This window comes from Mercenaria mercenaria, unplaced genomic scaffold (assembly GCF_021730395.1).
Source record: "Mercenaria mercenaria strain notata unplaced genomic scaffold, MADL_Memer_1 contig_1580, whole genome shotgun sequence".
NCBI lineage: Eukaryota > Metazoa > Mollusca > Bivalvia > Venerida > Veneridae > Mercenaria > Mercenaria mercenaria.
The window spans coordinates 1-53,260 of record NW_026459566.1 but is presented as its reverse complement, the minus strand read 5'-3'; the positions used below and the strand labels follow the sequence as shown (position 1 = coordinate 53,260).

At 36.3% G+C, this 53,260-nt stretch overlaps 1 long non-coding RNA gene across 1 annotated transcript; it reads right to left on the bottom strand.

Annotated features, from left to right (window-relative positions):
* Positions 1-12,825: 12,825 nt before the first annotated feature.
* LOC128551710 (uncharacterized) lies at positions 12,826-46,869 on the bottom strand. Its single transcript, XR_008368869.1, has 3 exons — positions 46,761-46,869; positions 22,233-22,417; positions 12,826-12,978 (listed from the first exon to the last, which is right to left on the bottom strand). It is a non-coding gene; the product is annotated as an uncharacterized LOC128551710 (long non-coding RNA).
* Positions 46,870-53,260: the final 6,391 nt, after the last annotated feature.

The following is a 53,260-nucleotide window of genomic DNA, read 5'->3' as shown; positions in this document are numbered from 1 at the left end:
TGCACAATTCTTTCATGATTAATACACATGCAAGGTTTCATGAATCTATATCAAATACTTTTTGAGCTAGGCGCGTCACAAGGTGAATATGTGCATTTTTGACTTTTTCAGGGGCCATAACTCAAAAAATAGGGGGCGGAGCCAAATGAAAAATAGGAGGTGCGCAAGTTCATATCATGATAAAGAATCATGCAAGGTTTCATCAATTATATGAAATACTTTTTGAGTAGGCGTGTCACAAGGTGAAAATTTTGCATTTTTGACTATTTCAGGGGCCATAACTCTGAAAATAGGGGCGGACCCAAAAGAAAAATAGGAGGTGCGCAAGTTCATATCATGATAAAGAATCATGCAAGGTTTCATCAATTTATATGAAATACTTTTTGAGCTAGGCGTGTCACAAGGTGAAAATGTGCATTTTTGACTATTTCAGGGGCCATAACTCTGAAAATAGGGGGCGGACCCAAATGAAAAATAGGAGGTGCGCAAGTTCATATCATGATTAATATACAAGCAAGGTTTCATGAATCTATATCAAATACTTTTTGAGCTAGGCGTGTCACAAGGTGAAAATATGCATTTTTGACTATTTCAGGGGCCATAACTCTAAAAATAGTGGGCGGAGCCAGATGAAAAATAGGAGGTGTGCAAGTTTATATCATGATAAAGACTTATGCAAGTTTTCAACCATTTATATTAAATACTTTTTGAGCTAGGCGCGTCACAAGGTGAAAATGTGCATTTTTGACTATTTCGGGGCCATAACTCTAAAAATAGGGGGCATAGCCAGACGAAAAATAGGAGGTACGCAAGTTCATATCTTGATATAGACTCATGCAAGGTTTCATCAATTTATATGAAATACCTTTTTAGCTAGGGGTGTCACAAGGTGAAAATGTGCAATTTTGACTATTTCAGGGGCCATAACTCTAAAAAATAGGAGGCAGACCCAAAGAGAAATAGGAGGTGCACAAGTTCTTATCATGATTAATACACATGCAAGGTTTCATGAATCTATATCAAATACTTTTTGAGCTAGGCGCGTCACAAGGTGAATATGTGCATTTTTGACTATTTCAGGGGCCATAACTCAAAAAATAGGGGGCGGAGCCAAATGAAAAATAGGAGGTGCGCAAGTTCATATCATGATAAAGAATCATGCAAGGTTTCATCAATTTATATGAAATACTTTTTGAGCTAGGCGTGTCACAAGGTGAAAATGTGCATTTTTGACTATTTCAGGGGCCATAACTCTGAAAATAGGGGGCGGACCCAAAAGAAAAATAGGAGGTGCGCAAGTTCATATCATGATAAAGAATCATGCAAGGTTTCATCAATTTATATGAAATACTTTTTGAGCTAGGCGTGTCACAAGGTGAAAATGTGCATTTTTGACTATTTCAGGGGCCATAACTCTGAAAATAGGGGGCGGACCCAAATGAAAAATAGGAGGTGCGCAAGTTCATATCATGATTAATATACAAGCAAGGTTTCATGAATCTATATCAAATACTTTTTGAGCTAGGCGTGTCAAAAGGGTGAAAATATGCATTTTTGACTATTCAGGGCCATAACTCTAAAAATAGTGGGCGGAGCCAGATGAAAAATAGGAGGTGCGCAAGTTCATATCATGATAAAGACTCATGCAAGGTTTCATCAATTTATATGAAATACTTTTTGAGCTAGGCGTGTCACAAGGTGAAAATGTGCATTTTTGACTATTTCAGGGGCCATAACTCTGAAAATAGGGGGCGGACCAAAATGAAAAATAGGAGGTGCGCAAGTTCATATCATGATTAATACACATGCAAGGTTTCATGAATCTATATCAAATAGTTTTTGAGCTAGGTGCGTCACAAGGTGATAATGTGCATTTTTGACTATTTCAGGGGCCATAACTCTAAAATAGGGGGCGGAGCCTGACGAAAAATAGGAGGTGCGCAAGTTCATATCATGATAAAGACTCATGCAAGGTTTCATGAATTTATATCAAATACTTTTTGAGCTAGGCGTGTCACGAACTTCGGACGGACGGACGGACGGACAGACGGACGGACGGACGGACGGACAAGACCAAATCTATATGCCCCCACCACTCATGGGGGGGCACAAAAAGGAAAGAAAAAGCTGCCAAAAGAATGGAACATGGCTTAAAAATCGAAACTAGTAGAATCAAGTTATCAAATGATACTGTCAAAAGTTTTATATTTAAATAAAGAAAATATCAAATTTCACAGAACTGGTACACTGTTAGGAACTGGCTATTAAATAAAGGAACAAAAGTTTAAATAATTTCTACTGTGATACTGGCTTACTTCAAAGAAAATTCTTTTAGTTATTGAACAGATGCTATTAACTGTCACAATTTTGACCATCAGCTACACCAAGGCCTTATCATGTCCAGTAAAGTTACATGTGCTTACTTTATAACATGTCTTAAAAAGAAATTAGACTGAATAAAAAAAAAAAAATGAAAAAAATATCTGACAGCATTTGGTAACAAGAGGGCCAAGATGGCCCTAGGTCGCTCACCTAAGAAACACACCATAACAGTGTAAAACATGTTTGACCTAGTGATTTCATGGAAACAAATATTCTGACCAATTTTCATTAAGATTGGACCAAAAAATTGGTCTCTTGCGATAAAACAAGCATTTTCTTAGATATGACCTAGTTTTTGACCCTAGATGACCCATGTTCAAACTCGACCTAGATTTTATCCAGGCAATCATTCTGACCAAAATTCATGAAGATCAACTGAAAAATACAGCCTCTATCACATACACAAGTTTTTTCTTTGATTTGATCAAGTGACCTAGTTCTTGACCTCAGATGACCCATATTCAAATTCGACCTAGATTTCATTAAGGCAATCATCCTGACCAGATTTCATAAAAATCAATTGAAAAAAAACGATCTCTATCGCATACACAAGATTTTTCTTTAATTTGACCTAGTGACCTAGTTTTTGACCTCAGATAACCCATATTCAAACTCGACCTAGATTTCATCAAGGCAATCATTCTGACCAAATTTCATGAAGATCAATTGAAAAATACATCCTCTATTGCATACACAATATTTTTCTTCGATTTGACCTAGTGACCTAGTTTTTGACCCCAGATGACCCATTTTCGAACTCGGCTTAGATTTTATCAAGGTTATCATTCTGGCTAAATTTCATGAAGATCAGTTGAAAAATACAGCCTCTATTCCATACACAAGGTTTTTCTTTGATTTGACCTAGTGACCTAGTTTTTGACCCCAGATGACCCATTTTCGAACTTGATTTAAATTTCATCAAGGTTATCATTCTGACCAAAATTCATGAAGATCAATTGAAAAATACAGCCTCTATCGCATACACAAGGTTTTTCCTTGATTTGACCTAGTGACCTAGTTTTTGACCCCAGATGACCCAATTTTGAATTCGGCCTAGATTTCACCAAGGTTATCATTCTGACCTAAATTCATGAAGATCAATTGAAAAATACCGCCTCTATCGCATACACAAGGTTTTTCTTTGATTTGACCTAGTGACCTAGTTTTTAACCCGAGATGACCCATTTTCGAACTCGGCCTAGATTTCATCAAGGCAATCATTCTGACCAATATTCATGAAGATCAATTGAAAAATACAGCCTCTATCGCATACACAAGGTTTTTCTTTGATTTGACCTAGTGACCTAGTTTTTGATCCGAGATGACCCATTTTCGAACTCGGCCTAGACTTCATCAAGGTTATCAATCTGACCAATATTCATGAAGAATAACTGAAAAATACAGCCTCTATCGCATACACAAGGTTTTTCTTTGATTTGACCTAGTGACCTAGTTTTTGACTCGAGATGACCCATTTTCAAACTCGGCCTAGATTTCATCAAGGCAATCATTCTGACCAAAATTCATGAAGATCAATTGAAAAATACAGCCTCTATCACATACACAAGGTTTTTCTTTGATTTGACCTAGTGACCTAGTTTTTGACCCAAGATGACCCATTTTCGAACTCGGCCTAGATTTCATCAAGGTTATCATTCTGACCAACATTCATGAAGATTAATTGAAAAATACAGCCTCTATCGCATACACAAGGTTTTTCTTTGATTTGACCTAGTGACCTAGTTTTTGACCCGAGATGACCCATTTTCGAACTCGGCCTAGATTTCATCAAGGTTATCATTCTGACCAAATATCATGAAGATCAGTTGAAAAATACAGCCTCTATTGCATACACAAGCCAAATGTTGACAGACGACAGACAGACGACGGACGCCGGACATTGAGCGATCAGAAAAACTCACCTGAGCATTGCTCAGGTGAGCTAAAAATTCAGATAGCTTAAAAAACAATTCAGTTATAATATTATTTTGCCTATTCTGGTAATGAAAAATACATTTTGGAAAGTCCTTGAAAAAGAAAGAAGTTCTGTCCAGTGTATATTGCAAACAGATATCAGCAATTGCTGGCAGATTAAGACCTAGTACAGAGACAAATCTTGAAAATCCTTGATTCCACCTCTCTCAACACAGGAACAACAGTCGTCTAGCAAACCGCTGGCCCAGAAATGTAGATCTGTTACTCCCAAACGACCCCATTTTGCGGATATATTGTCACCAGAATCCTTCAATGGTAACGTTTGTAGTCTTGATTGGCAGACAAAAGGATCAAAGAATTTATCACAGACAGACCTTGAAATATGGAAAAGAAACAAACGCTGAAAATGGAAGGCGAAAAGAACCTGACAATTTCCGATTCCCATCTCTCTCAACACTGGAGAAACCATCATCTAAACACTGCCGGCCCAATATTGTAGACCAGTATCTCCAACACGACTCCACGCTGCGGATATATTGTCACCGGGATCCTAAATGGCATCGATAGCTGTGTGGATCAACAGTAAAGGGATCTGTCAGGCTTCGACATCAGTAAAAAAGGGGAAAAAAAACCTGGCAACAGCCAGAAAACAGCACCAATGGAAACCTATCGTATTAGAACTTTATTTACCAAAGTTAACAATAATAATTTACTGCTAAATCTAAAAGACCATAACAAAATTGAATGCAGCAAAAATTATTATAACTGAAAGACATGTTAAAAAATCTCCATGGTGTAGCTTAAACGCATGACTATCTTAAATCTACTGACACTACATCATTGATATCATTTCAGCTTCCTACTTCTTAACCTTCACCTGAACAAAGACTGCAAAGATGACTAATTAAAAGAAAACTTCAAAAATGAAAGATAGCCAAGCTTCATCAGATACAAAACCAATATATACTGAATAAAAAAAGCTAACTAGCTATTTGCTACTTTGCCAATATTTTGAAAAATTAACATTTGAAAATTAAATCCTCAAGCTGATACTGGCTACATGGAATTTATTTCAAAATGTACTTTTCTAAGCTTTAACTTGTATCTCAATAAAAAAAATTTACTTTGTAGTAAAACAGGGGCTGATTATGTGAGTGACTTGAAATCAGCTCAACAGAGTAACCAAACTTTCACTTCACTGCAGAAAAAATTGGCTACTGTACAACCATTCTATATATCTATATGAAATAACAAGGTTTTTGCCACTTAATTACTTGTTAATAAAAGAGAGTTAAGAGGAACAACACATCAAACACCGGGTGTGGTTAACAAATCTAACAAGATCACTTAATTACTTGAATAATACTACTTTCTATTGCAAGAAAAAAAAGCAAACTTACTCGAGTTTTGTGCATTTTCCAATGTAACTTGAGAACTATTAGAAATTAAATCAACTGAAAAATACGTTGCCAGAGTGATACAAAAATTAAATCAACTTTAAGTCCTTGCCACTGTGTTTTACAAATTAAATAAACTCAAAAGTTCTTACCACTTTACAAAACAAAACAATTACTAATTTAATATGCCATGCCACTGTCTCTAACAGAATAACCTAACTCTGCCACTGCTTTACAAAATCATTAGTTCTACTGTCTGGTCATTGTGTTTTAAAATACAATTTACTTTAAACATTTTGAATTTGATATTCACTCGCACAATTTCACAATATAATTCATTTAACATTCATTCACTGCACTTTCTTTCACTGCATTATACAAGGTAATTCAATGCACAAAAGCATTACATTGTACAACATTATTCTAGTAACTATTTTCATTTAACATTCACTTCATGATAAATGATTTTTTTTCAACAAACATTCTAAAGCTCATCTTTTCCTTTATTGTACCTACCATCCCTATTTCTTGAATTTTACTCCAAAAATACACAATATTCCTAATTAAATTTAAACAGTTGAAATTGTTGATAAAACATAGATTTCATTAATAGAACTAAACAGCATTCAATTAAGCTTATCAGCTTAGGATTTTCTCTGAACTGGCTACAGTTACAGAGTTGAGCAATAATGAAATGGTACTCTTATAGTGTCTTTGGACTGTCAAGTTTGACAGTGGCTATAAAACAGTACAGTCGGCAGTACAGTCCAGGAGATAAGTAAACCTCACGGAATTATTTCCTTAGCAGTCAGAATGATAAGCAATTAACACAATCGTACAGCTCAAACACACATAAATAATGAATAAAAAATGTCTGTAGGAAGACCACAACCAAACATATTTGTACTTAACCTTCAACTCTAAATAATATCTTACTACTTAAGTATCAAGATTGTCTTTAAAACGGAAAACTAGAAACTCAGTTGCCAAAATGCTGCCATTCCTAAACAGATGTGCAGGCAGTATGTGGAGGAAAAATCTTTGGAGCAGTGTCTAGCACATGAAGAATTTTGAACTGAACAAAAGCTTAAATGCATTCTATTGTATATATTATATTTGAAGACCCAGTACAACCAGTTTTTGATACACTATTATACACACTGTGAAAATAATGAAAATGATTACACAAAAATTTAAAGTAAATTTGTCATTTAGGCAACAGGTTACTGGACTACCTTAAACTATACAAACACCTCAATATTTTCTGTTACAATGAAATGATGACTTGGTGTCTTCAAGACTATTTATTGTTTTCAAAACACTTGTTACTAATTAAGTTATTATGCCAGTCACTATGCAGAACTAAATATGTACTAAATTGACCTGCTCAAGAAAATGTTCTTTTTTATGTTTCTACAACTAGACAGTAATTCAGTGTATTAACTACCTGACTCTAAAATGAAATTTTACTTTGTTTAGTAACATGTAATTATTTCAATTTCTTTTAACAATTTCAGCTTAGAAAACCAAAAATAAATTCCTTGCTGATTGGCCCTTGATATATTACATGAAGTAGCAAATCTTAACACTAGTTGAGCAAAATATTTTTCTTCCGTCTACCACTGTTTATCTATCCTCATGGCAACAGTAATGGCAAGCTGGCTTAGTGGAATTCCTCCTCAATAGCTGTACCGGACAGACGGATTACTAGAATCCTTTCAAATAGCTGTACAGGCCAGGGTTGCTCTTCTCCCGCAATAGCTGGTTGGGACAGATGGCTTGGTGGAATTCCTCCTCAGTAGTTGGTTGGGACCTTTAGCTGTTTTGACAACCTACTTGGCCATAAGTATAGGACATTATGTGGCTTGGTGGAATTCCTCCAAAACAGTTGTTGGGACAGCTGGCCAGGAAGAAGCTGGCTTGGAAGAATTCCTCCCCAACAGCAGGTTGGGGCAGGTGGCTTGGTGGAATTCTTCCTGCAAAAGCTGGATGGATGGGACAGCTGGCTTGGCAGAATTCCAAGTATAGGAACGTATCAGGTGGTTTGGTGGAATTCCTCCCGCAATAGCTGGATGGGACAGCTGGCTAGGTAGAATTCCTCCTTTTGAAGTTGTCTCGACAGCTTATTTGGAAAGCAGTATAGGACATTAGGGGGCTTGGTGGAATTCCTCCAGCAATAGTTGGATGGAACAGCTGGCTTTGTAGAATTCCTCCTTTTAAAGTTGTCATGACAGCTAATTTGGACAGAAATATAGGACATTATTGGACAGTAAAGGACAGGTGTATGGAGGTTTGCTGGCTTGTGGAATATCGTCCTCGGCAGCTGAGAGAGAGCTGGCTTGGTTGAATTCTACATGGCAGCAGTTTTGGCCACAGCCAACTGGTCTTGAGTTTCCACTCTTAGAAGAACTGGACAGCTATTTGTGGGAGAAGTATGGGACAGCTACCGTGGTTGAATATCCACACCGGCAACAGAACTGGACAATTGCTTTTGAGCAAATTATGAGCCATGAGGACAGAAAAAGCAAGTAAGTAGAAAAGAGACTGACAATTATTCTATGTAAAATAGACTTGATTCCATCCCTAAGTTCTTTCAGCAATTCAAATCAATGAGTCAGTTAGTAATATCTAATTCAAAAGAGAATGTTCAGATTTCCTTGATGGTAGAATTATTCTAAACAAATAACTAATAATCATAAATAAAACCTTTGAACTCTGAAACTGTTGACCACTATATTTTCAAAATAATATTTTAGAAGTGAATCTAGCCATTAACCCAGTGCCTAATTTCTGTCATATATGCCAGTAAATACTGTTGAAAAACTCTGTCGACAGTTGTAGTTTAAAGGTTAAGCTCCCTTTATCAATCTTTAGAACAGGTCTCTCATCTTTTATTTAAATGTATAGGTAAAGCCATTTGAGTATGGGTGTAATGTTAAGAAAAAAAAACAATGTGTTCATTATTTATCTTGCAATGCAGATAATTGTATTATACAGCTTCAGAAAGAAGTGAATGGCTGATGATCTTCCTACATTCTACCATATCATCCCTATTCACTGAAATTTTGTCCAAAAATATATGATGGCCAATTTTACATTGCCTTAAAATGTGTTGATATGGCAGTTTTCATACAAAACCAGTAGCCAGAACTGAACCTTTCCTTATTCTACCATATCCCTAACAGCTACAGGATTTAATCATTAAGAAATTATCAAATATGCAAGAAGTAGTTTAGTTTAAATTTTAACCAGAAGCTAGGGCTGTCATCGACAGAAACGATATCGATGTATCAACGATACTTTTTGGTCAATCGATTATCGATTCACATTTTTAAAAATCGATATTTTACACAAAGAAAAAGAAACTATCCAGATAAACACTCAGACCCTCTAAAACAACTTTTCTGCCTGCAAAAAGCGCCCTAAGTAACGGAAGTTGTCAATAAAGGTCATGTCTAAACTTGTACCATAGCAGTCTTTTCCAACTAGTCTGCACTAGCTGTATGGGGAAATAAACTAAAAATAACATTAACAAGAAGGTATATAGCATGTACATGAACAATTAAATTGTTACACTAACTTAATAATCGATATATCGATGTATCGTCGATATCTGTCTTCCGATATATCAGTATCGTCGATATGACAAAGACCCAATCAATGACAGCCCTACCAGAAGCCAGCTTTTCCTTGGCTTTTATCACCAGTACCAGAGTCCTAGCAATGAAATTCGGTGTTCTCCCTGAGATTCTGTGATGTATGAATATTTTAATTATGGACAAGCTTTGGATGAATCCCATTGTTTATAATACTGCTGATCAGAAATATAACTTATAGTAACCTTCACTTTTGAATTAACACCTAATACACCCTCAAAGACATTCAATAATTCCAAAAAACACACTAGGATTAGTGAGTTATGACTTAAATGAATGTTCAGGTAGAACACTGAAATCAGATACTAATAAAAAAATAATGGGGAAAACAAATGTCCTACAAATGCCAAAAAAAAAAAAAGATATGACCAGCAACCCTCAGATTTTGATGTGTGGATTTTCACTAAACCAAGTAAATGGCCTGGCTACAACTGATGCACATATTTCATGATATGGTAGTACCTACAACCTTATTTTGAGGGCTGACTTAAACACTATCGTACAGTACTCTTTCACACAAACAGTGGCAGAAAAACACCTTATTCTACCTTATCATCCCTATCCACTGAAATTTAGTCCAAAAATACAACCCTTAAGATGCAGTGATATGGTAGTTTCTAGAAACCTGTAGCCAGTATGTCTTTGTCTTATCCTACCATATCCCTATCAGATTTTTAAATGTAGAAAATCGTAGCTTTTTGAACAGTCTTAATTGTAGTCGGTTATATTACCTGGCCTCCGCTTGACTTTGTTTAAACCGGCCTGGCTATCTATAAGAGTTGACAAAATAAATGATAAGGTAGTATCTTGAACTGTATTTAATTGTGGGGCATAAAGCATAGTTGCAGACATCTTTCCTAAAACACTACTATGATTACTGCATTTAATCTAGAACATTGTCAATGCCTGCATTTAATAAACATTATATGCTTTATTCAACCTAACCAGCTCTAGCTTAATAATGTGGTGATACCATATAACAACTATAGTCAACATTGTTACAGTGACTTAACTTTGACCTTCCCTAATTAATGCAATGGCTGGCACCTTCCTCTTAACAGTCTGACACTTCAAAAATATTACTTTACTTCCTTAAAGCATTACAGTGACTGTAACCTGTCTTAAAATATTTTTTCCTTTAATGTGGTTTATGATGAACTAATGTAATATGAAAATTACATCAAGTATTGAACCCAATGGTTGGAAATACTGTACTTTGTGAAATAACAGTTCTATATGAGCATGAAACTCAACCTGCATAATACTATAATAGAAGTTCAGTAGCCAAACATTTCTGCAATAATAATTAAGTTAATTCTTACAAAATGTAGCCAGTACCTAAAGACAAAGTTTATAACAATAAAGGGTAACCATCAAGTTAATACTTAAAATGTAGCCAGTACCTAATGACAAAGTTCGTAACAATAAAGGGTAACCATTTAATTAATTCTTATAAAATGTAGCCAGTACCTATTAAGTTGATTAACAAAGTTCGTAACAATAAAGGGTAACCATTTAGTTAGTTCGTATAAAATTAATTCTTACAAATGTAACCAGTACCTAATGACAAAGTTCGTAACAATAAAAGGTAAGCTTAACTGGTAATTTTCCTAAATCTCTTTTTCTGCCTTAATCAGTCATAAAAACATTTAACAATAAGGAATAGCCAGTACCTTAATCATTCAAGTATTTGAAAAAGAGCAGCCAGTATATTTGGATCAGACATGAATTCATTAAATGATTCATTATAAAAATGCTTGAACAATGATTAATCATCTTGAAAAACAGAGCGATTAATTCTAGCTAAAATATAACAGAATGTTTTTCTATTTTGGACAATAATATAATTCCAGTATTCTGATTTGTAATACAATGACTAGGAATTGTTAGTTTATGTTTACTTCTTAATGCAGTCATACATTTACCTGCACTGATGATGGTTATTTTACAATGAAAGAGGAGTCAGTTTATTTACCTCTTTGCCATATTCTGTCATTAACTACAAATAACCAGAACATTGAATGGCAGTTTTGAGCATTAAATATATGAATTTCATGGAACTTTCCATTTTGTCTGTTCTACATTAAATAAGAGAAAGTAAGATTACTTTCATGATGATCTTAAATGAAATGAATGGCAGATGATGACCTAGTGACCTTGTGGCTAAGTGCGTGACGCTTCCCTAACGACTACTGGTTAGAGCCAAGTGACACCAGTATACCTCCAGATAGCAGATAATGGATTGATAAACACCACATACTAAAACTTTGCTTGTTAACTTAAAATAATTATGAGAAACTAGACCAATTTTCCCTCCCAATTTAGGCATACTTATTTCTCCAACACTTCAACTTGAAATTTCTACTGAGAAAGCAGCAAACATGCAAAGTGCAGTGTAAGGGAAGGAGGTGTACAGTGCAAGGGAGGAATGCATGCCACCTTCTCAACTGAATGTTCCTTGTCAAAGATCAGAGAAATAAATGACTGCAAAAATGTTTTTAAAGCATTTATGAAAGAAAAGCTCAAAAAAAAAAAAGTTTGTAGATTAAGCAAAGCAAGCTTGGATTCAGTACTTGGTGAAAGATAATATAGACCTTTCTGGAGTTACCAAGATGGAATTCTCCATGATTATATTCTCAAGGCCTAACCAGATCATATCTGTACATTCAGTAACATAGTGCCAGTAACAACATATAGCACATCAATTTGGACTTCAGAACATCCTTCTTTGTATTAATTTATCAACACTGCTGATCAATGCAGTAACTCTTAGAGTTCTGCTCTGGAGTTATATTGTTTATAAATTCAAGGAACATAACTCTGAAGTAACTTCTCTAAACTGGCATTTTTATCAATCTTGACCTACATTTTTGCAGAAATAAGTAAGACCAATATCAAAGAAAATATAAAAGTTGTATTAAGTGCATACACAATTTTCTGAACATTCAGTAATTCAAGGGCAGTAACTCTGAAAATCCTTGTATTTTACAGAGAATCCTATTGTGTATTGCTATAGCCAAGATAAATAAACCTATCCTTTTACTGACTCCTATTCACATTCAATTTTAACAAAATCACGTCATTCAGTACATTAATAGCTGAAAGTGACAAACCTGCTTCAACGTCCCATATAAAACCTTCACTAAAATTTCTATGTGATAATGCAGGACTTTGTCAAAATTTTCAAACAGCTATACTTTTGCTTAAGATTTTGCTGGAAGTTGACACAAAGTTCCTAAAGGCTGCTTAAAATTCTACACTATTAAATGTAATAACAAATTCACAGGATGCCTACAGATACACTGGCAGGAAGTAAAGAATGGCAATAACAAAGGCATTGTTTTTAAATTTGAGTGGTTGCCACTCAAGCAGTATCAAACTGTTTTAGAGAATCTGTATTGTAAACATAAAATCAAGCCAAAGTCATGAAATTCTCAAAAAAAACCTTACTTGTCCAGATACACAGCTTCCACCTTGACACACTGTTGCTTTCTTAGAAAAACATACATGCTGGCATTACACTGTACAGCAATTGCTATGTGGGAATCCCTATTCAACCGTAACCATGGTGAAGATTGTAGAATATTTCCTCAGTGTCATCACAGTTCCTACAAGATACATCATACAAAAAGAATCATTTAACCTCAGATACAATAAAAGAATTTAATATTTATTATTTAAACAAGTGAATGAAGTATTGCCATGCAATACAAGTCCCCTACTGGAAGGCAACTAATTTTCTCTACTGCAGTATAACATAATGAACTAATATCTGTCAATAATGTATAAACAATATTGTACTACATATACAATATGTTATAACAAAACACTTGGATTAAAATCTGTATGTATAAAACAGAGAAAAGTGTAAACTTCACAGGTCGCTCAACACGACAAAACCTATTGTCAAAAAGGTATAAGATAAGTTACCTATAGTTAAAAAAAAGAAAAAAACAAGAGTGCCAGAATGTCACAATGTACACCCGTCATAGCAAATTTCTTTACACTAGAACCTCTATTTGCAAATGGAATTTTAATTCTTTGGTTGTGTAGTAATTAGTGTAATTCTTTTGTTTTTCTGAATCCACAAAAAAAACTCCTTACCAGGCAGAGAATTACCTTAAAATACTCCTGAAATTTGAAAGTAACATAATGCTGTACCACAAAAAAAGTGATCTTTGTTTTTCCCTTAGGTCAATTATAAAAAAGTTACAATAAGTTATTTATAGTAGCAACTAAGGAAAGTTAATCCTAAAAAAAAATCCAAAACAAGAAGCTGCGTTCAATAAATGCTTGATGCCCCCGGTGGCATCCTTGTCGATACAAAGCAACCAGTCCAAAACGAGGTCAACTTCAAGGTCAAGGTTAAACTGAGGTCAGGTGATGTGTGAACATGAGGAATGGTCACAGGTTACATCTGCATTAGTATCAAGTCATTCTAGTAAGGGGTATTGATGCTAGATGAAACGGTCCCATTTGGTTAACCTCGTACGGATGGACGAACAAACGAACAAATGGACGAACGGACGGACAGGACAATCACTATATGCCTCCCCCATCAGTAGATGCCGGGGGCATAAAAAAAATCTAAGTCCACACAAAAATCCTTACCTGAGGTAGAGATAGGTCAAAATACTACACCTCAAAATTGGATGTAACATACATGTTGTACTATAGAAAAGTGGTCTCGATTTTTCCCTATGACTAGAAATGAAAAAGTTACATTATAAGCTATTTATAGTAACAACAAAAGCCAGTAATTCTAAAGAAGGGACCTGCACATGATTCTCTGTCTCATGATGATGTACAATTGCACCAAGTTACATCAAAATCCCTCCATGCATGAAGAAGAAATGCTTCGAACAAAGTCATTCTTGAATGTGGCATTTGACCTCTAAGTGTGACCTTGACCTTAGACCTAGGGACCTGAATCTTGGGCACAACAATCCATCTCATGTTAGTGAACATTTATGCCAAGTTACATCAAAATCCCTCCATGAAACAAGAGGGTCATGATGACCCTGGATCGCTCACCTGAGTAATATGAGCTACATGTTTCAAATGTCAAACTGATGATAAAATATTAAGAAAGTCAGTGGGTCACATTCATGGTCAATGAAATTCAGTTTTACTTTTTGTGTGCAAAACTGTGTAATTCATCAATATTTCAAGGCTGTGTTTTAAAAAGAAGAAAGTAGGTCAGTAGGTCAAGGTCACAATCAAGTGACATCATATTACTTGGGGGTCATCAGGTAATTATAATTAAATAGTCTTGGAAATAGGATCAGATGACTTTTTAAGTATTTTTCCTATATAACTCACATAATAACTAAGTGACCCCAGGGGGATGACCTCTTTTAACCCCAGGGGCATAATTTGAACAATTTTGATGGAGGACTACTAGACAATGCATCATACCAAATATCAAAAGCCTAGGTCATATGGTTTCTGACAAGAAGATTTTTAAAGCTTTTTCCTATACAAGTCTATATGAAACTTGGGACCCCCAGGGCAGGGCCTCTTTTCACCCCAGGGGTACAATTTGAACAATTTTGGTTGAGGACCGTAAGACAATGCTACAAACCAAATATCAAAGGTCTAAGAGTTGTGGTTTTAGACAAGAAAATTTTAAAAACTTTTTTTCCTATATAAGTCTATGTAAAACTTGGGACCCCCGGGGCAGGGCCATATTTGATATTCTTGGTAGAGGCCCACAAGATGATGCTACATACCAAATATCAAAGCCCTAGGCCATGTGGTTTTGTACAAGAAGATTTTCAAAGTTTTCCCTATATAACTCTATATAAACCATGTGACCCCCGGGGCAGGGCCATATTTGACCCTAGGGGCATAATTTGAAAATCTTGGTAGAGGACCTTAAGACAATGCTACAAACCAAATATCAAAGGTCTAAGTGTTGTGGTTTCAGACAAGAAGATTTTTAAACTTTTTTTCCTATATAAGTCTATGTAAAATTTGGGACCCCCGGGACGGGGCCATATTTGACCCTACAGGGATAATTTGAATAATTTTGGTAGAGGATCACTAGATGATGCTACATACCAAATATCAAAGCCCTAGGCCATGTGGTTTTGTACAAGAAGATTTTCAAAGTTTTCCCTATATAACTCTATATAAACCATGTGACCGCCGGGGCAGGGCCATATTTGACCCTAGGGGGGTAATTTGAACAATCTTGGTAGAGGACTACTAGATGATGCTACATACCAAATATCAAAGCCCTAGACCATGTGGTTTTGTACAAGAAGATTTTCAAAGTTTTCCCTATATAAGTCTATATAAACCATGTGACCCCCGGGGCGGGGCCATATTTGACCCTAGGGGGATAATTTGAATAATTCTGGTAGAGGCCCACAAGATGATACTACACAACAAATATCAAAGCCCTAGGCCCTGTGGTTTTGGACAAGAAGATTTTTGAAGTTTTTCCTTTCGGTTGCCATGGCAACCAGCGTTCTGCATGGAATTCAATTCTTTGAACAATTTTGAAAGGGGGCCATCCAAGGATCATTCCTGTGAAGTTTGGTGTAATTCTGCCCAGTGGTTTTCAAGAAGATGTTTTTAGGAAATGTTGACAGATATTTGGTATGTAGCATCATCTAGTAGTCCTCTACCAAGATTTTCAAAGTTTTCCCTATATAAGTCTATATAAACCATGTGACCCCCGGGGCGGGGCCATATTTGACCCTAGGGGGATAATCTGAATAATTCTGGTAGAGGCCCACAAGATGATACTACACACCAAATATCAAAGCCCTAGGCCCTGTGGTTTTGGACAAGAAGATTTTTGAAGTTTTTCCTTTTGGTTGCCATGGCAACCAGCGTTCTGCATGGAATTCAATTCTTTGAACAATTTTGAAAGGGGGCCATCCAAGGATCATTCCTGTGAAGTTTGGTGTAATTCTGCCCAGTGGTTTTCAAGAAGAAGATTTTTTTAGGAAATGTTGACAGACGGATGATGCACGACGGACGCCGGACATCGAGCGGTCACAATAGCTCACCATCAGCCTTTGGCTCAGGTGAGCTAAAAACTAGGTAAGGCAGAGATATGGTTTTTTGACACTGCACTTCCCGTCAATGGCCTCTATCATTTTGTGAAGTTTCAATGAAATGCCATTAATACTTTTCAAGTAATGCTCCGGACAAGCCTTATTTGTATAATAAAGGGAGATAATTCAAAAACTAGGTAAAGTAGAGTTATGGTTCTTTGACACTGCACTTCCTGTCAATGGCCTCTATCATTTTGTGAAGTTTCAATGAAATGCCATTAATACTTTTCAAGTAATGCTCTGGACAAGCCTTATTTTGTATAATAAAGGGAGATAATTCAAAAACTAGGTAAGGTAGAGTTATGATTCTTTTGACATTTCACTTTGTCTCAATGGCCTCTATGATAATGTGAAGTTTCAATCAAATGCCATTAATACTTTTCAACTTATACTCAGGACAAATGTGTGACTGACAGAGAGACAAAGCGACAACTATATGCTCGCCCTTCGGGGAGCATAAAAATGTTCAGATTTCTTTTTTCCAAAATATACAGCAATAAAGATACAGAATTATATTAATACCTACTAAAATATAATAATTATATTAATACCTACTAAAACATAATAATATTAACACCTACTAAATCCAGTGTTCGAAATTCGCGGTAGTCTGACAGCCTATGGCTACCAAATTTCAGCTCGGGCTACCGATTTTCCGCAGATACAAGCCCAACCAGGCTACCGAACTTTCCAAATTTGATTTAAAACAAGAGCTGTCTCCATAGGATGACACATGCCCCCAATGGCACTTTAAATGAATAGTTATGGCCGATGTTAGAGTTTAGGACCTTTGACCTACAGAGCTGGGTCTTGCGCGTGACACGTCGTCTTACTGTGCCACACATTCATGCGTAGTTATTTTAAAATCCATGCATGAATGACAAAGATATGGACCAGACACGCCCATCAATGCACTATCATGAAAAATGACCTAAGTGTGACCTTGACCTTTGAGCTACGGACCTGGGTCTTGCGCGTGACACATCGTCTTACTGTGGTACATATTCATGCCAAGTTATTTGAAAATCCATCCATCGATGACAAAGATATGGACCGGACACGCCCATCAATGCACTATCCTTTAACATCTAAGTGTGACCTTGACCTTTGAGCTACGGACCTGGGTCTTGCGCACGACACGTCGTCTTACTGTGGTACACATTCATGCCAAATTATTTGAAAATCCATCCATGGATGACAAAGATATGGACCGGACACGCCCATCAATGCACTATCCTTTAACGTCTAAGTGTGACCTTGACCTTTGAGCTACGGACTGGGTCTTGCGCGCGACATGTCCTCTTACTGTGGTACACATTCATGCCAAGTTATTTGAAAATCCATCCATCGATGACAAAGATATGGACCGGACATGAAAATTGCGGACAGACTGACAGACCGACAGACGGTTCAAAATCTATATGCCTCCCTTCGAGGGCATAAAAAGCATGTTAATTGAACGAGTAGAACAAGTAGAGCATCGTGATTTCATATGATTTCCATTAATAAAAGCTTATTGTTCAAAAAGGCATCACGCATAGTCCAGACTGAGGAATTATTGCTGTTTTTTTTTTGCACTCGAACATGTTGACAATCAAACGCAAAGTGTCAAAGACGTAACCGCAGCGCTAATTGGCTGAAAACAATCACCTCTAGTGTAACGGATAATCTGATTAGCTTTCACACTTCTCACGAAAACCTCACAAGTACATGAAGTAGGCGGAGCTTAAATTATGCTATCTGTAAGTGAACATACATGTGTGTGTGTATTCAGCACTCATTTTGACATCTTGCAAATTGTCAACAGTCCGAGTAGCAGTAATTGGCGAGTGCGGATCCTGAATAATCGGGCGTTAGAGGTTAGATTTCGTTTGGCAATGAGTGTCCGATGATTTTGACTCTGGCGATGCTGATCTGGATTGGACTATTCAGAGTTAAAATTGTTCAAAAACATGGCAAACATGTATGTCTTTTTCATTCCTTCAAACATGCATAATGTCTGTGAAACAAAATGTTATACGGTGCAGAAATTAAGTATTTTAAGTATTTTAAGTATTTTATGTTGTTAAAGTTCGGGCCAGTGAAATTGGTGTCGGGCTTGGAAAATTTCCTATCTGGTAGCCCGAACGGGCAAGAAGATTCAAATCTGAATTTCGTACATTGTAAACCATAATGACATGTTCTCCACTATATCAAAATGTAAAAGAAATTATTTAACTTTTTTCCCAATATTAACATTCACATTGTGACATAACTGATTCATTTGTGAGGCTGTCCAATGTGCACGACATAAATTGGGTAAAACTGGTATGTTTTGGTAAACAAGAGGGCCATGATGGCCCTATATCGCTCACCTGAGTTAAATTGCTTGCTTGAACAAATTTCTTTGTTAATGCTTTAAAAACAAGAAAGTAGGTCAATAGGTCATATTCATGGTCACTGAAAGTCAGTTTTAAGATTGGTGTGCAAAACTGTACATGTCATCAAAATTTCAAGGCTGTATCTTAAAAAAACAAGAGGACCATGATGGTCCTGAATCGCTCACCTATCCCCACATGACCCAGTGTTGAACTGAGTATGACGTCGTTATTTCTATTATTTGACATAGTGACCTAGTTTTTGAGCACATGTGACCTAGATATCATCAAGATAAAAAATTCTGACCAATTTTCATGAAGATCCATTGAAAAATATGGCCTCTAGAGAGGTCACAAGGTTTTTCTATTATTTGACCTAATGACCTAGTTTTTGAAGGCACGTGACCCACTTTTAAACTTGACCTAGATATCATCAAGGTCAACATTCTCACCAATTTTCATGAAGATCTCGTGAAAAATATGGCCTCTAGAGAGGTCACAGGGTTTTCTATTTTTCGACCTACTGACCTAATTTTTGACCGCACGTGACCCAGTTACGAACCTGACCTAGATATCATCAAGCTGAACATTCTCACCAATTTTCATGAAGATCCATTGAGAAATATGGCCTCTAGAGAGGTCACAAGGTTTTTCTATTTTTAGACCTACTGACCTAGTTTTTGACCCCACGTGACCCAGTTTCAAACTTGACCTAGATATCATCAAGGTGAACATTCTCACCAATATTCATGAAGATCTCAAGAAAAATATGGCCTCTAGAGAGGTCACAAGGTTTTTCTATTTTTAGATCTACTGACCTAGTTTTTAACCCCACGTGATCCAGTTTCGAACCTGACTTAGATATCATCAAGGTAAACATTCTGACTAATTTTCATGAAGATCCATTGAAAAATATGGCCTCTAGAGAGGTCACAAGGTTTTTCTATTTTTAGACCTACTGACCTAGTTTTTGACCGCACGTGACCCAGTTTCGAACTTTAACTAGATATCATCAAGGTGAACATTCTGACCAATTTTCATGAAGATCCATTGAGAAATATGGCCTCTAGAGAGGTCACAAGGTTTTTCTATTTTTAGACCTACTGACCTAGTTTTTGACCCCACATGACCCAGTTTCGAACTTGACCTAGATATTATCAAGGTGAACATTCTGACTAATATTCATGAAGATCTCATGAAAAATATGGCCTCTAGAGAGGTCACAAGGTTTTTCTATTTTTAGATCTACTGACCTAGTTTTTAACCCCATGTGACCCAGTTTCGAACTTGACCTAGATTTCATCAAGGTGAACATTCTGACCAATTTTCATGAAGATCCATTGAGAAATATGGCTTCTAGAGAGGTCACAAGGTTTTTCTATTTTTAGACCTAATGACCTAGTTTTTGACCCCACGTGACCCAGTTTCGAACTTGACCTAGATATCATCAAGGTGAACATTCTGACCAATACTCATGAAGATCTCATGAAAAATATGGCCTCTAGAGAAGTCACAAGGTTTTTCTATTTTTAGACCTACTGACCTAGTTTTTGACCCCACGTGACCCAGTTTCGAACTTGACCTAGATATCATCAAGGTGAACATTCTGACCAATTTTCATGAAGATCCATTGAAAATTATGGCCTCTAGAGAGGTCACAAGGTTTTTCTATTTTTAGACTTACTGACCTAGCTTTTGATGGCACGTGACCCAGTTTTGAACTTGACCTAGAATTTACCAAGATGAACATTCTGACCCATTTTCATAAAGATCCCATGAAAAATGTGACCTCTAGAGATGTCACATGGAAAAGTTTACGGACGCACGGACGACGGACACCGCGCGATCACAAAAGCTCACCTTGTCACTTTGTGACAGGTGAGCTAAAAAGAAGAAATGTTCCAGACAGTCATTCTTGTATCTGAACTTTGGCCTCTATGTGTGACCTTGACCTTTGACCTAGGGATCAGGTTCTTGCGCAAGGCACTCCGTCTCATAGTGGCCAAGTAATATTCAAATCCTGTTTGGCATGACAAAGTTATACACCGGACAGGAAAAAAGCCCTGTTGACCTTTGACCTCCAATTGTGACCTTGACCTTTGAGCCAGGGGTCCGGGATTTCCACACGACAAGTTGTCTCATCATGGGAAACATTTGTGCCAAGTGATATTAAAATACCTTAATGAATGACAAAGTTATGGACCGGACAGGAAACAGACTCTGTTCATGCCATGTTAACATCTGACTGCCAAGTGTGACCTTGACCTTTGAGCTAGGGGTCTGAAAGTTGTGCGTGACACATCATTTTATTATGAGGTATATTGGTGCCAAGTAATATTAAAATCCCTTCATGGATGGCAGAGTTATGGTCGGACAGGAAAAAAGCCGTGTTGACCTTTGACCTCCAATTATGACCTTGAACTTTAAGCCAAGGGTCCTGGTTTTGCACATGACAGGTTGTCTTATCATGGGGAACATTTGTGGCAAGTAATATTAAAATTCCTTCATGGATGACAGAGTTAGGGACCGAACACAAAATTGCGGACGGACGGACAGAAAAGCATATTCCTATAGTCCCCAAAACTGGTTTTCAGCCAGTAGGGGACTAATAAATGGTATTGCCCAAATTGAATGATGGACAAATCCATTTTAGACAAGGCAGTCTGAAAGACAGCTAAATCCCCCGCCACTGTTATGGATAGTGAAAACCTTTGACTTTAGCTGTGACCTTGACCTTGAATTGATATGGCTGACTCATGAATTCTAAACGTCTTGATGAGGTGATCATTTGACCCAAGTTTCATGAAAATTCTTCAAGGGGTTTAGGAGATACAGAGCTCAAACCTTTGACCTTGAGTTGTGACCTTGATCTTGAGTTGACATGGCTGAAAAAATTATGAGCTCTTGATGAGGTGATCATTTGACCCAAGTTTGATAAAAATCCTTCCAGGGATTTAGGAAATATAAAGTGGACACAAAATGGAAGGCTCAAACCTTTGACCCTAAACTGTGACCTTGACCTTGAGCCGGCATAGCTGACTCGTAAATTCTGCACATCGTTTTGATAAGGTGATCATTTGACCAAAGTTTTATGAAATTCCTTGAAGGGGTTTAGGAGATACAGAGCAGACACGAAAGTGTTACGGACAGACGGAAGGAGACCATTCCTATAACCCCCCACCACTTGTGGCAGGGGATTAAAAATTGTTGAATTCAGTCAATTTAAAGAAGATATACTCATGAGTTCTGCACATTGTCTTGATGAGGTGATCATTTGACCCAAGTTTCATGAAAATCCTTCAAGGGGTTTAGGAGATATGGAGTGGACACGAAAGTGTTACAGACAGACGGACGGAGACCATTCCTATAACCCCCCACCACTTGTGGCAGGGGATTAAAAATTGTTGAATTCAGTCAATTTAAAGATATACTTACCGGTACTAATTGAAGATACTGAAGATCCATGCAGTAGTGGTTTAGTAGAGTGAAGGCAAAAAACATACACAACACTTCGCACCATTTCACATCACCTTGGGAACAAAGTGTCTAGATCTTTACACAAGGACCGTTACCATTTCAGTTTCCATGCATGGAAATAATGAAAGTCTCTGCTCTCAAGCCTGAAATTAAATAAGCCGAAACAGGAAGAAAAAAATGCAAAATTATTTGAAAGAATTCAATATTGCAGAAGTGAGCTACATGAAAACAATTCTGACATACTGGCCTGTCCTGGTAGAGGAAGGCAAACATTCATAGAAATCTGAAAGAGAGAAAATCCTGCCCGGTCCTGGCAGGCCTTGAACCTGAAAAAAATACAAAACCTGCCCAATGTATGTTCTGTCCAAGTAAAACATGCATTAGAAGACATAGGCAGGGTACTGACCTGAAATGAATAAGAAATCCTTGTAATCCCTGATTTCCGTCTCACTCAACAAAGGAACAACTATCATCTAGTAACCCGCCGGCAAGGATTGCAGATCAGTCACCCCCACACGCTTATATCTTGCGGACATATAGGCACCGGGTCCTCGATAGTCACGATAGCAGTCTTGATCAACAGTTAAGGGAAAGAAATATTCTGCTTCTTTTGTATCTTCTGCAGTCTTAGGCAGACCTTGGACCTGAAAAAGATGAAATCCTGCCCACTTCATAAAGGTTGTCCTAGGCAGGTCTTAATGCTGAAAGAATATCCTGCCGACTGTATGTATGGACGGGACATACAGTCAGTTGTCACTGGCAGGCTGTGTACCTGAAAGAAATTAAAATCCTCACAATCCCTGATTCCCATTTCTCAAAACACAGGAATAACCTTCATCTAAACACTGCCGGTACAGAATTGTAGAACAAGTTACTCCAACGCCAAAATCTTGCGGACATATAGGCACCGGATTGTCCTCGATGGTCACGCTAGTATGTCTTGATCAATAGTAAAGGGATCTGTCAGGCCTTGGCAGCTGTAACAAAATGCAACTCTGCCAATCTTCTGAAGCAGCATCTCCTCCTCAGCAGTATGGAAGATTGGCAGAAAAATAAAACAAAAGGAAAAAAGCTCACTCCTACTGTCTTAAAAGTAAAAACAAGAGCGCCGCCAAGCAGGGCAATATACGCCCGAAGGGTTACACCAGAGGATGGGAGCAAAATTTAAAGAACTTGACTGTTGAAGCCCAAAGGACAGGAACAACAAAAAGAAGAAATTCCAAATAAAATTCTAATTCCACAAAAAAATTCTTACCAGGTAAGTTATGTCAAAATACATCTAAAAATTGGATGTACCATCCATGTTGTACCACAGAAAAGTAGTCTCGGTTTTTCTCTACGGCCAATAATAAAAAAGTTTCAAAATAAGCCATTTATAGTAATAAAAAAGGGAAGTAATACAAAAAAAATATATTGTAAGAGAACAAAAAAGGGATTTGCCAAATAAAAATAAGAGCACTGCAATGCAGAGCAATATACACAAAGCAAAGTCATATATGATCTTTGACCCCTAAGTGTGACCTTGAAGCGAGTCATCCAAAACATGCGCTCTGCATGTTGCCTCAGTGTGGTGAACATTTGTGCCAAGTTTCTTTGAAATCCTTCAAGCAGTTCAAGAGTTACAGAGCGGACACAGCAAAGTCATATATGACCTTTCACTCCTAAGTGTGACCTTGACCTTGAAGCTAGTCATCCGAAACAAGCGCTCTGCACGTCGTCTCAGTGTGGTGAACATTTGTGCTAAGTTTCTTTGAAATTCTTCAAGCAGTTAAAAGAGTTACAGAGCGGACACGAAACACACTCATATGACCTTTGACCCATAAGTGTGACCTTGACCTTGAAGCTAGTCATCCAAAACAAGCGCTCTGCATGTCTTCTCCGTGTGGTGAACATTTGTGTCAAGTTGCTTTGAAATCCTTCAAGGGGTTCAAGAGTTACAGTGTCAAGTTTCTTTGAAATCCTTCAAGGGGTTCAAGAGTTACAGAGTGGACATGAAATTGCTAACGGACGGATGGACAGACGGACACCGGTGTCATAACATAATACGTCCCTTCAGGCATATAAAAAGTCCTTACCCTATTAAACTATAACTAAATGCAACATCAAGTTTAAAACTAGAAAATGCTTTTGTAAAAAAGCGCATGTCTCCCCAAATGCAAAGTCCTATAGGCAAGAAGTCAATAGGGGTCAGGAGCGAAAGTCAAAGAGACACTGATGGTTGGCTGCAATAGGGATCATCTACTAGGCATGTCCAGTCATCCCGCTAAATTTCAACACTCTTGGCCTAGTGGTTCTCAAGTCACTGTTCAGGCTCCTGTGACCTTGACCTTTGATCAAGTGACCTCAAAATAAATAGGGGTCATCTACTCTGCATGTCCAATCATCCTATTAAGTTTCAACATTGTAGGTCAAGTGGTTCTCAAGTTATTTCCAAAAAATGATTTTACATGAACAGGCCACTGTGACCTTGACCTTTAATTGACTGACCCCAAAATCAATAGGGGTCATCTACTCTGCATGTTCAATCACCCTATGAAGTTTCAACATTCTGGGTCAAGTGGTTCTCAAGTTATTGATCGGAACTGGTTATCAATGTTGAGGCCCCTGTGACCTTGACCTTTAATGGAGTGACCCCAAAAACAATAGGGGTCATTTAATCTGCATTAACAATCATCCTATGAAGTTTCAACATTCTGGGTCGAGAGGTTCTCAAGTTATTGATTGGAAATGGTTTTCCATGTTCAGGCCCCTGTGGCCTTGACCTTTAACAGAGTGATCCCAAAATCGTTAGGGGTCATCTACTCTGCATGACCAATCATCCTATGAAGTTTCATCATTCTGGGTCAAGTGGTTCTCAAGTTACTGACCGGAAATGGTTTTCAATGTTCAGGCCCCTGTGACCTTGACCTTTCACAGAGTGACCCCAAATTCGTTAGGGGTCATCTACTCTGCATGACCAATCATCCTATTAAGTTTCAACATTCTGGGTCAAGTGGTTCTCAAGTTACTGACCGGAAATGGTTTTCAATGTTCAGGCCCCTGTGACCTTGACCTTTAATGGAGTGACCCCAAAATCGATAGGGGTCATCTACTTTGCATGTACAATCATCATATGAAGTTTCAACATTCTGGGTCAAGTGGTTCTCTAGTTATTGACCAGAAATGGTTTTCCATGTTCAGGCCCCTGTGACCTTGACCTTTCAAAGAGTGACCCCAAAATCAATAGGGGTCATCTACTCTTCATGACCAATCATCCTATGAAGTTTCAACATTCTGGGTCAAGTGGTTCTCTAGTTATTGATCGGAAATGGTTTTCAATGTTCAGGCCCCTGTGACCTTGACCTTTGATGGAGTGACCCCAAAATCAATAGGGGTCATCTACTCTTCATGACCAATCATCCTATGAAGTTTCAACATTCTGGGTCAAGTGGTTCTCTAGTTATTGATCGGAAATGGTTTTCAATGTTCAGGCCCCTGTGACCTCGACCTTTGACGGAGTGACCCCAAAATCAATAGGGGTCGTCTACTCCAGCAGCCCTACAACCCTATAAAGTTTGAAGGTTCTAGGTCAAATGGTTCTCCAGTTATTGCTCGGAAATGAAGTGTGACGTACGGACGGACGGACGGATGGACGGACGGACAGACAGGGCAAAAACAATATGTCTCCTGGGGGAGACATAATTATTCAAACTGAAACTTACACCAAAATTGCTTAAAACTTCTGATTAAATTTACAAAACCTAAGTGGGTCACAATAGTGCTAGATTGCCTGACCATGCTTCACATCTAAAAGGTAATATAACTAGAGTGTAACCAAGGTTAATACTTTATATTATCTAATATATTATCTAATTACAAATATCTTAAAATTTTGATTGGCTTTACAAAAAAGTGGCTATAGGATTAAATGTTGAAGAAAGTTAAGATCAAACCTTGCATCCATTCATCTCATGCACCTTGCCACTTAACTTTCCATATTATATCAATTTTAAACCTAGCCAATTTACCATAAAAAATTATTCCTCAAACAGACATTGCAAATGCCAATGAATTTAAAAACAATTCATTTCAGTAAATTTGATTCATAAAGGAAACTATTAACAATTAAAGCCTTGATACAGCAACTTTCTATCTTACTAATTTTTTTCTTGGCCTAGTAACCCCGGTAACCTAGTCAGTATCAATGAACCCTGTTTAAATGAAATGCACCATTAACCAAAATGAATCAACTGAAGTTCATGCCTTGCTTGCTTTTAAACATCAGCCACTGAGAATAGTACAAATACTATGAAATAGCAACCAACACTTCACTTAAGTGAACCTTGTCTAACAATGCCAGAGATACCAAGAGTGTAGAAGTCACAATATATACCCTTCAAATTAATTTATATTTTCTATAATACTCTTCTTAATAGATTTAAATTTTGCAATTTTGATTTATTCAAGGGCCATAACTCTAGAAAACTGGTCCTAACTAGCAAATTATCAGAAATGACCTAGAAATATCCAGTATGCAAGAGATCAAAGAACAAGAGATGTCCCTTAGACATTAATGCTCTACTAATTGAATCAGGAATATTGCTCTACTAATTGAATCAGGAATATTACCCTAATTTTTAAAATACCTACAGAGTTGAATGCAAAACTTAAACCAGGATTTACTTAGTCCAAAAAAAAAAAGGGGGGGGGGGGCATAATTTGGCTAAAATGAATGTCAGGGTTATGGGATTTGATGCTATCATCTATTTTTATAACCCTATAATATAATCACTTGTAAAGTTTCATTATTAAAATAACTGAAAATAATGCTCTCATACAAGTTTTAGAAAACAACCAGTTATGATGCAAATTTTAAAAGCTTCTATTTTTGCTTTCTTACATTTACTAAAAAAAAGGGATCCTATCAAACATGGAAAAATCATACAAGCTTAATTGTTTTGAATTACTTTCTGTGGTAGGCTTAAATTGTGTTACTTTAATATTAACTTAATAGGTCACAAATTTCCATAACGACTAACTTATAATCTTCCAGTTTAAACAATTATGCAATCAGAACTTGTTAAATACTGAAAGACTTCGGTCAAGAGCAACAGGTAGAAGACTGGAAGTTATACAGCCTGTAAGAAGAAAAGAAAACTAGCTTGCTGTATACAACCATACAAGGTTGCAGGTTTGGCTAGCCTGATGGATGAAATATACAGCCTGGTAGCACACAGGAGAGCTAGTTAGATGTAACGTATAGACCATAATGAAATATACTACCAATAAGACCCTATAGGATAGATGAGCTTATAGGAATATATAGGGTAGGCTGTAAGAAGCAAAGAATGTTAAATGCTCACTAGAAGAAACATGGGCTGGCTGGCAGTGTGCAGCATCTCTCTTGGTAGCAGCTTCGGCTAGCTTGGTGGATGAAATATACAACCTGGCAGCACATGTGAGAGCTAGATGGATATAATATGGGTCCTAATGGTAGTTACAAGGAAGAAATATATACCATGTTTAGCATCATGGAGGGACACCATGGGATAGCTAGCTAGAGTTATGTGGATATAATAGTTGTGGTTATTATAGTTAGTTTGAAGACATATACTCTAGTAGCATCATGGGGGAACACCATGGGATAGCTGGCTAGAGTTAGGTGGGTATGATAGTTAGCAGGAAGAAATATATACCCTAGTAGCATCATGGGGGAACACCATGGGATAGCTAGCTAGTTAGGTGGATATGATAGTTAGCAGGAAGAAATATATACCCTAGTAGCATCATGGGGGAACACCATGGGATAGCTGGCTAGAGTTAGGTGGATATGATAGTTAGCTGGAAGAAATATATACCCTAGTAGCTTCATGGGGGAACACCAAGGGATAGCTAGCTAGTTAGGTGGATATCATAGTGAAACAGGATAGGAAAAGAAGTAAGACGGGAAAGTTAGCTAAATGCAGATACAAGCACAGCGAACAAGCTGCATTGACAGAAAAGCAACTGAGTAGAATAAAGAAAATTGATCTTATCTTTCAGTCTTTAAATACAGAGCTTTTTTCAAAATAGTACAATCAATAATTCATGTGATCAAAAGATATTTCACTCAAATTCAACAAAATATATGAAAAACTACTTACAGTAACCAGTGCTTATGCATAATATGCTAAGGGGGCATGAGACGTATAGCACATTTCATTACCTCTCAAAACTTCTCATTTGTACCAAGTATGCTAGTGGGTTTCCATAGGATGTTCTTATACATTTTTTCCAATTTTTAAGCATATTCATTTTAAAGACTTAAGCTGTCGCAGTTTGATACAAAATTGACCTCTCATGTATTTCCTTTATGTTGTAAAGTATTTTAAATCTGCACTAATATGGTTATTCTCATATCATAATATTATCTTGTATCAAGACAAACTATAATGTTTAAGCTAAATTCAATCCTTTTCTGTGATTTTTCACCACATACACTTTTCATTAAATTTGAAGAGCAAATTCTGTAACTTATGAAATATGCATGTCTCCCAAGTTATTTGAAAATATTTCCATAAAACTACAAATTAGACCTGAAATACTGCCTATATGACCTTTACCTTGACCTTTCAAAGTGTAAACTTGACCCCAAAATGTACAACCTTGACTGGTGCAGTTGCTAAGCTATATAAAGATATCTAATGCACATGAAAACCTGCCTATTTGACCTTTGATCTCACTATATAACCTTGATACTGAACCAACATGAATGAAAGATGTGTCCTGCAGGTCATTTTACTTTGGTAAAATGGTGCCTTTGTGGCCTTTGATCTCACCATAGCACATGCAGTGACCTTGACCTTGAATTGATAGGACTTAAAAAAAAACATTCCCCAATTATTATAACAAAAATTTATGAGCAAAGCCAATCCAAGAATTTTATTAAAAGTCATACTTTTATTTTTAGCTCTAAATTTACAAGCACAAATTAGTGAAATGTTGGTCTCTATTTCATAGTACAAACTGAACCACATTGATGAATATTGCTGAAGTGAGCAGACTAAGATGTAACATTTAGGGAAGTGAAGACCTGAACATTTGCTTTGCTTATGTCAGTGCTGGACTCAGCTATAATTTTGCTCAATGCATTTTCAGTTTTCAAAAGATGTTAAGATTTTAATTTTTCAAAGATTTTCAAACAAACACTTTCACTGCAAAGACAGAAATGCTCTATCAAAACTGTTCTATATTAAAAATACTTCAGTTGTTGCTGACAGGAATCTGTCTTACAAATATATGCTTTGAATTTCTATAATTTTATGCTTTGAATTTCATAATAATAAATATCATGAAAGAAAGGTGTAATTGTACCAATTTATTTCCTTTATCTGTTAAATTATCAAAATGTAGTTCTAAAGAAAAGTATTCATGACCTACAAATTAAAGAATCCTGCAATGTCTGTGAAAGAAATACCATTCAAAATAAAGTAAGTTTTTAAAGCAAACATTAACAAAAATATGCCTTTTCCCCTTATTATCCCCTTTGCATAAAACTTTAAACAAGAGGACCATCATGGTCCTGAATTATTTACCTGTCCCCACATTTCCCAGTTTTAAATATGACGTCGTTTTTTCTATTATTTGACATAGTGACCTACTTTTTGAGCTCATGTGACCCAGTTTTGAACCTGACCTAGATATCATCAAGATAATAAATTCTGACCAATTTTCATGAAGATCCATTGAAAAATATGGCCTCTAGAGAGGTCACAAGGTTTTTCTATTATTTGACCTAATGACCTAGTTTTTAAAGGCACTTGTCCCAGTTTTGAACTTGACCTAGATATCATCAAGGTGAACATTCTCACCAATTTTCATGAAGATCTCCTGAAAAGTATGGCCTCTAGAGAGGTCACAAGGTTTTTCTATTTTTAGATCTACTGACCTAGTTTTTGATCACACGTGACCCTGTTTCAAATTTGACCTAGATATCATAAATGTGAACATTTTGACCAATTTTCATAAGATCCATTGACGAATACAACCTACAGAGAGGTCAAAAGGTTTTTCTATTTTTTGACCTACTGACCTAGTTTTTGACTGCACATGACCCAGTTTCATACTTGACCTAGATATCATCAAGATGAATATTCAGATTAACTTTCATACAGATCCCATGAAAAATATGGCCTCTAGAGAGGTCACAAGGTTTTTCTATTATTTGACCTACTGACCTAGATTTTGACCGCACGTGATCCAGTTTCAAACTTGATCTAGATATCATTAAGGTGAACATTCTGACCAATTTTCATACAGATCCATTGAAAAATATGGCCTCTAGAGAGGTCACAATGTTTTTCTATTTTTAGACCTACTGACCTAGTTTTGGACCGCACGTGACCCAGTTTCGAACTTGGCCTAGATATCATCAAGATAAACATTCTGACCAATTTTCATAAAGATCCCATAAAAAATGTGACCTCTAGAGTGGTCACAAGCAAAAGTTTACGGACGCACTGATGACGGATGCCGTGCAATCACAAAAGCTCACCTTGTGACTAGTGAGCTAAAAATCTGTAAACATCCTAAAATTTAATCTTTTACTTCCTGAATTTCTAATAACAAACAAGTATAAGTCTAAGGCAGATAGGACAGATTTTTTTCTAAGTTGTATAAAAACTATCTTGAATAAATATAGGATACATTTGCATGTGGTAAATAGGGTTGGCAGGCCAATGGTAAACAGACCATCGCTAAATCCTGAAATACAGTAGTTCAATATTAGTCAGTAGCTAATATTTCTTAACCCAGTCCTATGATATTCCAAACAGCTAAGCTTTACATCGAAACTGTTTGACACTTAAACTGTTCTGACATTAATCCATAGCAAGCTATTATAGCCAGCTGCAAGTATTTTTGAAAGATGATCACTACCGTGAGAATGTAAATTTGGCTCAATTCAGGAGAAATGTGACTTTTTTAAATTGTGTTTATCAGCTGAAAAATGACCTGTAATAGTTCACATCTTGACCTAGAGAAGAATGAAGGTGTCTTTATATGCAGTTACATGAGCCAGCAGCCATTCCACCTATTTCCTTTGTCAATGACTTTTTTCAGCGTTTTTGAAAGACTGGTGGCATTTTGATCAAAAGTGTATTGATTTTCTAGTTAATCATCTAATATTGATAACAAACTAGAATGTGTCTGTAGGACATAGGGTGTGCCCCCCACTGGTACATTTGTCACAAATAAGTGGCAATAATTCAAATGTTTGCAGTCTTAATGGGGTATAGCCTCAACAAACATTTTATGAAAAGGATTCATTATTCTAGGCGCTATACTTTTTGAGCTATGAGCATCACAAACAAAAAATCCACTATTTTGGCTATTTCAAGGGCCATAACTCTGAAATAAAGAGCTAAGATTCTCAAGAAGAATGCCAAGTGTGCAAGGTCACATCACGATAAAGACTCCAGCAAGGTTTCCTGAATTTACACCAAATACTTTTTGAGCTAGGTATATAATTAGGTGAAAAAGTGCATTTTTTTTACTATTTCAGGGGCCATAATTTTAAAAATAAAGGGTGGAGCCAGCCAAAAAATTAGAGGTGTGCAAGTTTATATCATGATAATGACTTATGCGAGTTTTCAACCATTTATATTAAATACTTTTTGAGCTAGGTGTGTCACAAGGAGAAAATGTATATTTTTGACTATTTCAGGGGCCATAACTCTAAAAATAGGGGGCGGACCCAATAAAAAATAGGAGGTGCACAAGTTCATATCATGATTAAGACTCATGCAAGGTTTCATGAATCTATATCAAATACTTTTTGAGCTAGGCATGTCACAAGGTGAAAATGTGCATTTTTGACTACTTCAGGGGCAATAACTCTGAAAATTGGGGGCAGACCCAAATGAAAAATAGGAGGTGTGCAAGTTCATATCATGATTAAGACTCCTGCAAGGTTTCATGAATCTATATCAAATACTTTTTGAGCTAGGCGTGTCACAAGGTGAAAATGTGTATTTTTGACTATTTCAGGGGCCATAACTCTGAAAACAGGGGGTGGAGCCAGATGAAAAATAGGAGGTGCGCAAGTTCATATCATGATTAAGACTCATGCAAGGTTTCATGAATCTAAATCAAATACTTTTTGAGCTAGGCATGTCACAAGGTGAACATGTGCATTTTTTACTATTTCAGGGGCAATAACTCTAAAAATAGAGGGCGGAGCCAGATGAAAAATAGGAGGTGCGCAAATTCATATCATGATTAAGACTCCTGTAAGGTTTCATGAATCTATATCAAATACTTTTTGAGCTAGGCATGTCACAAGGTCAAAATGTACATTTTTGACTATTTCAGGGGCCATAACTCTAAATATAGGGGGTGGAGCCAGACGAAAAATAGGAGGTGCGCAAGTTCATATCATGATAAAGACTCATGCAAGGTTTCATCAATTTATATCAAATACTTTTCGAGCTAGGCGCGTCACGAACTTCGGACGGACGGACAAGACCAAATCTATATGCCCCCACCACTCATGGGGGGGGGGGGGGGGGGGGGCACAAAAATACATTATCTAACATACACATGTTTCTTTACAATTTCCCCATTCCAGCTATAAAAGCAGTTGAAAGATTACAAATGCCTCCGAAATGAACGACATTGTCCCTAAATGCAATTTAAACCTGAATCGGAAGCGCTTCCCCCTGCTACTGATGTAATGTATGTAAAGAAATTTGACAAAAAGTATTTAATAGTCTAATGCCACTAGAACCCTTTCATGTTATTTGAAGAATCCAGTTCCTTTTAAATCATATTCTTGTAACTTGTAGCCAAAAATAAATGATTCTGACACTTTGGTTTATTCATAAATCTTTAACCAGTATCTCTTTGCCAGTTTAGTATCTTGGGTAATTATTGACCAGAAACTGTTTTCTACTTTTTAGCTTTAGTACCAGTGACCAGATTCCAGTAGCCTTTAATACAAACGGTACAAGCTTATAAACTTGCTATACACTAAGTTTGGTGACAATATGCTGTTTTAGTAATGGTGACCTTGACCTCATTTGGCCTGGAGACCCCCAGTCTTAAGCCTTCTCCTCAAAAGCTTTCTATCAAGTTTCATTGCAATATCTAATTCATAATTTCAAACTTGCTACACATCATGTTTGGTGACAACTAAATTATTGACCTGAAACCCCATTTGATGTGACTAACCTAGCCCCACTGTTTTAACCAAATTCAATTACCACAATTGGCAGAAAACTGTATACAGTGACCCCAACTGCCTCAATACAATCCCAAGCTAGGCCTAAACATAAATTTAGTGAATAAATATCAATCTGAACTACAACCCAGATTAACCATGCTTGTCAGCCCAAACTTGGTAACCAGGATTTTCAAAATTGGACCATGTGATAATGATTCATTGAAATCCCTTGAAATCTTAAAAGTTATTTCTGAATGAACAATCTGGAGGAAAAGTGCCATTGTCTGTGACCTAATCTTTGAGGGACAGAACTGACTCTCAACATACCTTCTCATTATGCTTAACTTTTGATAAAAGTTTCACTGGAATCCATTGAATAGTTTAAAAGTTTAAATATTGCTGAGACACAAAGTAAGTTAGTATTACAGTCCTTTTAATGTGTAATACTGGTGACCTTGACATTTGATGTACTGACCTCAGACTGACTGTTTTCCATAACATAACATCATGCTGAACATTTCATTTAAATTACACTAGTTGTTTTGGAGAAACTAACAGTGCGATTATATGAGATCATGAAAATAGTCAAAATCTGATGGTACATTATACTAAATTTGACTTGGAACTTTATGAGGAAGTGGCAAGCATAGTGCAAGGTGCATGCTGGGATGCTGAACAATGCAGGAGAACAGTGCAAGGGAAGGATGCAAAGGGAAGGAAGAACATAAAGTCCCAGGTCAAAATTGTAGTATAATGAACTTAGAAAATTGTGGAACCATAAAAAGATAATGCAACAGCAGACGTATATTATGCAAAAAGCCTGCCTCCAATTTTACTGAGTTGTTGAATTTTTTACAAAATGTTATTTTTATTTAAGCTAAACAGAATAAGAGCAATTTAATTAGGCTTAAATGTGCTATAAAGTGTAACCAGTTTGCAAAATCTAATTATTTAGACATAATACAGAAAAATAAATACCAAAACAGGATACTGGTTGCAGAGAGCCAATCAATCTGTTTCAAATTATGACAACAGCTTTTTAGATTTGGAACCCCAAAATCTGTTCCCAGTTAAGACAATGTTGTTCAAAGGAAATTAACTTGTTCAGAGCCCTACCATGCAAGTAAATGATATCAATAGTGATATTGGTTAGCTCAGAGCCTGACATACTTTCCCAATTAACTTAGCAAATATAGCGTAAACCAACTTGACTATTGAGGGGACATTGGTTAAGACCTGACATGGTTTTCTCAAATAACGTTTAGGCCTAAAAAAAATAATTGTTTGTTTCCAGTGACATGGCCAAAAAAATAGGGTAGGTAGGTAGGCATTTTTTTTTTTTTTTTTTTTAAACCTAACACCATCGTAGTTTCAAACAGGAAGATTATAAACCTTATAAACATGCATCCTATTGTTATGTTTGATTTACACCCGAATGTACAATGACTTTGAAGATGTTTTAGCAATATAAAATGCCATTTGATTGTGTATTTAAATATTATGAAATAATATTTTTATTACATGTTTGACGTTGCGGGAGTGTAATAAAGTCATTAATAAAATGATAATACACTAGTGTAATAAAACTTTGACGTCGACATCATTTATAGCATTGGAGACGTTGGTCAAAACTGACTTGTTTATATAGTAAAAGAAAGTAGAATGTATGAGTTTTCGACAGGAAAAGCTACATGTGATAAAAAGAATATTACATTTGTGACTTTCCACATTGAATTTATTAAACTCGTTGAATAAATTCAATATGAAAAGACACTCATGTAATATCCTCTATGCTTTACATGTTTGCGTTTTGTTGTTGTTGTTTTTTCATTTCCAGATTAGCCCATCCGATTAGCTCAATAGGTAGAGCAGTCGATCTACGGATCAAGTGGTCATAGGATCGTTGTGTCTATATCATTCATTCTCCGCCACTAATTCATTGGAGAAGTTGGCAATTACTTGCGGAGAACATGGTTTATATTTAATTAAACATGAAACTTGAATGAAATTCTTGCTGTGGATTCTCTCTTTTAAATAATAATTTTAATACTGAATATTATTCAACAACCAACATTAATATTTCAAACTAAACCAAGTAAAAGCACACTGGCCAGGATATGATTTGCATCTTTGATCTGCATTGAGATTAATACCATCACCCCCAATCCCAATCTAAATTCTGGATTAACTGGAAATGCCAGACAATGGAGTTTTGATGGTATGCCCAAATTGTGAATTAATAAAGCTGCAAGTGGTTGTTCAACGTCTTACTACTATAAATCCCATCTAAAACCTGACTTTTCAAGACTCTGCAGGCCTCGATCTTAACTTTTTTCAGCAGGTCCACCAACTGCTGAAATCTAGTAGACCTGCTCAGACTTTAGTGGACCTCCAACCGTCATAACTTCATACGACTCAAAGAAACAGGACTTACTTCTAAAATAATTAAAAATGGAAGACTGTAGCAATCTGTTATCCTGAAAAATAATTATGAAAAGTGTCCCAAAATATGGACACAATAATCATCATCCACCCGACGTTGACCGGTGTTGAAAGTGAAAAAAAAAAAAACATTAACAATTATCGGTAATTATTCTGATGATAAACTAAGTAATTTAGCCTTGTTTTCATCATCAGTTAACACCCCCTCAAAGAGCTAAAAGAAGTGTGTCGGTTATTATGGCATCTGAAGTGGAGATCAAAGCGGTATAGTTGCCCGAGATTGTCATGGCATTACGTCATGTTTTCGCGCCATGTGACACATCGCTGTCTAATCGTACTTTCTCGATTCCTTAACTTGTTGAGAAGTTTTTTCTTTATCTTTTTTTATCCCGAATAAACTGACATGTAAATTTGTCAAACCGTGAACGATGATAGTGGATAGCCTACCTGTGACCTATTTGCCCTCAAGGAATTTACATTATTGTTTGAAAAGAATATCTAACAAAGTGTTGTGTCAAAAAATACATGTACAATGAATAATTTAAAACTTATTAAATTCCGCAACAACATCATACTGCTTTATTTTAAAACCACATTTCTATTTACGTTCACGAGGTTACGTAACCTATTCTGCCGTGCAAACAGAAATCTGTTTGACAAAAATCGTTTTACTCCATGTATTTAAATTGCTGCCGCTTTTTCAATATTTAAGATTTTTTAATTGTGTTTTTTGAACATTCTGGTCAAGAGTCTGAATTTTATTACCATAGTATGTACCGTTTATTTACTTTAAAAAAGAAGTAAATAATCAAGATCGCGCTGTTTGAAATTTTACAAAACATTATATGAAAATTTTATCGTTTTTAAAGAATTTTGCCTACATTCCTGTTGATATCTTATTAAAATTGTTATAGAACTCAAACTGTATTAGTTCTCAAGCGGTGTTGGAAATTTGAAGCGATTATATTAAAAAATGAATGCACTATGCGCATTTTTTGTGTCAAAAGTAACCGCGATGTAAATTAGATATTATGATAGGGCGCACGTGCTTGTGGAATGGAAAATTACCAGCATGACGTTTTGATATCTTTACGATTCGCGGGTAAATTCCAGTCAATCAAGGTAATTTTGCCTGATGTAATTTCTCAATTTGGTAAAGTTACCATGAAAAAACCACTCGCCCAATCGGCGGAGTAGTCCATTCGTGCAAAGAGCTATAAAAATAATAATATACTTATTTGCAAAAATATGCGGCCCGATTTTACTGATAAAAAAGTTTAGGGTCGGCGGTAAAAAAATAGGGTAGGTCGGGCCACCGGAAACAAACAATTTTTTTTTTTACGCCTTAAAGGATACTGGTTCACATCTAATGTAAACCAAGTTGTCTAAAAAAGTTTAGGGTCGGCGGTAAAAAAATAGGGTAGGTCGGGCCACCGGAAACAAACAATTTTTTTTTTTACGCCTTAAAGGATACTGGTTCACATCTAATGTAAACCAAGTTGTCTAATGAAAGAATAGTGGTTGACACTCGACATGATTTTCCCAATTAAATTTTAGGGGATACCAGTTCAAATCTATTGTAAACCAAGTTGACTATTGAGAGCATACTGGTTTAGACCTGATATGTTTTCCCAATTAACTTTTAGAGGGTACTTGTTCAAATATAGTGTAAACCAACTTGAATATTGAGAGGACATTGGTCAAGACCTGACATGGTTTTCCCCAATTAACTTTTAAAGGATACTGGTTCACATCTATTGTAAACCAAGTTGACTGACAGAAGAGTGGTTGAGACCTGACATGGTTTTCCCAATTAACTTTTAGAGGATACTGGTTCAAATCTATTGTAAACCAAGTTGAATACTGAGAGAGTACTCGTTTAGACCTAATGTGGTTTTCCCAATTAAGTTTTTGAGAATACTAGTTCAGATCTAGTGCAAATCAAAATAATATCTAAATCTATTAAGATATTTGTTCACAACATTCAAATGTTTTTCCAAATTAATATTTCAGAGTACACTGGTTCAGATCTATTGCAAATCAAGACAACGACTATATAATTGAGAGTACACTGGTTTAAAGCACTGATATGTTTTCCCCAATTAATTTATTGAGGATACTGGTTCATTTCTCTGGCAAATTAAAATTTTGCAATTTGCTTTCCAGATAACCCATTTCATAGTTTTCGAATGACCTGACCCAAACAAATAAAAAATTATTTACCAACAAACTTGAGCATATAATCAGCATATACATGTGCTATTTAAAAATAATTGAGTTAAGGCCCTTTTAATGGTAACTGCATCCAAATATATCAATATACCAAACTGTTTCATCTATTAAATTTCTTGACAATCTTCAAAATATATAGCCTACATAAACTACCACTTGTACATTGAAATATTAAAACAGCAAAACCATACAAATCAATGATTTCACCTTTTGTATATGACAAATAGAATTATGGTCCATAGTGCAAAGACCTTGAACCATTAATGAATTTTAGGATATGTATAGTTTCATCTCCCCTTTGTGTGATTGCAATTTTAATGAACTAAACAGAACTCAAATTACACTGAATATATTGACAGATGGCAATGAGAAGAAATGCAATATGCAAGAACCATAACTCTGAATTGATTATTTACAAGTTTATCTTCTCCTCTTATATTTTTTATGAATACTTATTGAATTCATACAATTATTTGATATAAGTACTGGTATCTAGGATGAAACTAGAATTTTCAAGCCAAAAGGGCACAATATTTATTTGTTGAGACAAAAATATATATTACACCAATTTAAACAAGAGGACCATGATGGTCCTGAATCGCTCACCTCTTCCCACATGACCCAGTTTTGAGTATGACGTCGTTTTTTCTATTATTTGACATAGTGACCTAGTTTTTGAGCTCATGTGACCCAGTTTTGAACTTGACCTAGATATTATCAAGATAAAAATTCTGACCAATTTTCTTGAAGATCCATTGAAAAATATGGTCTCTAGAGAGGTCACAAGGTTTTTCTATTATCTGACCTAATGACCTAGTTTTTGAAGGCACATGACCCAGTTCTGATCTTGAAATAGATATTACCAAGGTGAACATTCTCACCAATTTTCATGAAGATCTCATGAAGAGTATGGCCTCTAGAGAGGTCACAAGGTTTTTCTATTTTTATACCTACTGACCTAATTTTGGCAACATGTGACCCAGTTTCAAATTTTATCTAGATATCATCAAGGTGAACATTCAGATAAATTTTCATGAAGATCCATTGAAAAATATGGCCTCTGGAGTGGTCAAAAGGTTTTTCTATATTTAGACCTACTGACCTAGTTTTTAACCACAGTTGACCCAGTTTTGAACTTGACCTAGATATCATCAAGATGAATATTCAGACCAACTTCCATACAGATCCCATGAAAAATATGGCCTCTAAAGAGGTCACAAGGTTTTTTTATTATTTGACCTACTGACCTAGTTTTTGACGGCATGTGACCCAGTTTCGAACTTGACCTAGATGTCATCAAGGTGAACATTCTGACCAATTTTCATGAAGATCCATTGAAAAGTATGGTCTCTAGAGAGGTCACAAGATTTTTCTATTTTTAGACCTACTGACCTAGTTTTTGACCGCAGTTGACCCAGTTTCAAACCTGACCTAGATATCATCAAGATGAACATTCAGACCAACTTTCATACAGATCCCATGAAAAATATGGCCTCTAGAGAGGTCACAAGGTTTTTTCATTATTTGACCTACTGACCTACTTTTTAAAAACACGTGACCCACTTTCAAACTTGACCTAGATATAATCAAGGTGAACACTCTGACCAACTTTTATGAAGATCTATTCATAAGTATGGCCTCTAGAGAGGTCACAAGGTTTTTCTATTTTTAGACCTACTGACCTAGTTTTTGATCGCACATGACCCAGTTTCGAACTTGACATAGATATCATCAAGATAAACATTCAGACTAACTTTCATACAGATCCCATGAAAAATATGGCTTTTAGAGAGGTCACAAGGTTTTTCTATTATTTGACCTACTGACCTGGTTTTTGATGGCACGTGACCCAGTTTCGAACCTGACCTAGATATCATCAAGGTGAACATTCTGACCAATTTTCATGAAGATCTTGTGAAATATATGGCCTCTAGAGAGGTCACAAGGTTTTTCTATTTTTAGACCTACTGACCTAGTTTTTGACTGCACGTGACCCAGTTACTAATTTGACCTAGATATCATCAAGCTGAACATTCTGACCAACTTTCATAAAGATCCCATGAAAAATGTGACCTCTAGAGTGGTCACAAGCAAAAGTTTACGCACGCACGGACGGACGACGGACGCTGCGCGATCACAAAAGCTCACTTTGTGACAGGTGAGCTAATAAAAACAAGAGCTGTCTCCATAGGATGACACATGCCCCCGATGGCACTTTAAATGAATAGTTATGGCCGATGTTAGAGTTTAGGACCTTTGACCTACGGAGCTGGGTCTTGCGCGCGACACGTTGTCTTACTGTGTCACACATTCATGCACAGTTATTTTAAAATCCATGCATGAATGACAAAGATATGGACCGGACACGCCCATCAATGCACTATCCCTTAATGTCTAAGTGTGATCTTGACCTTTGAGCTACGGACCTGGGTCTTGCGGGCGACACGTCATCTTACTGTGGTACACATTCATGCCAAGTTATTTGAAAATCCATCCATCGATGACAAAGATATGGACCGGACACGCCCATCAATGCACTATCACTTAATGTCTAAGTGTGACCTTGACCTTGGAGATACGGACCTGGGTCTTGCGCGCGACACGTCGTCTTACTGTGGTACACATTCATGCCAAGTTATTTGAAAATCCATCCATCGATGACAAAGATATGGACCGGACACGCCCATCAATGCACTATCACTTAATGTCTAAGTGTGACCTTGACCTTGGAGATACGGACCTGGGTCTTGCGCGCGACATGTCGTCTTACTGTGGTACACATTCATGCCAAGTTATTTGAAAATCCATCCATCGATGACAAAGATATGGACCGGACACGCCCATCAATGCACTATCCCTTAATGTCTAAGTGTGACCTTGACCTTTGAGCTACGGACCTGGGTCTTGCGCGCGACATGTCGTCTTACTGTGGTACACATTCATGCCAAGTTATTTGAAAATCCATCCAACGATGACAAAGATATGGACCGGACACGAAAAATGCGGACAGACCGACAGACAGACGGTTCAAAAACTATATGCCTCCCTTTGGGGGCATAAAAATACTGCTCATGCATGTCAAAGCTATCACCCACATCAGGGCTTTTCATCCTTATATAACAGAGGCCGATATTCGGCCACTTCCCAATTGAAAATAAGGTCATTTTTTCCCAACTGTGGCAGAGGAACTTCCCAAAATGTAAACAAGAGAACCATGATGGTCCTGAATCGCTCACCTGTTCCCACATGATCCAGTTTTGAGTATGACGTCGTTTTTTCTATTATTTTACATAGTGACCTAGTTTTTGAGCTCATGTGACCCAGTTTTGAAATTGACCTAGATATTTTCAAGATAAAAATTCTGACTAATTTTCATGAAGATCTATTGAAAAATATGGTCTCCAGAGAGGTCACAAGGTTTTTCTATTATTTGACCTATTGACCTAGTTTTCGAAGGTACGTGACCCTGTTTTGAACTTTACCTAGATATCATCAAGGTGAACATTCTCACTAATTTTCATGAAAATCTCATGAAAAATATGGCCTCTAGAGAGGTCACAAGGTTTTTCTATTTTTATACCTACTGGCCTAGTTTTTGACCCCACGTGACCCAGTTTCGAATCTGACCTAGATATCATCAAGGTGAACATTCAGATTAATTTTCATGAAGATCCATTGAAAAATATGGTCTCCAGAGAGGTCACAAGGTTTTTTTATTATTTGACCTACTGACCTAGTTTTTGAAGGCACGTGACCCAGTTTCAAACTTGACCTAGATATCATCAAGGTGAACATTCTGACCAATTCTCATGAAGATCCATTCATGGGTATGGCCTCTAGACAGGTCACAAGGTTTTTCTATTTTAAGACCTACTGACCTAGTTTTTGATCGCAGTTGACCCAGTTTCAAACTTGACCTATATATCATCAAGATAAACATTCAGACCAACTTTCATACAGATCCCATGAAAAATGTGACCTCTAGAGAGGTCACAACGTTTTTTCATTATTTGACCTACTGACCTACTTTTTGATGGCACGTGACCCACTTTCGAACTTGACTTAGATATCATCAAGATGAACATTCTGACCAATTTTTATGGAGATCCATTCACAAGTATGGCCTCTAGAGAGGTCACAAGGTTTTTCTATTTTTAGACCTACTGACCTACATTTTGAACGCACATGACCCTGTTTCAAACATGACCTAGATATCATCAAGATGAACATTCAGACCAACTTTCATACAGATCCCATGAAAAATATGGCCTCTAGACAGGTCACAACGTTTTTCTATTATTTGACCTACTGACCAAGTTTTTGAAGGCACGTGACCCACTTTCGAACCTGGCCTAGATATCATCAAGATGAACATTCAGACCAACTTTCATACAGATCCCATGAAAAATATGGCCTCTAGAGAGGTCACAAGGTTTTTTTATTATTTGACCTACTGACCTAGTTTTTGATGGCACGTGACCCACTTTCGAACCTGACCTAGATATCATCAAGATGAACATTCTGACCAATTTTCATGAAGATCTCATGAAATATATGGCCTCTAAAGAGGTCACAAGGTTTTTCTATTTTTAGACCTACTGACCTAGTTTTTGACCCCACGTGACCCAGTTTCGAACTTGACCTAGATATCATCAGGATGAACATTCAGACCAACTTTCATACAGATCCCATGAAAAATATGGCCTCTAGAGAGGTCACAAGGTTTTTCTATTATTTGACCTACTGACCTTGTTTTTGATGCCATGTGACCCAGTTTTGAACTTGACCTAGATATCATCAAGATGAACATTCTGACCAATTTTCATGAAGATCTTGTGAAATATGGCCTCTAGAGAGGTCACAAGGTTTTTCTTTTTTTAGACCTACTGACCTAGTTTTTGACCTCACGTGACCCAGTTTCGAACTTGACCTAGATATCATCAAGGGGAACATTCTGACCAATCTTCATAAAGATCCCATGAAAAATGTGACCTCCAGAGTGGTCACAAGCAAAAGTTTACGCACGCACGAACGCACGAACTGACGGACGGACGCTGCGCAATCACAAAAGCTCACCTTGTCACTTTGTGACAGGTGAGCTATTAAAACAAAAAAAAAAAAACAACAACATTTTTTTAATTTTTTTTTTTTGCAATTATATATCACAAATAGGAAGCAATGAGCTCATTTATGATTAGGAAACCACCAAATTGTGTCCTCTGTTACATTCCTCTTTTGCAGAAGGAAACTAGAGCTATCACTAAAGGTGATGAATGTACCCCCCGCATGCACTGACACAGTACATTGCAATTTGATGCACACAAGATTGCATAATTATGTGGACTGTATGTATATAGACTGTATGTATACAGTATAGTAACAAAAAACAAAGTCCCATAACTATGCAGAATATTTATTTAAAAGAATGTAACATGTACCATGCACAACTAGGGTTGGTACTGATCACTTGTGTGAAGTTTCATTAAATTGTGTGCAAGGGTTTGGTAGATTAGGCACGCACAAGATTGCATATGCAGACTGTATGTACATAGTATGTTAACAAGAAACAAAGTCCCATTACTCTGCAATTTTTGTCGCTGAAAGAACCTAAACATGCCCCATGCACAACTACTGTTGTTACTGATCACTTGTGTGAAGTTTCATTAAATTGTGTCAAGGGGATGAGGAGAGATGGTGTGCACAAGATTGTGTCTATGTATATAGTATAGTAACAAAAAAACAAAGTCCCATAACTCTGCAATTTTTTTTCTAAAAGAACCTAACATGCCCCATGCACAACTACTGTTGGTATGATCACTTGTGTGAAGTTTCATTAAATTGTGTCAAGGGGATGAGGAGAGATGGTGCGCACAAGATTGTGTCTATGTATATAGTATAGTAACAAAAAAACAAAGTCCCATAACTCTGCAAAATTTTTTTCTAAAAGAACCTAACATGCCCCATGCACAACTACTGTTGGTACTGATCACTTGTGTGAAGTTTCATTAAATTCTGTCAAGGGGATAAGGAGAGATGGTGCGCACAAGATTGCGTCTCCGGACAGACGGACAGACAGACAACCTGAAACCAGTATACCCCCCCTTACAACTTTGTTGTCGGGGGGGTACAAAAAGGCCCTTGCTTCAATAAAATGCTCTTTTCCCAAAATGAGCAATTACCGCGTATGAATTTCCCAATTTGAAAGGTCAGGGCCTCTTCCCAATTTCCTGATGAAAATCCTGCACATGAAATTAGATAGACATAAGACCTAGCAAATAACCATGGATTTTACAGAAAACTGGTTCAAGCCTAACACAACATGACCACTGTGCTTTATCAGAAAAAAAATACTTCTCACCAAATCACTCTGAAGAAAATCTAGAAACAAGAGGACCATGATGGTCCTGAATCGCTCACCTATCCCAACATGACCCAGTGTTGAACTGAGTATGACGTCGTTATTTCTATTATTTGATATAGTGACCTAGTTTTTGAGCATATGTGACCTAGATATCATCAAGAATTAAAATTCTGACCAATTTTCATGAAGATCCATTGAAAAATATGACCTCTAGAGAGGTCACAAGGTTTTTCTATTATTTGACCTAATGACCTAGTTTTAGAAGGCACCTGACCCACATTTAAACTTGACCTAGACATCATCAAGATGAACATTCTCACCAATTTTCATGAAGACCTCGTGAAAAATATGGCCTCTAGAGAGGTCACAAGATTTTTCTATTTTTCGACCTACTGACCTAGTTTTTGATCACACATGACCCAGTTATGAACTTGATTTAGATATCATCAAGCTGAACATTCTCACCAAATTTTCATAAAGATCCATTGAGAAATATGGCCTCTAAAGACACCACAAGGTTTTTCTATTTTTAGACCTACTGACCTAGTTTTTGACCGCACGTGACCAAGTTTCGAACTTGAGCTAGATATCATCAAGACGAACATTCTGACCAATTTTCATGGAGATCTCTTGAAAAATATCGCCTCTAGAGAGGTCACAATGTTTTTCTATTTTTAGACCTACTGACCTAGTTATTGACAGCATGTAACCCAGTTTCGAATTTGACCTAGATATCATCAAGGTGAACATTCTGACCAATTTTCATAAAGATCCATTGAAAAATATGGCCTCTAGAGAGGTCACAAAGTTTTTCTATTTTCAGAGCTACTGACCTAGTTTTTGACCGCACGTGACCCAGTTTCAAACTTGACCTAGATATCATCAAGGTGAACATTCTGACCAATTTTCATGAAGATCCATTGAAAAATATGACCTCTAGAGAGGTCACAAGGTTTTTCTATTTTTAGACCTACTGACCTAGTTTTTGATCCCACGTGACCCAGTTTCGAACTCGACCTAGATATCATCAAGGTGAACATTCTCACCAATTTTCATGAAGATCTCATGAAAAATATGGCCTCTAGAGAGGTCACAAGGTTTTTCTATTTTTAGACCTACTGACCTAGTTATTGACAGCACGTGACCCAGTTTCGAATTTGACCTAGACATCCTCAAGGTGAACATTCTCGCTAAATTTCATGAAGATCCATTGAGAAATATGGCCTCTAGAGACACCACAAGGTTTTTCTATTTTTAGACCTACTGACCTAGTTTTTGATCCCATGTGACCCAGTTTCGAACTTGACCTAGATATCATCAAGGTGAACATTCTCGCTAAATTTCATGAAGATCCATTGAGAAATATGGCCTCTAGAGACACCACAAGGTTTTTCTATTTTTAGACCTACTGACCTAGTTTTTGACCGTACGTGACCAAGTTTCGAACTTGAGCTAGATATCATCAAGACGAACATTCTGACCAATTTTCATGAAGATCTCTTGAAAAATATGGCCTCTAGAGAGGTCACAATGTTTTTCTATTTTTAGACCTACTGACCTAGTTATTGACAGCACGTGACCCAGTTTCGAATCTGACCTAGATATCATCAAGGTGAACATTTTGACCAATTTTCATAAAGATCCCATGAAAAATATGGCCTCTAGAGAGGTCACAAAGTTTTTCTATTTTCAGACCTACTGACCTAGTTTTTGACCGCACATGACCCAGTTTCAAACTTGATCTAGATATCATCAAAGTGAACATTCTGACCAATTTTCATGAAGATCCATTGAAAAATATGACCTCTAGAGAGGTCACAAGGTTTTTCTATTTTTAGACCTACTGACCTAGTTTTTGATCCCACGTGACCCAGTTTCGAACTCGACCTAGATATCATCAAGGTGAACATTCTCACCAATTTTCATGAAGATCTCATGAAAAATATGGCCTCTAGAGAGGTCACAATGTTTTTCTATTTTTAGATCTACTGACCTAGTTTTTGACCGCACGTGACCCAGTTTCGAACTTGACCTAGATATCATCAAGATGAACATTCAGACCAACTTTCATAAAGATCCCATGAAAAATGTGACCTCTAGAGTGGTCACAAGCAAAAGTTGACGCACGCACGCACGGATGACGGACGCCACGCGATCACAAAAGCTCACCTTGTCACTTTGTGACAGGTGAGGTAAAAACAATCTGATCAACCAAAACAAGTCTAAAAAAGCAAAACTATCTATACAGTCACTCTTTTTTAAATTATTTTACCTTCCTTCCATGCTCTGTGTTCGTTTTTTTTTGTCCTTTACCAACAGCTGAATGAACATGCACTCTCAACAAGTGTCACATGATTAGCATTGGTTTGCTGTAGAATAAAGGTATACAGTAGTAAATAAATTTGCAATATGTTCTATACAAAATTAGCAATCTTCTGAGAGCTGTAACAGTTGTTACTTCATAAAATATTGGTGCAAGAGTGTAATGCAACTTGGCCAAGGGTGGGTGTGATGTGAACAAACTTCAAGTTTGAATCAAATCCATTAGTAATAACTATAAATAGGGAAAACATCAAAATTAACCTTAATTCAAAGAAAAAAAAGGGGACAAAATTCATAAAAAAGAGTTTGGGGACAGAAATGCTCCACTAAAACACCTTGTCAAAATTTGAATAATACAAAGTCAACAAGAGTATCCTTTAGACAGCGCACCGATTTTTTCCCCAGTGTTGATTGAATTAGTTGATAAGATGGGAGTTAAAAAATTAAAAATTCCTTTATGGGGTTTTTTTTCAGAGTGAAAGATAGCTAAGGCACCAATTTTCAAAATTTATTTAGGGTTTTTAATCTTTCCGTGTAAAAAAAAACAAAATTTTGATATCAAAAAAAATGCTTTCTCAAAATATCTAAACCCAAAATGGACAATTTGTCTGCCCCTTTTTTTAAAAATTTTTTGGATTCCCCAAATTATATTTTATTAAAAAGCCCCACGAAAAATAAATTCAAATAGAGTATAAGGAATTTTACTCTATTTAAAATTTTGAAAGGCCATACTGAATTTCCCTTTTTTGCTTTTTAAAAAAGTCAAATTAAGACTACCCCAAGAGTCCTAAAACGCTTGAAAAAATTTGAGGAAAGAGAATGACATGCTCTTATTATAATTTCCCAAAAAACCTCCCCAAAAATGTACCTTAAAGAAGTTAAAAAGATTTTAATTGTAAAACCCCCCTACCCCATTTCCCATAAATTTATTTCCACTAGAATGCACTAAATTTCAGGCGTAATTTTTGATAATTTCAAATGAGAGGGCCCCAAACCCCCCAAAAAAAATTTTTTTCAAGTTGTGTAAACATATAAGTTTTAAATAATGTTGATATCTGAAATTACCGTTTATTTTTGTTTTTAACAATAAATAAAAAACCTTTTGTTTTTTTTTAGAGTAGTTGACCTGTAACGAAAACATAAAAAAGAGTTAATTCCATAGCTTTTTAGCTTTTATTCTTTTTTAAAAGTAAAGCAAATGTCGGCATTCCCCAGAAAATTTTAAATTGAAATTTGCTTAAAAAATACATTCTAGATCTTTCCCCTGTCAGTACCTCAACTGTATAATTAAACCAAACCTTAAAAATTGTATTTTTAACAAGAATTTTTTAGTTCCAAATTTTTTAATTTTTTGTTATTTCTCATTGTTGGATTATATAATTTTACATTTTTGATTATTGTTGTGTAAACCAATGTATCCCATTGAGAACAAAAAAAAAACTTTTTGGCAAAAAGATAAAAAATTAATAACGTTTCTTTGTCGTTATTTTTCCAAAGGAAGATGCTTTTTCTATAAATCTTATGAAATTACTTAACTTTCTATCGGGGGCCTCACTACAACTTAAAAAAATAATGCCAGTGTAAGTTGGAAAAGCTTTTGCATATTGTATAATGGGAATTTTTTAAAAGGGATTTAAACAAATGTAGGTCTTTTTGTTCCCGTAAGTTGTTTAAAAAAGGGCCTTTTTTTGATTTTTTTTCACTTTTGATCAATGGTTTAATTTTGGCTTCAGTTTTTTGATCAATCGGTTGTCCCCTTTTGATTTTTTTGGGTAGGTTCCCCTCTCTATAAAAATTAGGTTTTTGCCAGTAAAAAAATCCAAGTTAAAAAGGGACTAATTTGTAAAAATTCAAATCAAAGTAAGGGGATTTTTTTTTCCTTTTTGTGACTTTGATAGAAAATAACTTTTAAGTTTCAAGTCAAAAGTTTTTAAATAGAACAGCCCATATTAAATATAAAAATTTTTAACCCAAAAAATTCTAAGTAAATGGGGCATAATTTGAATATTCTCAAGTAGGGGGAATTTGTTTTTTGGGTGTGGGACTTTGTGGTTAAAAAGTTTTTAAGTTTCAAGCAATAGCTTTGATAGTAACAGAGTTTTTTGATTTTCAAAATTTAAACCCAAACATTCTAAGAAAAAAGGAGAGCTATTCTATCAAATTCAAATCAAGGTATGGAGATTTTTTTCCCCTGGTTTTGACTTTGATAGTAAAAAAGTGTTTTAATTTTAAAATCAATAGTTTTGAAGAAACAAGATATTGACTTTATCAAAAATTTTAACCAACGGCGGCCCCAAACACAGACCCCAGGGGATGCAATAGTCTATTTTTTTTTCGAGAAAGTTGAGTTAAAAAGGGGCATATTGTTTTTAAAAATGCAAAACAGGGTTCTAGAACGCAGGTGCTTATCAGTCATGACGTGGACAAGTTGTGAAAATTTTAAAATCTATTCCTTTAGTGGGTACTAAGTCCATCTTACACTAAAAATGTAACTAAAAAAGGGGCCAGAGGCCCTAGGTAACTCCCCTGGTTACACACCAAACAGTATAAACATTTTTCCTGTGTTTAAAGGGGAGAAAAATATTATGACCAATTTTTCGAAGTTTGGACCAAAAAAAAAAACGGGGGCCCTCTTGAGGTAAATATGCATTTTCTTTGTTTGACCTATTGCCCTATTTTTTCCCCATTGACTTGGGTAAGATTTCCCAAAACTTATGTAACAAACACACTGCCCAAAAAATTATAAAGATAGGAATAAAAAATGTCCCCCCAGGGGGTGTAAAAAAGCTTGTTCTTTATTTTGCCCCGATGACCTGTTTCTGCCCCCCAATGCCCAAGATAAAAATTTATAAAAAAAAAAGGGGAAAAAATTTAAAAAAAAATCTAAGTCCTCCGAATAAAATCTAAGTCCAAAGGACGGGAACAAAAAAGGGGAAGTTTTTAAAACCCAAAAAGAAAAAAAAAAAATTCTTAAAAGGTAAAATAGTCAAAATAACCCAAAAATTGGGGTACCATCCATGTTTTACCACAGAAAAAAGGGGTCTCACTTTTTCGGCCAAAAAAATAAAAAGTTTTAAAAAGCTATTTTAGTAACATAAAAGGGGAAATCATTTTAAAAAAAAATTATGAAGTGAAAAAAAAAAAGGATCTTCCAAAAAAAAAAAAAGAGATGCAATAAGAGAAATAACAAAAAACATTTACCTTGACCCCTAAGTGTCCTTGACCTTGAAATGGCATCTGAAACATGCACTTGCACGTCATTTCGAGAGTGACATTTGTGTCGGTTTTTTGGGAAATCTTCAAGGGGGGGTTTCAAGAGTTACAGAGCGGAAGGGGAAAATTTCTAACCAACAGACGAAGACAGAAAAGGGTATAAATAATACTCCCCCCCGGGGTGTAAAAAAAGAATAGAGTCTTATGGTGATACAAGTTGTGTGCAAATTTGTTAAAATCAAAACACAAATGAAAAGCTGCTATTGTGCAGCAAGGCAAAATAGCTAATTTGGCCCTATCAGGGGGCCCTAATCTTAACCCCTACGGAATCGGGGCCGTTCAATAAAGGGAAACCAAAATCTTATAGTAACAATTTGTGCGCAAGTTTTTGGGTTTAAAAAAAAATCTAAATGAAAAGGATTTTTCAGACAAGGGCAAAAAAAGCTAATTTGGCCCTTTTAGGGGCCATAATTCTGGAACCCTTATGGGATTGGCCGGTTCAAAAAAGGAACCGAGATTTATAGTGAACAAGTTTTTTTGCAAGTTTGATTAAATTCAAACATAAATGAAAACTAATTGTGCAGACAACTCAAAAAGCTAATTGGCCCTTTAGGGGCCAAACACCGGAACCCATAAAGGCAACTGGGCCCGTTTAAAAAGGAAACCAAGGGGGTGGGGGTGATGTATGTCGGGGTGATTCATTATCGGGGGGGGGGTGGGCATGATGGGGGGGGTGGGGATGAGGGTGGAGGATTAAGGTGGGGGGGGAAGGTACAACTTTTCATGTTGATAAAATTCTGGAAGGTTTGAAAAAAAATACTAAAAAGAATATTTTTTTTTTTGGGGGGGGAGGGGGTGTGTGTGACCAAGGCAAGGTGGTGACCGTGTGGGTTTTAATAACTTTTTCATGTTTTTTAAAAATGTTTATAGAAAAGAAGGAAAAAGTTTAAGAAAATTCTACCAATTGGGTTGGTTTTTCAGTCAAAAAACTGCGATTTTTTAAACAATTTAAAGGGCAAAAACTCAAGGAAAAAATGACCAATTAAAAACAAGAGTGTCGGAGGACAGCAAAAAGCTCGACTATCAACAGCCTGTCAACCGAATGAATACAAAAGTTGAAAAAAGGGGGTAATTTTGAAAAAGAAAGTGAGGGATTTAAAACCCGTATGCAGTCATTCAGACGGAACAAGTGTGGAAGTTTTAATCCTTTCCAATTTGTGGATACTGGATACCAGCTTCGTACAAAAAATTAACAAAAAAACTGTAAGTCAAAGGGGGGAAAATTTTTTAAAAATGCCCAATAGATTATGGGGCCTTCCAATGATGTTAGATATGACAGTGAAAAAAATTTTGGGGAAGTTTTAAACCCTTCCCAAATTTTGGATATGAGTTCAGATTAAACAAAAAATTTTAACCAAAAATGCTAAGCAAAAAGGGGCATAATTTTGAAAAAAAAGAGGTAGATTATGGGGCTTGCTTAGTGCAGTAGATCATGACAGTGAACAAGTATGTGAAGTTTTAAACCTTCCCCCTTAGTAAATACTGAATACCAGTTAATACAAAACCTTACCAAAAATTTCTAAGCGAACAAGCAAATTATGAATTGGTATCCCCCCGAAAAGGGGGTTTTTGGGGGAATGGCAAAAAAAATATATCCCCCCAAAAGTTAAGGTGTTAATAAGAAAACAAATAATTTATTAGTTAAAATAATTTAAAAGAAAAAAAAATGTTTTATTAAAGAGTACATAAAAATGTATGATACTTTATCCTGACTAAAAAATTTTTTTTGAAAGGGGGAAAGCTTACTGTAAAAGTTAGCTTTTTAAAATTAAATGCGTTAATTTAAATTTGGGTTGAAGTTTTAAATGGAAAGAAATTTGTCTTTGAGTGGTTTAGCACCAGGTTTTGTTTTAACTTAATTTAAAAAACGATGTCCCTTAAAGAACCAAAAGGAAATATCTTTAACATGGTGGGGCAAGGTTTGTGTAGTCACAACTTTAAAAGTTGAAATTTGAAAATTTAAAAAAAAAAAAAAAAAGGAATGGGAAATATAAATCTTTTTTGATTATGTATTATTTTATTTTTTTAGGGGGGGGGGGGTGCAGGGAAGGGAGAGGGAAAAAAAATTTTACAGGGATTATAAAAATTGATTGAAAATAAAAAAAAAAAAAAAAAGGTAAAAGAATGAAATTGGAGGGGGGGGTGCAGAGGAACGATCAGTGGTGGGCAAGCTGGGTGGGGAAGTGAGGTGGGGGAATGGGAAAACTTGGAAGTTTAAAAAAAAACTAAAAAAAAAATAAAAAAAAAAAAATTTGGGGGGGGGGGGGGGGGAGGGGGTTTTACCAAGGGAAATGGGTGACCCGGTGGGGTGCGCAACTTCACATTTCATAATAAATGTCACAGAAAAAAATGAAAGAAATTTAAAAGAAAATTTGCCAAATGGTAAGTTTTTTTATGTAAAATATGTGGATGTTTTGACAATTTTAAAGGGCAAAACTCTGAAGTTACAAAAAGAAAAATCCGTACAAAAAATTTCTTTTTACAACCACATTATATGCTCTAAATTTTGTTAAAGTTTTATAGTTCTAGGTCAAATATACAAAAATTTGATGCAGAAAATTGGGCATATCTATGGATCTATTACCCCCTTATTAACACGAAAAATTCTAGGGCCAAATCTGGTTACTTTGGGAATCTGTCTGAAACTTGATGGGGCCCCCCTAACCTCTAGTGGGAACATGTTATGAAGTTTGTTTAAAAAAATCTAAAAAAAGGAATGAATTTTTTTTTTTTTTTTGGGGGGGGGGGGGGGGGGGGGGGAAAGGGAAAGGGGGATAGGGGGGGAGGTGTGTGATCAAGGTAAGGGGGGACCCGGTGTGGGGTACACAACTTCACATGTTTACAATAAATGTTCATGGAAAAGAATGAAGAAATTAATGAAATTCTAAAAAAAGCTAAGTTTTTTATGTACAAAAATGTGGATTTTATACAATTAAAGGGCAATAAAATCTTTAAATTTACAAAAAAAAACCAAATGAAATTGTGGTACCCCAACCCTTAGAGTGATCTAAATTTTGTTTAAGTTTCAAGAAAGGGCAAATATATCGAAATTTTTGTGCGAAAAATTTCCATATTTTAGTACCCTATATAGTTTTAAAAGAAACTTTTTAAGGGCATAATCTGGTGTTACTTGGGGCAATCTGACTGAAATTGACGGGCCGCAAGAACTCTTGTGGT